The 60,948-nt window shown below is 35.7% G+C and overlaps 10 protein-coding genes and 1 pseudogene across 13 annotated transcripts; 5 read left to right on the top strand and 6 right to left on the bottom strand.

The window, feature by feature from the left end:
- The first annotated feature begins 288 nt into the window (after positions 1–288).
- LOC111454609 lies at positions 289–6,886 on the top strand (annotated as a pseudogene).
- LOC111454572 (GTP-binding nuclear protein Ran-3-like) lies at positions 6,852–10,002 on the bottom strand. Its single transcript, XM_023096073.1, has 8 exons — positions 9,884–10,002; positions 9,724–9,793; positions 9,306–9,362; positions 9,087–9,204; positions 8,256–8,345; positions 7,724–7,903; positions 7,524–7,601; positions 6,852–7,138 (listed from the first exon to the last, which is right to left on the bottom strand). Exons 1-8 carry the CDS (start codon positions 9,884–9,886, stop codon positions 7,069–7,071), a joined length of 666 nt encoding a protein of 221 aa, XP_022951841.1. The 5' UTR covers positions 9,887–10,002; the 3' UTR covers positions 6,852–7,068.
- A 1,052-nt stretch (positions 10,003–11,054) lies between these two features.
- Positions 11,055–13,847, bottom strand: LOC111454273. The gene is made up of 3 exons (XM_023095695.1): positions 13,693–13,847; positions 12,766–13,263; positions 11,055–11,762 (listed from the first exon to the last, which is right to left on the bottom strand). The coding sequence occupies exons 1-3, from the start codon at positions 13,769–13,771 to the stop codon at positions 11,233–11,235; spliced, it is 1,107 nt and encodes a 368-aa protein (XP_022951463.1). The 5' UTR covers positions 13,772–13,847; the 3' UTR covers positions 11,055–11,232.
- Positions 13,848–19,662: 5,815 nt separating this feature from the next.
- LOC111454272 (probable boron transporter 6) lies at positions 19,663–24,416 on the bottom strand. Of its 2 annotated transcripts, XM_023095694.1 has the most exons (14): positions 24,246–24,416; positions 23,524–23,620; positions 23,314–23,396; positions 22,992–23,184; positions 22,756–22,894; positions 22,513–22,678; positions 22,258–22,424; positions 21,916–22,089; positions 21,698–21,793; positions 21,309–21,425; positions 20,922–21,226; positions 20,518–20,791; positions 20,040–20,180; positions 19,663–19,940 (listed from the first exon to the last, which is right to left on the bottom strand). In XM_023095694.1, the coding sequence occupies exons 2-14, from the start codon at positions 23,616–23,618 to the stop codon at positions 19,908–19,910; spliced, it is 1,983 nt and encodes a 660-aa protein (XP_022951462.1). In that variant the 5' UTR covers positions 23,619–23,620; positions 24,246–24,416; the 3' UTR covers positions 19,663–19,907. The 2 variants fall into 2 exon arrangements, with proteins under 2 accessions (XP_022951462.1, XP_022951461.1); XM_023095693.1 differs by lacking the exons at positions 23,314–23,396; positions 23,524–23,620; positions 24,246–24,416 and having other exon boundaries at positions 20,524–20,791; positions 22,992–23,200.
- Positions 24,417–25,238: 822 nt separating this feature from the next.
- On the bottom strand, positions 25,239–30,306 carry LOC111454271 (probable 1-deoxy-D-xylulose-5-phosphate synthase, chloroplastic). The gene is made up of 10 exons (XM_023095692.1): positions 29,848–30,306; positions 29,438–29,557; positions 29,194–29,358; positions 28,862–29,012; positions 28,408–28,676; positions 27,994–28,267; positions 26,596–26,888; positions 26,202–26,480; positions 25,767–26,051; positions 25,239–25,618 (listed from the first exon to the last, which is right to left on the bottom strand). Exons 1-10 carry the CDS (start codon positions 30,013–30,015, stop codon positions 25,469–25,471), a joined length of 2,154 nt encoding a protein of 717 aa, XP_022951460.1. The 5' UTR covers positions 30,016–30,306; the 3' UTR covers positions 25,239–25,468.
- An 842-nt stretch (positions 30,307–31,148) lies between these two features.
- LOC111454490 (EG45-like domain containing protein) lies at positions 31,149–32,065 on the top strand. Its single transcript, XM_023095982.1, has 3 exons — positions 31,149–31,409; positions 31,487–31,787; positions 31,881–32,065. The coding sequence occupies exons 1-3, from the start codon at positions 31,307–31,309 to the stop codon at positions 31,885–31,887; spliced, it is 411 nt and encodes a 136-aa protein (XP_022951750.1). The 5' UTR covers positions 31,149–31,306; the 3' UTR covers positions 31,888–32,065.
- Positions 32,066–35,463: 3,398 nt separating this feature from the next.
- On the bottom strand, positions 35,464–40,025 carry LOC111454591 (N-alpha-acetyltransferase 50). Of its 2 annotated transcripts, none has more exons than XM_023096093.1 (3): positions 38,912–38,999; positions 37,501–37,623; positions 35,464–35,934 (listed from the first exon to the last, which is right to left on the bottom strand). In XM_023096093.1, the coding sequence occupies exons 1-3, from the start codon at positions 38,982–38,984 to the stop codon at positions 35,720–35,722; spliced, it is 411 nt and encodes a 136-aa protein (XP_022951861.1). In that variant the 5' UTR covers positions 38,985–38,999; the 3' UTR covers positions 35,464–35,719. The 2 variants fall into 2 exon arrangements, with proteins under 2 accessions (XP_022951861.1, XP_022951860.1); XM_023096092.1 differs by lacking the exon at positions 38,912–38,999 and adding an exon at positions 39,785–40,025 and having other exon boundaries at positions 35,479–35,934.
- Positions 40,026–40,752: 727 nt separating this feature from the next.
- On the top strand, positions 40,753–43,286 carry LOC111454588 (aurachin C monooxygenase/isomerase-like). 2 transcript variants are annotated; one of them, XM_023096089.1, is made up of 5 exons: positions 40,753–41,042; positions 41,374–41,678; positions 42,230–42,440; positions 42,593–42,974; positions 43,140–43,286. In XM_023096089.1, exons 1-5 carry the CDS (start codon positions 40,794–40,796, stop codon positions 43,259–43,261), a joined length of 1,269 nt encoding a protein of 422 aa, XP_022951857.1. In that variant the 5' UTR covers positions 40,753–40,793; the 3' UTR covers positions 43,262–43,286. The 2 variants fall into 2 exon arrangements, with proteins under 2 accessions (XP_022951857.1, XP_022951856.1); XM_023096088.1 differs by having other exon boundaries at positions 42,593–43,268.
- A 100-nt stretch (positions 43,287–43,386) lies between these two features.
- LOC111454587 (aurachin C monooxygenase/isomerase) lies at positions 43,387–45,136 on the top strand. The gene is made up of 4 exons (XM_023096087.1): positions 43,387–43,665; positions 43,764–44,068; positions 44,148–44,358; positions 44,455–45,136. Exons 1-4 carry the CDS (start codon positions 43,417–43,419, stop codon positions 44,971–44,973), a joined length of 1,284 nt encoding a protein of 427 aa, XP_022951855.1. The 5' UTR covers positions 43,387–43,416; the 3' UTR covers positions 44,974–45,136.
- A 338-nt stretch (positions 45,137–45,474) lies between these two features.
- Positions 45,475–47,095, bottom strand: LOC111454590 (V-type proton ATPase subunit c''2). Its single transcript, XM_023096091.1, has 4 exons — positions 46,809–47,095; positions 46,620–46,697; positions 46,125–46,295; positions 45,475–46,009 (listed from the first exon to the last, which is right to left on the bottom strand). Exons 1-4 carry the CDS (start codon positions 46,934–46,936, stop codon positions 45,838–45,840), a joined length of 549 nt encoding a protein of 182 aa, XP_022951859.1. The 5' UTR covers positions 46,937–47,095; the 3' UTR covers positions 45,475–45,837.
- A 10,380-nt stretch (positions 47,096–57,475) lies between these two features.
- Positions 57,476–59,653, top strand: LOC111454589 (probable indole-3-pyruvate monooxygenase YUCCA4). Its single transcript, XM_023096090.1, has 4 exons — positions 57,476–58,359; positions 58,440–58,688; positions 58,759–58,881; positions 59,240–59,653. Exons 1-4 carry the CDS (start codon positions 57,709–57,711, stop codon positions 59,453–59,455), a joined length of 1,239 nt encoding a protein of 412 aa, XP_022951858.1. The 5' UTR covers positions 57,476–57,708; the 3' UTR covers positions 59,456–59,653.
- Positions 59,654–60,948: the final 1,295 nt, after the last annotated feature.

The raw sequence follows: 60,948 nt of genomic DNA, 5'->3' as shown, positions 1-60,948 counted from the left end.
TCTCCATTGGTATAAGGCCTTTTAAGAACGCCAAAGTAAAGCCATGAGAGCTTATAGGACATTATCATACTACTGTGGAGAGTCGTGTTTATCTAACAATTTTTTGATATTTATTTATTTAAGCACAACTTCAACCTTGACTTAAAAAGAAAATATAAGTGATAATTAGTGTGAAACTATACACAATTATAAATAGCCGTACAGTGACATCTTTAAATCACCCGCCCGCGCGCGCACGTGTATATATATATATATATCTCAAACAAACTAGGTTTGAAAACACGGAGATATAGCATTTTTCCAAATAAACTGTCTCACCATCTACGGGAGCCCGAGCCCGAGCCTGACCATTTAGCGCAGGACGAGCAAAGTTACCAGACGTAAATGGAGAAGGCATTTCCAAAGCAGCAAGACGAACATTGGAGAGTCCTTGAATTCTTCAGCGGCATTGGTGGCATAGTACTCTTTTCGCCTATGCTTCTCTCTGTATCCTCCTCGATCTCAGGCGTATATCCTACAGAGGCTTTGTTTGCGATTTCAATTATAACAGAGATACTCTCTACTGAGTGCTGGCGTCGATGCGGAAGTAGTACAAGTTTTTGATATCAACGATAAAGTAAACGACGTTTACGAGCATAATTTCGGCGAACGTCCGCATCAGGTATGATAGAATCATCTTCTTCTTATATCGGTTTGAGAACGCCTTGCTTTCTGCCGTATGAATAAGTATTCGGTGCTTCTCAGTGAAAACATTGAAACTAGTTTTCCTTCAAAATCGAATGCAAATTCTCTTCAGTTGTGGTTTAAGTAGATTGAATTTGAGGCTGTTGAATGCTGTAGCCAAGCTTATTTAATTAGTGAGGAACTACCTCCTGGATACTGATGCACGTATGGTATGATAAGCTTTCAATTTACAGCTAGTATGAATTCACAATGTGAGCGGACAATAGATAGGTACATGAAGTGTTTTTGTTGGAGTATCTGATTCAAATGACTGCCGTTGTGGACTTTCTTTTGAACTGCCAAAGTAAAAGCGTTCTACAATCTCTCAACATCGTCTTCTTCTTATTATTTCTTGTTTCGAGAACGATTATGTTGCTTGTCCGTCGCAGGAGTAAAGTTTTGCTGCTTCTCAATACAGATAATGGAAGTATTTTGTTCATTCAGAATTGAGATGCCAATTCTTTTCTATCGCGGATTAAGTAGATTGAATTTGAAGTTATTGAATGTTGAAACATAGCTTATCTATTTCGTTGGAAATTACCTACCTCTGACTGATGGACGTATTTGTTAAGTGATTAGATTACAATTTGAAGCTCGTATGAACTCTCAACGTAGTGGAGAACAAGGTAGCTATATGACGTATTTTTGTTGGAATCTCTTATTCAAATGATTAGCGTAGTGAATTTTTTCTTTCATTGATTCGTCAAACCAAAAGCGTCATGCTATTTAGGAACATGTAACAGGTCATTCATAGCTTCCTTTGCATAGGAGTGTCGGTTTTTTCTTATGAGTTTAGTTATGGTCAAAGCAATCCTACGTGCTTGGTCAAGCTACTGTAAAGACTCAGAGAGCAACAGAGAGCTACAAGAAAGAGGCAGAACTCGAGTCTAAAAAACGAATCATGGAGAGACCTTGAATTCTGCAGTGTTATTGATGGTATGATAGCTCGCATTTGAATGAGATTACCCAGTCTGGTTTCCTTAGTCCTTGGATCTGTCATCTAATTTGGAGTCTGGACGTTTAGGATACTAAAGTAATTCTTATATTTTGCATGCATAGCTTCCTATGGGTAGGAGTGTCAGCCTTTTCTTGTCGGTTAGTTATGGTCAAAAGTAACCTATATGCTTGGTTGAGCTACAGAAAGAAAAGAGCGCTACAGGAAAGACTCAAAACTAGAGCCTAAAAAATGTACCATGGAGAGTCGTTGAATTCTTCAGCAACATCGGTTGCATGGTCGGTCTCGTTTGAATTCTCATTTTTCCCAACTATATAGGTCTGGCATACTCTGTCCTTGGATCTGTTATCTTATTTGGAGTTTAGTCGTCTAGGATGCTGAAGAAGTTCTTATATTTAATGTCCATATTGGTCATTAGATGTTAGACACCTCATTTTGTGTATCATTTGGTTAGCATGTATAGTAATAGAGAATACAGAGAATGCATAAAGTACTACAGGCGGTTTAGTTTACTCTACATATAACCATCTACTGTATATAACTATCTACCATATATAGCTTTACCGGATATAGTTTTTTACTATATATAATTGTTTACTATTAAGCTATAAATAAGCAGCTTACTTCATAAGCAGACTTCATAACCTTTTCCATGGTAAAAGCATGAGCAGAAGATGATGCTTGGATGTTCTCACCTAATCTCTAGAATCAATCACACATTCAAAGGCCAAATAACTATAACTAGCTTTCGATTCTCACATAGAAACAAAAAACGAGCTTAAATAAGGAAGATCAAGGAGGGGAAAATGGTGTGAAGTTCTACTCCGAAGTGTTTGATGAACTACAATAAAAAACTGTGGAGCTTTATTTTAAATAGGAATTTACTATTGTAATTTTTTTTTTTTGCTAAGCCATTTATTTTAGGTCCTTATGTTTTGGCCATTGTAATTTAGATTCTTATTTTATTTCTTTTAAGTTATCTGTAACATCACACTTGGGGATAAAATAGTATGTTAGCTTATCAACAAAAAAAATTAGGTTTAGATGATGTGAATGGGGCGTTGGACATTTTTGGAACGATTTTACTGCAAATTGCACTTTGATGATTGAGAGTGAGAGTTCATTGTCGTCTTTGCAATTATTGATTTAGAGTTGCATGCTTAAACGTTCAAGTAGGTTTGATGAACCCGTTCAAGTAGGTTTGATGAACCTGCTTAAATGTCCATTGGAACAGTTGATATACTGATACTGGATACATTCTTACGTATATTATACACACACCATGGCTTGGTTTACAATCCTTTCCTTAGAACAACCATTTTATGCTTGTACATCGTGCATGTTATAAATTGGAAAGTGGATAATTGTGCACCATATAATTAGGTCTACAGAAGCATTCCAGCGATGCTCGGGCATTTTCATTCCTCAAAATTCTTGAGTTGATGCTACAAACATCAAGGCCACCAGTAATGTTATTCATGGAAAATGTTGTTGGATTTGAGGTATGTTTCTTGATCTTATCTGTGTGCTGGAACTTGTTTGACTGATTCATCATAATACTTTAGATGCTTTCCTCTTTGTTGCAGACATCTGACACACATACAAAAATGGTTGATATATTGGAAAAAGCTGATTTTTCTACGCAGGAGTTCATTTTAAGCCCAATGCATTTTGGTGTTCCATATTCCAGACCACGATACTTCTGCCTGGTAGCATACTTCTCTCACTTCCTTTTCTCTCCATTCTTACCCCACTTCTTGTTATTGTTAAACAGTTTCCTTCCCATTTAATTTCACCAATATCACAATTTGATTGATGTTTGAAATTTTTTTGTGGAGTTTTTGATGTCATTAAAAAACATTTCTAGTTGAGATGGCCGTGTAGTTTCACTTTCTGTCTTTGATGATTTATACTTTCAACATTACGTAATGGCCGTGTAGGATGCTCCATAAAAGGCACAACAACCCAAGTTCTGTTTAAAGCCACTCGGCTTTTAGGTACAAAATAGTCATATGTGAAATCCTACATCAATTGGAGAAAGGAACTAAAGCTAGTGAGAACGTTGGGTCTCGAAGCGGGTGGATTGTGAGATCCCACATCGATTGGAGAGGGGAATGAGTGCCAGTGAGAACGCAAGGCCCCGAAGGGGGTGGATCTTTAGATCCCACATCAGTTGGAGAGGAGAACGAAACATTCTTATAAGGGTGTGAAAATCTCTCCCTAGTAGACGCAGTTTAGAAACCTTGAGGGGAAGCCCGAAAAGAAAAACCCAAAAAAGACAATATCTTTTGGGATTGAGCTTTAGCTTTGGTTGTTATACATCATCTCTCATAACAAAAGGACTAAGGCATTTTTTTTTTCAGATTCCTGTGGATGTGACATCATAACTTCATCATGAGTTCTCTCAACAATCTAATTGTATTTCTTTCAAATTCATTTTGCACGTGAAATTATGACGTTGTCATGCAGCTGTACAACATCGAACATATATATTAAAAAAAGAAAACTGATTTACACTTGTGAACTGAAGTTTCATGTCATCATATGGATTTACCTTATTATTTATCTGTGCATTGTGTGTTTCAAGGTAGATATTATCATTCGTTTCTAAATATAATTTTAGATCATTGGCTACTATAAAAAGAGGGCTTTCTTACATAACCTAAGCTGTAGGTTCCAAATTTGAATGACATTCTTCTACTTTTGCAGGCTAAAAGGAGGCCTTTATCCTTTCAAAGGAAATTATACAATAATCAACCTCTTTGTCGTCCCAGTCCATTGCTCGAGATTGATGTTGACTTAGAAACCATTAAGAATCGTGGATCAGAAGCGACTTCTGACAAGTTGCTGTTAGGAATCACGACTGGTATGATATTGTCCACTTTGAGCATAAGCTCTCATGGCTTTGCTTTGGGCTTCCCCAAAAGGCCTCATACCAATGGAGATAGTATTCCTCACTTATAAACCCATGATCTTCCACTAAATTAACCAATGTGGGACACTCCCAATCCCAATAATCCTCAACAATCCTCCCCTCGAACAAAGCACACTATAAGCCTCCCCTTAATTAAGGCTCGACTCCTTTCTCTGGAGCCCTCGAACAAAGTACACCATTTGTTCGACACTTTAGTCACTTTTGACTACACCTTCGAGGCTCGCCATTCTTTGTTCGATATTTGAGGATTCTATTGGCATGGTTAGGTTTAGGGCATGACTTTGATACCATGTTAGGAATCACGACTCTCCACAATGGTATGATATTGTCCACTTTGAGCATAAGCTCTCATGGCTTTGCTTTGGGCTTCCCCAAAAGGCCTCATACCAATGGAGATAGTATTCCTCACTTATAAACTCATGATCTTCCACTAAATTAACCAATGTGGGACACTCCCAATCCCAATAATCCTCAACAGTTGCTGCTCTCATGCGAGCCAATATGTAGGTTTCTTGACAAATCCAACCATCAGAGCGTGCTAGTTTTTGTGATTCCAATAGTATTCATAGAGAGGGTGTATTGGAGAATACCAAGGATGTGGACGAGCATGACAAGTGATCCTTTGATCAGTATCTCGTCCCATCCAGTTTGATAGACAGATGAGGCAGTGCTATGGGTATCCAGACATAATTTATGTTTAATACCTATTGTAACGGCCCATGTCTACCGCTAGCAGATGTTGTCCTTTTTGGGCTTTCTCTCTCGGGCTTCCCCTCAAGATTTTTAAACCGCATTTGCTAGGGAGAGGTTTCCACACCTTTGTAAAGAATTCTTCGTTCTCCTCCCCAACCGATATGTGTGGGATCTTACAGCTATTGTATGATCAGTATTGTCTCATCACCAAAACTCACCGTTGACCATGGATTAGATTCTTAAGAGAGTTCAGATATCGTATGTTCTGATTCAAGGCGATGCTGACTATCGATACGTGAAGGGCACCGGCTCTCTTTTGTCACCTTTTTAGGTAAAATTTTATCCTTAGCCATGATTTTTTTTACTATGTGGTGGTCGTGCAATAGAGCTAATTTTTCCTGAACCTGGAAATGAAGCATGATCCAATCGTCTATTGTTATCATCACCATTATTTAACTTTTGTCACTGACTGGTAACGCAATGCAGGCGGAAATGGTGGATAAGGCTCATTTTCTGAAAGAGGCGACGCTCAAATATTGGACTTCTAGAGAGGTGCATGATGATTTTATATTAAGATGGTTCTTTATTAGATCTCATTTTCAAGCTGATGACGTTCATTATTCCCTTGCTTTTTTTAATGATAAATATTAGGTTGCTAACTTGCATTCCTTTCCGGAAGATTTTCAATTTCCACAGCATATTGGCCTTAGGCAACGGTATGCATCTTCGTTCTTTTAACACAATTTCTTTCGTATACTGTTCACCTCTTAAGTTAATGTTCGAATTCTTAACTAAACTACAAAAATAGAAACAAAAAGTTCAAAAACTATTTATAAAATAAAAAATTCAAAGCTGGCATTTCAAGTATCCATTTTTATTCTATTAGAATAAAATATTGGATTACAAGATATAATTAAATGGAGAATAGAAAAAAATGAAGGGAACAGAGAACTCTAGAAGGGAATATTCATTTTCTTAATCTTCGAGACCAAAAAAATATTCCAAATTCCTTTTCTGGTTCTTCGAAATAATAAAATAATTGATGATTGATGATTTCGTCTGTCATACCAATTAATTTATAGTTTAAATTTTAAGAACCTATATATATATATTTATATATATAGAATTTACAAGTTAAGCAGTTTTGAGATTTAATCGATGATTCTCGTCAACTGTTTCAACGGTTCAAAATTGCCAAATATATAATAGAAAAAATGTTTAATATCGTCTTTTGCCTTGGGTTTTTCTCTGCAGCTATGCATTTTTAGGGAACAGTTTGCGCATAGCCGTTGTTGCTCCCTTACTCCGATACCTCTTTGCGAAGCCATCTTGATTACATGCTTCCTTTTCTAAAGCCAAGACCACATCAATTGAGGGTTGGAACTATTATCACAAAGTCAAAAAGGCGAAGGGACAGACCACGAACAAGCATTGTTATTTAGATATTTTGCCCTTAAATGTAGCATCAAATTTTCTACTAAAGTATCAAAACCATTTTAGCTGTCGGAGAGTAATTTGTTTTACCTATTTATTTGACAAGACAAAAAGTGCTTATGATATTCATTTATCAAAATTTAATCGATGGCAGTAGTAATATATCAAACCAAACCTACTATGTCCAATTATATAGTGAATACACAACCAACCAACCGACTTCAATAAAGAACCACATAGGTCGGCCTTCCAAACTCAGAAAACCACAACCACAAACCACACCATAAAACCCTAAACAGCAAAGCCAAGTCGGTTGATATAAAGCGCTTCACTCAAAAGCATCGTCATCCTCATCAGGTAGAGGTTGTGCAGCAGCTTGTGCCAACTCTGCTTCGTGCCTAAAACACAAAAGTAGTCATTAGTGAATGTCTGAACTACTTGACTTAGACTTGCTTCAAATATTCTTACGAGTCGGTTGGGTAAACCCGACTATATTAAAGAAAACTTACACTATATTAGTCGGAAATTATTCTCTCTATATATTTTATTATTTAAATTATTCTACCTAGATATTAGTCCAAGGTCAACCTAGAGTAATTCCTATGGATCGTCATTTCCCTTTCTAAGCTAGAAGATGGTAAGCACTATGGACTTGGAAGCCATGTCAGAACACACCCAAAACTCACATCAATAACCTAACTATATTGGCCAGCAAGATTCTAAGTGCAGGTGTAACGGAGGCACAGGTTTAAAAATATTTATCAGGTAATCGCGGTAACTTACTGTGCTTGTTCCGCCAAGTTAATTTCGACTTCAGGAGGAGCAAGGGCAGGTGATTCGACGAAGTGGAGCTCCGTATTCCTGCACGTTCCGATAAAAGACGAATTTGTTTGTGAAAGAGTCAGCCGATGAGACTAATATGAAACTGATGGAAAGACCAACCAATACTATGCCAAACTAACAATAAGAACAACTGAACATACCCAGCAAGCTTTCTAGCAAGATACAAGAAAGGCTTCTCGAAGTTGTAATTACTCTTTGCAGAGATTTCGTAGTACTGGAGATTTTTCTTCCTGTGGAAGGTCACCTGCTTTGCTTTAACCTGTCTGTTTTTCACATCGACCTTGTTTCCACACAACACGATGGGTATGTTCTCACAAACCCTGGTAGGTACAGAGCAACGCCAAATTTATAACCAGCACAACACAATAGACGAATGTTGATTTATTTTTTCTTTTCTGTTTCGAATTTTCATTTGAGAAGTTCTTTTTATTTTATATTTTTAACTTTGTTTTCATGCACTAATTATTTTCCTTCATTTTATACATCAAAAGTTAAACAATTGTACATATAGATAGCAACAAATCTCATTCTGTTAGTAACTTTCTTTTTTCCCAAGAGGCCACTAGTGGGGAACCTCTTAAAAATGTCCTTGTAAGAAACAAAAATTTCAAACTAACATAAAAAGCCAGAGTTTTGAAGCGTTTCAGAGCCTTTGGGTTAGAAACACAATACCTGCAGAGATCTCGGTGCCATGTTGGGACGTTTTTGTACGTTAAACGAGCAGTGACATCAAACATGATGATGGCACACTGTCCATGAATACTGAATTCGAAAAGAAAAAATGCACAAAGCAAGTAAGAATTAATATAAATGTAGGACAGACATTGAAAATGAATCAATTAATCAAAGTCACAGCGCCCATCAAATTCTAAGAGAACTGAGGATAATTTGAAAACTACATTGTATCTATGTTCGAATGTATTGCAACAGTAAACAATAGATTCAACATTTCAGTCTGCGATAAAAAATATTAAAAATACCATATGAAAAGGTTGATAAGATAAGAAATACTTTTGTTCTCCAGAGCTTGTGAGCATGCAAAGAGAAGTTAAAGCTGGACGCATAGTATCATAGTAAAACAATGTCTTCGCCACAATAGTTCAGTAACGGACTTGCAATATTTATACAAAATTTTAGAAGATGATCGCTTAAAACAAATCAATTCAAACCTAAAAGTGTTCATCAAACACTTGATTAATAAAGAACAAATGTAATTTTCTATAATATTTTTCCTCGTGTTCGTGTAACAAAATGAATAAAATTAGAAAAGAAATCGATTACATGATCTAAAGTATCAAAGAGCTAAGACTAAGTTATAAAGCATGCTTTCTATACAGAAGAGAAGATAGATGCTTAAGACTTCTGTACTAGTAAACCAGGTTGAACACAGCACAAATGAACAAAATACACGGAAGAACACCGCTTCAATAATATATACCAGCATATTCAGAGTAAATCATTGCCGTGATCAAAACACATTTGAAATTACACATGAACACTTACTAGTAACCATCTCTAAGTCCACCAAACTTCTCCTGACCAGCGGTGTCCCAGCAGTAAAACCTTATCTTTCCATAGTTCGTAAAGAAGTCCAGTGGATGAACTTCAACTCCGATTGTCGCTATACATAATCAAACCAGGACAAATATTAGTAGTGCTTCAACCTTACAAATATCATTTATTAAACGACGAGCAATAATCAACTACATAATTCATTCTTACGTTCATATTTCTTCTCGAACTCTCCAGTTATATGACGTTTAACAAAGGTTGTCTTCCCTGGATCAGAACACACTCCTCCGTTAGAGGTTAATAACATCATTGCGATAAACAAAAATTGTAAAAAGAGTAAGGCATAGATCTAACGATCTCTAATCACACAAAACACATGAAACATTGAAACGCCTTCCAACAGAAGCCTAGTCCAGTAACCTGTTTTGGCAACATCTCCGATCGAATTCATACGCTACGAACGGAGAAATAATACAAATTCTATTCCACTAAAGAAGACTGGATTCAGTAAAACCTGAGGAGCAGCATCATATAGTTCTAGTTCCTATAGCTATGCATGCAAAGTATCATGGCAAATTGAGCATAAAAAGACATCAAGAAAACGAAATAGAAAAATCTATCTCCATACCTGTTCCACCGTCTCCGACTATTACAAGCTTGAAGCTAGGGTAATCTACGGTGGCCTGACTCGGCAGCGCCTGAACGAAGGAATGAAACCAAAACTAGGTAGAAGCATCGAAAATGTCGAATACTAGACGGAAAGAGAAAGCAGAGAAAAGAAATCTTACCATTGAGAATGAGTATCTGCACCTGAGAATGAAGGAATGAAGAGAACTGCGTAGAAATTTAGATGAACAGAGGTCGGCAATGGAAAGCAGAACGCAAGCACAGTGTAAACGACGGTCGTGGGAGGCCTTTTATACCCCGCGTGAAGGGAAGGGGTTCGACTTTTATTCGACGCGATTTTCTCCACCCTTGGATTGAACTCCCGCTTCAAAAGTCCGCTTGAATTTCAGCCCTACACGTGGCGACGATATTGTTGACGCGTGGAAAGCTGTATTATTTGGGCCTCGGACTGGGCCTGGGCAGCCACCCGCCAAAATTGAGTCTGGGCCAAGTAACTTGGGCTTTGAATTTTAACTTTTTCCCCCATTTTTAAACCCATCGTGCAAGCTCCCGAATTAATGAAACAAGAATTTTTCATCCTCAACTCTATCGATCTCTCGACTATTGAGAGATCCCACATCAGTTGTAAAGAAGAATTTTTATAAAGGTGTGGAAACCTCTCCCTAGCTAACGTGTTTTATAACCTTGAAGGGAAAGCCCAAAAATGATAATATCTACGAGCGGTAGGCTTGGACTGTTACAAATGATATTAGATTGGTGGTATGTCAGAGAGGAGGCTGAGCCTCGAAAGAGGGTGGACACGAGATGGTGTGTCAGTAAGAACGCTAGACCTCAAAGAAGGTAGATTGGGAGGTCTCACATTGATTGGAGAGGGTGAGGAATACAATATTTGCTAGTGGTGGGCTTGGACGCATGGTAAAACCTTGAGCGAAAGCCCGAAAGGCTGAATTGGGGGTCCTACATCAATTGGGGAAGGGAACATAGTGAGGACGCCGAATGGGGTAGATTGTGAAATCTCACATAAGTTAGATGAGGGTAAACTGAAGCCAGTAACGTAAAACCCAAATATGACAATATTTGTTACCGACCGTCTTAAACGGTTACAACCATTTTTAACACATTATTTTTATTTTAATGGATGATTTTAATGTCACAAAAAGACAAAACCTAATAATTATAAATTTTAATTTTAATTTTTATAGAAAAGAGCTTTTCAAAGGAATATTTATTATAATTTTATTAAAAAAATTTGTTTAAAATGTTATTTTGTAATTAATAAAAGGAAAGGAAAAAAAAAACAATGAAAAATGGAAATTGTAATTCATTAAAAAAGTAAGAGAAAAATCGATTAAACTCGATTTTTTAGCACATCACAATTACAGAAAAATGGTCCCCCCTTAAAATCACACTATTATGTAGAAAAGCCCTATCCGCATAGAAAATTATTAATTATATATCGTATATAAATATATATATATATATATATATATATATATATATTTATAAATTATTATTTTCTTCCTCGAACGCTCAACAATTTCACCTTATCGAGCACCGGCCCACACAGCGACGAGAAATCATCGCTTCGCATGGTGTAGAATGTGCTGAGGAACATAATACGTGTTCTTGTCGACTCCGCCACGAATTTCAGCGCCGCCGGTTTCGATCCGCCGTTGCCTTTTGACTGGTACGGCACTTTCAGAGTGTTTTTACCGGCGAACGCTTCGACGACCATGGATCCTTCGCACGAGTTGCTTGCATCGCCGACGACAAACGAGAGGATGTATGTTCTCCCTGGAACCGTACGGACGACCTGAGCTATGGCGCTCTCTTTTCCGGCGACGAGCTCGACGGCGCGCTTCCCGCTGGGGACGGAGAAGTGATCGGAATCGATGTATTTAACGGCCTTGAGAGACTCCACCATCCAGCCGGGGATCGGAGAGTGGTCGTCTTCGATGTTGGGTGGGACCAAAACTCCCGACGATGCGTTGGGGAACACGTATGGACCTATTTCGAAATCGCCGTTCTTCACCAGATTATCTGTGGATTGCAAAACTCAGATATTACTTGCCCAAAATTTTAAACTCTAAAAACGGAGCACGACTCTCCACAATATATGATATTGTCGACTTTCAACATAAGCTCTCATAGCTTTGCTTTGTACTCTCAAAAGCAACCGACCATACCATAAAATATGAGGACAAAAAAGGATGATATGAACAGAACAATCAATGAACACTGCCCACATGCTTGCACAGTTAATGGATTCAAGCAACTACTTTATTAGTTATAACAATAAATAAATAAACTTGTTTTTTTATTATTTATTTTCAATTTTTAATTTGGTCGCTAGTAGGTAAATAAAGCAAATAAAGGATAAGTAGAACTTTATCTTATAAACTTAATTTTCAACCTTTAATTTTGTATTTAAAATGGGTTAATGTAATAAAAATAATCATAAACTTAACTTTTACCTCAAAAATATTATTATAATTTAAAACATTTCAATATTATCCTCAAAATCTTTTTAAAAACAATAAATTAATAGAAATCATTAATAATTTATATCTTTAAACTTTTAATATTTTACTAATATCTTTAAATTTTTATAAAAAATAACAAAATATCTTTAATTTAAAAAAAAAAAATTTAAAATATCCCACTGGAATAATTAAGAATTTTAAAACTATATTTTTTTTAAAGTTTTAAGAGTATTAATATTAGGGTATTTTTGTAAAATGATAATTTTTTTTGAATATAATTAAAAATTTAAAGATCTATTATTTTAAAAATTGAAATATCAAGACATTTTTCATACAAAATATTAATAATTTATATATATACTTCATGTTTAATGGTAATTTTAAACTTTTTAAATATAAGAAATTATTAAAATTTGAAAACATAATTATTTTTTAAATAATGTGCAAAGATGATTATTTTATTAATTTAGTTTTAAAAATATTATAAACTTCTCGGAATTAATTTATTATATACGTTTCTTTTTTTATATAATTAAAATGAATTATATTTTAAAACTCACCATTGGAGGCCTTGGGAGGGTAGAGAGTCTTAATGGCAATGGCGTCGATGAGGGGACCACAAGCCGGGTCTTCCTCCTCGCCAGGGTTATGGATCAGAATAACCACCTCGTCCGCCGTGGCTTGGAAGGCCCAAGCGTACAGGTCCCACCCATTGCTGTTGTAAAGGGTTTGCATCGGCAGAACCCCCCAGTCCGGCGCGACGGAGATGTTCAGCCGCTCCTCTTGAGCGCAGGTACGGGCGGCGCTGAACGTTATGGAATAGTAAACTCCTTTAACCACTTTGATCTTCTGTTTGATCGACGCCTCGTTCCCTAGCCGGACGGCGAACGCCCCCTCCGGCACCACCAGCAACATGTCGCCTTGTTTCTGACCGGATTTTATGTACTCAACGAACCCTGAAATTTCCCACGCCGGTATCGCAAACTGCCCTTTCACCACCGTGCCGTTCATTTCCGACGCCTTTGGTCCCCTCTCAAAATCGCCATTCGGCAAATACCCTTCAAATAAAAAAAATAATAATAAAAAATCATTTTTATTACTTTTTTACCCAATTTTAATTTTTTTTTAATTTTTTTAATTTTCTTTTTAAATAAAATATATATACTTTTAACATTGCCCATCAGCGTATAAGGCGCCAGCGGAGCAGTGGGGCCCACGTCATTACTCAATCTGAGCCGTCCAAAGAATTCTACTTTTAGATATTTTGCTATCACGTGACCAACTGGACTCTCAGTACTGCTGGACTGGGCGTTATTAATTTATATTAAAAAATATATATATTGTAAATTCGAATTTATTTATTTATTTTTTATTATTTTATAAATAGAACCGATGGCTCATCGGCCGGAAGGAAGGGAGGAATGTAAATTGAAGGAGAAGCAATGCAATATTCCGGCGAGTGTAGTGTTCGGAGAGTAAGGGCTTACCGTCGACGAGGGCGAGAGCGGGATGGAAGGCAGCGGCGGAGAGAAGCACCGAGAAGAAGATGACGGCGGCGGTCTGCATTGTGAATGTGTTTGTTGGGAGAGAGATAGGGAGGAGAGATAGCTGAGGGCGGAGTGGAGGAGGAGAGGGAGGTTATATGGAAGGAAGGGTACAAGGAAGCCCTTATGATTGGGGGATAATTACGGAATTTGCCATTGAGAATAACTGAAATCTGAATCTGAGGAATATGTCGTTTTCACTTTTCGTTTCGCTAAATAATAAAAAATTACAAATTAAAAAATAAAAAATAAAAGTGTTGGTGTTATTTGATGGGATGGAAAAGGGCAAATGCTGTTATCAACCGTTTTTCTTTAATAATTACTTCTAAATTTAAATATTTTAATATAATTATAAAAAAAACGCAAAAATTAAACCAAATAAAATTTACATTATTTTTATATAAAATTATTGAATAGTTAAAGATACAATATGACTTTTAATTTTTTTATTTAATATTTTAAATATATATATATATTTGAATTATTAGTCAAATTAAAATGACATTGGAATAATAAAAGCGAGTTTTTATATTTTATATTTTATATTTTCTTATTTTAATTTTTGTTATGAAAATTAAGCTTTTAAAACAATATTTCACATATACAAATGGATGCTTAAGTTAGAGGAAGAAAAGTGTAACAAACTATACTTTACAGAGTGGAGTTTAAGTCGAGTTCCCTTTATTTGGTAAAAATGACGTATTTTTAGCATCATTTACCAAATTTTGATAAATTTAACTTATTCTCTTAAAAAAATTAATACCTAAATTAAATTTTTAAAAGTTTGACCTTAGAAAATAACATATTATTATTATAGAATTCACTCTAATTCAACTTTCTTTCGATTAGATGCATTAAAAAACCAGGAAAAAAAATAGTAAAAAAATTCTAACTCTGATTTAGATCTTAATATTGTAATTTGATATGAATTTATCTCTCGTTATCATCCTGTAAATATAGCAAAAAATCATAGAAAAAAATGTTAATTATATTTATAATCGTCTCCTTTAGCACAGTTTCATCAAATTTTATTTTAAGGTGACGATTTATATAAATGGTCAGAACGTGTAATCATTTACCGTGTTGTAAATATACTTTAAGTCGACTATTATTACATCATGCGAAATAAAAAGAGATTTAAGAAAAAATATCTGGAAAAAAAAATTATAAAATAAATATGGAATTTAGTTGGAAAATTTAATCATCGAAGAGTTGTATATACGATCTCTACAACTGTATCAGTTTTAAAAAAATGAAGCATTAGATTTGAAGTGGAGAGCAGCCCATGTGCATTAATCGAGGAATAATTGCATATTTTCAATTAAATTATCCATAGAGAATAAAGGATCAGGGTTCTTAAACCGAAAGGGGTCTAATACCATGAAAATATTTGCTGAAACCACTCCACTAAATAGCGGTGAGAGTTCTCTCATCTATAATCATTTACATAATAGATAAAGATGGTAAATTATAAATAATATAGAAAGAACGATAAAAAAATAATAATAATAAATGAATATAATATATTTGTCTAAGACAAATAAAGTAATCAAACACAAATATCTAATAAACTGTCAACTATTTTTTTTTATCTGATTTTTAATTTTTTTAAAGAATACATTTATTAAAAAGAGATTTTCACTCTCACATATTTTGTTCTTATAGTAAATGCATGGATTTTTAAAATCCGTTTAATTCATAATAACATGATAATACAATAAATTTAATTTACTTTAAAAAAATATAATATACAACCTGGGTTCATTTATTTTTATTCATATATATAAATTTACCAGTTAAAAAATATATGATCGATTAACTATTATTTTAAACTTAAACAAAAGTTCTTTTAATTATTTTTTTATAATAAAATATTTAAATCAACTAAAAATTAAATTTATATAAGAAGAAGTCATTATTTTTAAAGATTAATAATGGAAGAATTTTATTTTAATATTTAATAAAGTAGACGAAAAAAATAGTTATGGATTTAAAACATTATTTAAAAAATATAAAAATGATTAAAACATAATATTAAGCTGAATTTGAAAACTAATGAAAATGCACGCACCTCGGGAGATGGATTTATCCGCAAGAAAAATGGCGAGGGAAGAAGAAGGTGAGATCTGAACCGGAGGTTAAAGAGAAGCCAAGGAACATAGGCACGAGGAGTGGTGGGGCCCAGAAGTGACAGAATCCCATGAGCCTGAGCGCACCATAAGTTCGTGGCTGCTTCCTACTGGGCCTTCCCTGCAAGTACACGTGGGCCTCTTCATTTAGTTGCACAATTTACCTTCTCGAAGTGGGCCGGGTCGGGTTTTACCTATCCACGTCACACTCCTCCAACCCTAAATTTGAATTAATTAACTTTATAGATTTATTAAATATAAAATTTAGTTAATAGAATTGTTAAATAATTTTTACCTTAAATATAATCTTGAAAATAATTCAATGGATAAATGAAATTGAAGGTAAATATCCATTTTTACCATAAACTTTTAATTTTAATTTATAGAAATAAAAATCCAATTGAGAACTAAATTGAAATTAATGTTATTTTTTAGTTCTCAATTTCACAAATTTAGAAGAAAATAAAATAATAATAATAAAATAAAAAATTGTGGATAAGAGAGTAAAAAAAATTGTCTTTTTGAGAGAATAATGGGGAGAAGATTCAAGAGCAATAGGTTATGGGCATTGCATGGTCACCAAAGTACAAAACGGTGAATCAGATTGTCGTTTTCATGTCTTCTCTATCCCATCACTATTTAAAAATAAAAAATAAAATTATCATTGGATTATTACAAATTATATATATATATATATATATAATTTTGAAAATATTATAATTTATTTGGAAGGTTGGTATTTTTCGACGTGTGAGAAATATCCAAATTCGATGATTCCAGCTCGTATGATCGACAACCATCACTAAAAAATGGTTTCGTTCTCGACCTATTTTTATTCGGTCGACGTTAGGATAATGACAACGTTTCGTTTGTGTTCTTGGGTAGCTTCGAAAAGCTATTTTCTCTCTTCACTATCTTAATATTTGCTTAGAAAACAGTACTGAAACTTGAATTTAAACGGAAAAAAACATACAGCGTTTTACATACGATTCAAAATCGAAATCCTAATTTAAAAACCCTAATTGAGTCGTTTGAAGCAAACACAGAAAAAACTAAGTCACGATATTAATTAATGTTCAAATTGGATGACTCCAACGTAAAAAAAAAATGGATTCGCTCTCAGCCAAGTTTTATAGTAACCCACTCTCCGATGACCAATAAATTAAATACGTCAACAGAGAGAAATGGAAAATTAAAATATTAATATTAATTATATTAGAGAAAAAATCACAAAAAATGGAAATCGTTTACAACTACATTTTGTTATTTTATTTTATTTTTAAAATAACTAAATCAATTAACCATTATTATAAAAAAATAAAATATAATTAAAATAAAAAAGAATTAATTCTAATGTACGTTTACTGTGGATTTGGTATCCCCACACATGCATGCATTTATTTATTTCAAAATCGAGTACAAATGTCCTTCTCTCACCACCGACTATTTTATTTTTATATTTTTATTTTTCGAAAAACAATATTATTATATTTTTAATATATAAAAAAAGTATTTATTAAAGGCAATGACAAGAAGGGAGAGGGTGGGCAGGTTCAGGGATCCCAATAATGGCGGCTGTCAGGTGAGGAGCGGAACTATTGGGCCTATGGGCCCAAAGTCGGTGGGGGCCTCGAAAATCATTTGACGTTTTCGGGATAGATCTGAACAGGCTGAGTTGGGCCCATTAAGGCCCTTTTATGACTTGCAAGTTATAAGCCGACCGACGTGATTTCGTTGGTTAGATCTAGCGGTGATGCGACTACCCACGTGTCCCTGTCCGCATTAATTAAGGTTGTCCCACGATAAGATGTTAGGCCTACTTGGAAAATCCTCTCTCGTATATTACAGTATTAAAACGTTATCTTATTAATTTTTTTAATATATAATATCATATAAATAAAGTACCTTTGTTAAATTTAAAAAATGTGTTTATTTTTTTATCCATGGAAAATGTAGTTTGGTAGAATGAACACATCAAGCTCAACATGACAAGTGCACTATTGTGCTCGAGTTAGGTGAGATAGCTAGGTAGAGATAACAGTACAGACAACAACTCATTTTAGGTATGATATTTACCTTGGTGCATAGACGAGAAGCTTAGTATTGCGTGGTTTCGATTTTGTTTTTAATTATTTATTATATTAGCTAATTAGATAGGTGCTTAAATATGCATATTTCGAGGATAGAAACTAACAAAATTCTAGTCTTAGGGTTGACACGTGGAAGAAAGATGCATTTCTCTAACATTGTCGTGTTAGTTTTGTAAGAACTATACGTTAAGTGACATTCAAGTAGTTATTATTCTTAATCTAAATATTTTTCTCACGTCTCGAGCTACTAGCTCGAACTCTAACTTAGATAAAAAAAAAAGTGATAAATTAGGTTAAAAAGTGAACCAAATAAGATCGGATATAGGCACTACAAGACGATGTCTCCTTAGAGATCCAACTTGACCTCGAGGAACTCGACCCTAGATCAACCTTGGCTTCTTGTTGAGGTCAAGGAGGTGGATTCGAAATTTGCTTTGGTGTTAGAGATTGGTGGATAAGAAGGAAATTTAGGTATGACATTATCCTTAATCTCTGTGGCTTTGCTTTGTGCATACTAATTCGAGCCAATTCTTGTGGGTGAGAATTCATTCTTTTTGAATGATAGTAAAAATAATAATAATAAATAAGTAATAATTATATTAAGTGGTCCTAATATTTAGTTTCTTATTTACATTCCAACCATAAACATAGCAATAATGTTTCTTTGAATTATAAATAAAAAAACCATAAGATGAATATTTAAATCGTGACATTCTTGACTTTATAAATTCTTCTGACATTTGATTTAATATTATTAAATAAATTATACCCATGTTTTATTATTCAATTGCCTCCTAATCTTGAATTTATTTTCTAATTTGTTATTAATATATATATATATATATATATATATATATATTTTAATTTTTATGTTTGATTAATTAATTTTTATTAATTTTATTATTTTTACGTGGAAGATATTTTTTAAAAAATATTTGAAAACATTATCATATCCTTAGAGTCAGTCCAATCATAGAAGGCTTGTTATCTAGATTGGAGTTTGAACACCATCCCTTTTCAACAAAAAAAGATAACCCTATTAAACGTATCTAACATTCCTTCTTTATGAATTGAAACTCAATTCCGTTTGTCTTTTTCAACAGATTGACAAGTGTTTGTGTATGCATATTTGGATTCAATTTTAGTTGAGATTGATCTTTCTCTGGTGGCAACTACTTTTAACTACTTTTAATTTGCCGTTTTCAAGAGTTTCTCTTCCAGAGTTTCAGTTAAACAAACACTCCCTAAAAGAACCTTCTAACTCAGAAACAGAAACAAACACACTCCCTGGAAGAACCTTCTAACTCAGAAACAAACACACTCCCTAAAAGAACATTCTATCTCAGAAGGGCCAATATATTAAATATTAATTTTATATTTAATATGTCTCTAAAATTTAAAAGTGTCTCATAGATATTAAAAATTATTAAAGACTTAAAAAAGCTCGGAATTCTATTATTTTTTAAAGTTTGAAACCCTAAATAATAATCACAAAAAAGTTACATAGATTTACACACATCGAGTTCCTTGCAGCAAAGCAAGTATAGAGGTGTCAGAAAAGACCATTTTCTCTTTCTTAAGCATCTCATGAACCAATCCCCACCATTGTCACACCTCACTATTTTGTTGTCAATAATCAAATAAAATGAATTGACTAAAAGGGTGGGAGATTCTCTAGAAACTTTTCCAATTGTTAAATAAATGTTTGTCTTAAAACCTTGAATTGAATCTTCTCCAATATCTTCCTTTCTTTCATGTGTACTTATAATCACGAATGGGTTTATGTAAAGATTTCATGTATTCCTCAAGTTAGCAGCCACTATATGAGAAGAAAATGTCTTTCCTTATATTCTTCGGTATTGATTGCAATTGATCGTTGTAATCGTTGTTGTATCGAGCTCGATCAAACACTCTCGTATCCTATTCGTCTCCAAATGCTTCATTGTGTTCGAGTTGAACTTTCAGGATGAACCTGAAATTCAAATGTCAAATGATGTGAGCCAAGGCTAAGTCAAAGGATGAAATGATCGGTAAGAAGTAATTATAAGAGGCAGGGCTTTTAGTTTCTAACCTGAAAGAACTTTTCTTCGTTGTAACTTACAGTTCTAAGCTTTAGTTCTCCTCTATGAGTTGTCATCTCATCTAAGATCTCGGCGTCATAGTATTCTTCGTTACTCTCGCCCGCAATTGAATCGGGTCGTATCTCCTTATCCTGGGCAGACATTAGAAGCAAAAATTCAGAATGTTGTTCATTTTTCGGGGTCTCAAAGAGGCATGGAAACACATAAAAACTCTGGAATGGAAATAGAAAAGAGATGTAACTCCCCGTTTCTTCGGAAATGGTAAGATCTTTGGCACAAGGTTGACTGAGTTCTAATTTCTCTATTTTTTTTAATAATACCGAGTTGGGTTCTTTTCCTACCCGTATCAAAATAAACATGCTGAGCCAAATCTTGTTCATATGTTTGTTGATGGCCATTTCATTTCAAGCCGAACTTAAACTCAAGGTTGATTAATGATCCATGATAGTAAGAAACGTTAAAGCTAACCGTAACTGTGAGGTTCCGATGTGGAGCACCGGCAATCTCCTCATACTCTGAGGCATCTAGCTCTTGAAGATGGTTATGCTGGAAGAATTTGGGGAGCACATGCTCTCTGATGCTAATGAGGAGGAAAAATGGCAGTGGGAACAGGATCCCAGCTACAGGTATCCACGTTATCCCAAAGCACAACAAGAAATATGCTAACTGAAGGAGAGTAAACGACACAATGATTTTGAATGGCACGGTTTCAACGAATGATAAATGAGACCCCTCCAAGACCCTGTAGGACACGAAGAACAAACACAATATTAAGTATATGGTAGAGAATCCAAATAAATAAGCTATAAAGCATGGCGATTAATGATCCTTCTCAACGATAGAACAAGCGGACTAAATTTATGTAAACTTACTTGAAACGCCGACTCGGTGTGATAAACAGTAACAACAACCTTTCCCAGAACTGATTCCCTGGGAGACTATCAATGGCCATGTAAGCAAAGTATCCCCAAAGAACTGAAGTGGGTATCATTCTCATTATAGGGACAGCAAATATTGATGCGGCCACAAGGAAGGACTGCAGCAAGTTGCTCATCCTTTGTTCGTTCACACAAACAGGCAAATAAGGATCTATATTTTTCTCGGCGTCGAATTTTCCCTTGTGATCACTGTCATCAGCACTCATTACTGCCTTCGTCAAGGTCTCAAGCTCTTTAGGCTGCAATAAGAGCAAACAAGGTGCATGAGGTAACCCAATCTTGGAGTTAGGAAAAAGGGAGACTACGAGGTTAGAGCATTACAGTTGGAGATGCGTCTATTTCAGTGAACGCCGCCTGCATCTTTCCATAAACTTCAGAGTTGCTTGCTTTTAGTTTGATACATTCCTGTGCACTCTTTACCATTTTTTTTCGTATTATCTGCAAATGAGGTAGAACTGTAAGGCTCCAAGAGAATGGTGGGTTTTGAGATGAGAGTATGATACACACAAGAAATCTATCGTCTTGAGAGAGTAGAGTGATCTCAAAGGTTTTTCGATTTTCATATTAGAAACACTTTAGATATTTCTATCAATATATATTGTTTTTCGAATCAAATCAAACGAGATTTCTCATTTACTGTCACTCAACAACAGCAGGTCTGAATATCGAATACTACTTGTGAACTTTGTTGGCATGTGATGCCTACACACCTGCCGTTTAAGCACTGCGAGACTCTTGGTGTGCATTGGGGACTGTGGGAGGACACCATTAGAAGGAGGTAGTCCCAGCAATCCACAAATCAAAGTCTTAACAAAAAAAAAAAAAAAAAAAAAAAAAAACATCAGTTCATGATCCTGGCGAGAGAACATGATTTGGTAAAAGGATAAGCACATATGACGCAGGAAATCAAGTTATAGCAAATATTTACCATAATCCCGAGCAAGAAGACATCATAATGATATGCAGATGGTTTTTGAAGATTAAACTCTTTCTGCTGCGCCATTTGTGATGCAACACTATGGTCAAAAAAGTAAAGGCCTGCTATCATCATGGCTGGCAGAGCAGCAGCAAGGATGTAAATCATTGGAACCTTCCCCATGTCCTGCGAATGGGGCATGTCAAGTGGATTTTTAATTTCCATTCGTTGGTATTAGTAAATGAATTGGATTACGAACAAAATAAAGCGATGATTACCCAAAAGTTTATGACCTTTCATACTTGACAACTGAGGGAAATGGGAATAAAGTTTAATGTAGAAAAGAAACCTCACCTTGGCTACAGTCCAATGGTACATTGAAGCCGGCTCCCAAGGTAATGGACAAAAGAGTCTCCTCGGAACTCCATCTGGAGCTTTGCTGGGGACTCCATAAGATAATGCTGTCCATAACACGATCACAAGTGGAACCCCATAGTCTGCAATGAAACTGCGAAACCAGCCTGCATTCCGAGATATCAAACAAGTAAGAACGTTCTTGAATTTAACTATATATTTTGCAGATGTTAGGTCTCTAAATCGACTTTATACCAGTGCCATATTTCCACGACCTCGCATGTCTGCTTTTCAGGGCTGAAAAGAGTACCCCGTTGGCAAAAATGATGGCAAGCAACCCATTTGCATACAACCATTCAAATTTTAAGTCCAATGGCTCTGGATTTTCTGATTTGGGAGCATTGAACTCGCTGATCAATCCCTGCGATTAGGCTATTTAGTATGTCTCACTCAAATCCTTCTCCTCCTCCTTTTATAACAAATGCCAATCAATAATACCTTTATTGCCTCTTGGAAGAAAAGAACAGCAATAAGCATGCCAAACAGTTCCCCCGCAACTCTTGTAAATTTGGTGATAATGTCGCAAGCATTAAAGATTGCAAGGAGAATCAAGAAGAATCCCGACCAAATGCAAACCCTATGACAGACATCATAAGAAGAAAGTAAGTATAATCCAAAATTCCGCCCAGACATGGAGAGAAGACGATAGTTATGTGGAAAACTAATTCACTCACCATCCAGCCCAGGCTAAAAAGAGCTCAGCTCCTAACTCCGGCCGGCCTTTGCTGAAACTGTACAAGTAAGTGTACATTATAACTGTTGGTTCTGCCACTCCTAAAATCAGCAAAGGCTGTCCCCCAAATATTGAGTGGATAATTCCACAAATTGCAGTTGAGGCTAATGATTCCACTGTGCTCAGTCTTCCACCTAAACAGGATCAGGATTTGAAGGAAAAAAAGGTTGAAATAAGAACCCCATTTCCAGCATATAGAAATGAAAGACAAGAAAAATATAGGGCTAATGTTTCTTATCTACATTGCAAAGGAAAAGACACACCTGTATCCCTACTAAATTGCTCCCCGAAGGCAATGACAGGAATGGCAGAGGCGAAGAATATGTACATAGTAGGAGCTAAAATCCTGGAATGCAAAAAAAGAAATAAATAAATAAATAAAAAATCAAGGCAAATTAGAACATTGTAAGATATTCAAGACATGTATAAAATTTGTTCTTGAATTGTCATTTTGAAGGGAGGGAAAGAGGAACCTGACGCCCGAACATAGTGCACATATCCAGTCCTGCTTATAGCAGGCTGCCCTCCCCTTGAAATCTTTTACTATTCCCTCGAATGGAGCCCCCATAACTGGAGCCAATCAAAGTAACTACGAGAATTAAGATTCACCTAGCCAATGCAACTACAAGTGTTCTAACATTCATAAATCATAAAGCACATTACAACAAACAACGATTGAGTTTCAAGAACACAAAAGGATGGAGAAGATCGAATAAAACAAAAGCTATGCAATTTCCAATACCGCGTGAGATTCTCAAGAGACAACGGAGAAAGAAACAGAAGGAAAACCTCTCAAACTTGCCACATTCTTTAAATGACAGAATATTGGCGTGCATGTTTTGTGGTTGGAAATTCATTAGCAACAACAGAGAGCAAAGAAGCATAATTCTCAATACAAGGATTTGACTAATTAAAAACAATCAAATAATTCTAAATCGATAGGACCAGAAAATACTTTCCACACAACTAACTGTCAGCGATTAATTAACCTTTTCAAAAAGCTAAAGAATATGATCACATTTTCTTCACTCCTCCATGGATTTCATTTTACACGTTCGCTAAAAATCCAACAACGCTAACCAAAACTCCATACGATCATCATCTCCTCAACAGAACAACGCGGCATTGTCATTGTCATTGTAATAACCTAACAAAACCAGGCGGTTTGAATAATCCAACAAAAACGAAAAATCACCTTCAGAACCGGTAATATGTTAGAGACAAGGCAAACGCCGCCACTATCAATAGTGTCCGTCGGGAGGCAGAACCCCGCAGCTACCGGTCGGGAGATCAGAGGAGAAGATGGGCACGGTGAGAGCCGGGAGGTCCGCCACTCTGTTGTTCTCTCTCTCTCTCTTTTTTTTGCCTCTTGAGTTTCAAAAATGGGAAAATGAAATATTAATGATTGGCGGTAATCTTGTTCGTTCGTTCGTTTAGTTTCTTGGCGCTCTCCTCTCCCGCGCGAGTCAGGTACTGACCGTACGGTAAAGAAGAACTCAGCGAGCGTTTGGCTCGGGGTTTTGTAATGCCCCACACCTGGATTACTAATTGTAGGGCCTACAATATCGCTACCCAATTACTCGGCGCGTGGAATTTGATCGCTCCGGCCGAGGAGAATGGAGAAGAATAAAATCAATTTATATTTCACTTTAAAACTTTAATTTAAAAATTATCACTTAAATTCAAACTTTAGACCATATGATTATTATTGCATAATGTTTAAGATTTTTAAAAATATAGAAATTAACTTAAATTAGAGTGTTGAGATCGAATAAATATCGTGTTATTCTATTTTTTTTTCTATTCATTTTTTTAGGGATAATTTCGAAAAAATATTATTTGCTTCTTTAATTAAGAATATTTGTATTTTAGCGATTTTGAGCTGAAAATTACTAGAATATTTAAATGTATTCACTTAAAAAAAATTTAGACTTTATTTAATACCATTTTACTTTAAGTCTTAATTGAAAAAAAAAATTAAATAAAAGGAAAAGAATAATGTTTCATGGACGAAATTCCTAAATTATTAACTAATAATTTTGGGTTTAATTCAATACCATTTTAATTTGGGTCTTAATTGAAACAAATTTAAATAAAAGCAAAAAAATAAAAAAAATAAAAAAAAAGATTAGAAAGATTAAAACCTCTGACCTCTTGGTCGATGACATATGTATTAAAACAGCGGAAATGGGATAAAGAATGGTAGAGCTTTCTTTTTCTGTGCGAACAGATAGAGTTGTAAGAACTGTGTACAAAAACGGGGAAGCAAAAGCATTAGAAATGGCACATACACAAGCTGAAGAAGAATGTACAACAAATTGAGACAAAAAATGGATACCGATGTTTTACATCTCTCCCTTGGGTGAATCTCAAGTGTTTGAATACTTCACCTGCAGCAGAGACTAAGAGATACAAGATCTAACACATCATTAGTAGCGCTTCACGGGGGCGACCGAGCAGGCTTAATGCCGTTGCAGCTATGTGATTTCCGGTTAACCCAGCTAGGGAGAGCTGTTCTTGTGGTGATGCCTGCTCTATGTAACTATCTGGTAGAACTATTGGTCGCCACTGCAGATGATCGAGGTACAAGTGTTATATGTCTAAGCCAGAACTAATCGTGTGAGATCGAAGAACCAACCGTTCCCTCTTGGGTTCGGTTGATCGAGTTCAATTACGTGCTTAACGCAAATACAAGTCTATGCCTTGAAAAACGCACCTTGGTTCTTCCATCCAGTCGTCCATCGAGAGTGAGGAATTGTGCAACATGAGATCCAAAGCCTCCAATCGAACCTTCCTCCACTGTGATTAGAAATGCATGGTTATCACAAAGTTGTCGGAGAAGCGCTATGTCGAGTGGCTTGCAGAACCTCGCATCAGCAACTGTAACCTCGACACCGAACTTCGAGAGAAGGGCTCGTGCGTTAAGGCAGTTCTGAACCATTGCCCCATACCCAAGCAAAGCAACATCCTTACCCTCAGCAAGAATCCTCCCTTTTCCAATCTGCATTGAGTTACAGTGTCAAATGGACAAAAGGAGTTCTTTCATTTTCTTTTCTCAGGTTGCATGAAACTCGAGATCCGCTATTTTGATATTTATACATTTTAAAACACAATAAAACTAATTAAATGAAAAAGAGAGCAGAGTGTTTACTTCAATGGGAACCCCTTCAAGGACAAGGTTGTCAGCCGTGACGATGGAGCCTCTTGGATAGCGAAAGCAAACAGGTTGATCGTCGATGTGCGCTGCCGTGGCCACCATGTTTACTAGCTCATTCTCATCTGATGGTGCCATGACAATCATGTTTGGCAAGCATGACATGAATGTTATATCGAACGCACCACATTGCATAGGACCATCGGATCCTACCAATCCAGCGCTGGTAATTACAAAACGCACGGGAATTCTCTGCCGATCAACATCGTGTACCACCTAGAAGACCATATCAACTTGCTATTGTTAGATGCCTGAACACTGTGGTAAGTGCACGATTAATTGCACGAAGGGGCTTACGATACGAGCAAGAAGAAAGTGAGCATGTAGAGACCTGATCGTATGCCCTCTGTAAGAAAGCCGAAGGAATTACACAGAAGGGCTTCAACCCACCACATGACAATCCAGCTGAAAATGTAACAGCATGTTGCTCAGCCATGCCCACATCAAAGAATTTATCAGGAAATCTTTCCCGGAATAGTTGAATTGAAGGCTCCATCTGCATCCCAGCATGAACTGTCACGATGTTTTTGTCCTTCTCCGCCTCCATGATTAGTGCCTCCACAAAGACATCACTGTATGTTTGAGAACCAATTCCGTACATCAATGGGTCTATGTTATATAAACCTGGAGTTACAAGGAGAAACCAGAATGAGATAAACAGAATGGAACTTGCTTTCTTATTTCACGAAAATAGAAACAATAATGTGAGATCCCACATCAATTGAGGAGGAGAACGAAACATACTTTATAAGGGTGTGAAAATCTCTCCCTAGTAGACGCGTTATAAACCTCAAGGGAAAGCCCAAAGAGGACAATATGTGTTAGCGGTGGGTTTGGGCTGTTACAAATGATATAAGAGCCAGACACCGGGCAATGTACCAACACGGAGGCTGAGCCCCAAAAGGGGGTTGGACATGAGGCAGTGTGCTAGCAAGGGCGTTGTGCCCCGAACGGGGGTGGATTGGGGGGTCCCACTCGATTGGAGAAGGGAACAAGTCCCAGCGAGGATGCTAGGCCCCGAAAGGGGGTTGGATTGTGCGATCCCACATCGGTTGGGGAGGAGAACGCCCTAGCACACGCGTTTTAAAAACCTTGAGGGAAATCCCAAAGTGGATAATATTTGCTAACGGTAAGTTTGAGCTCTTATAAATGGTATCAGAGCCAGACATCGGGCGATGTGTCAGCGAGGAGGCTGAGCCCCAAAAAGGGGTGGACACGAGGCGGTGTGCTAGCAAGGACGCGTGCCTCGAAAGGGGGTGGATTGGAGGGTCCCACGTCGATTGGAGAAAGGAACGAGTCCCAGCGAAGATGCTGAGCCCCGAAGGCAGGTGAATTATGAAATCCCACATCGGTTGGGGAAGAGAACGGAACATTCTTTATAAGGGCGTGGAAACCTCTCTCTAGCAGGCGCGTTTTAAAAACCAAGAGGGGAAGCCTAAAAGGGAAAGTCCAAAGAGAACAATATCTACTAGCGGTGGGCTTAGGCGGTTACAAATAAGGTTTGGGAAACTTCTTTATCAAAATGTGCTAGAGTGCATATAAACCAGTGATGGAATATGAAACGGTAGATTTGAAAATTCTACATCAATCAGTATGAACATTTCTTAAGGCTCTTCAAGAAAAGCTCTGAAAAAAGAAGCTTACATGCTAGAGGTTTAGGGTGAAAGTAAAATAAAAATTCAGTCGCCAATACATGCTAGAGGAAAAGGTTGAGTTTGGGAAAGGATACCTTCCAGATGGTTTTCTGCACTCCTCTGATGACCTCCTGCATAATTTTCTTCAGTTATGACATGAACCAAAACTGGACCCATCGAATCGAGCGATGCGACTTCTTGTAAAACACAAATGAGATCCTCCATATTGTGGCCATCCACGGGGCCAATATAATAGAGTCCAAGTTCTTCGAAAAGGGTTGATCCCGAGGGACCCATCATACCCCGAGCGTATTGGTCAACCTTGGCAGCCAATTCATGCATTCCTTTACCAATTCTTTTAGTTACACCCTAATCACAGAAAAAAGTATGAAGCTAAGCACTTTTCAGATTAAAAACAAAAAGAACAATAACCAACGTCCCATCAAACATTACGACGAAGAACATCCTCCAAGTGTCAGGTCACTTAAAAGGAAAAAGCAGCAAAATACCTTAGCAGCTTCACGAAACTTGCGAAAGGATTTGCTGGACTGCAGCCTGCTGAGGGTGCTAGACAAAGCACTGACAGATGTCTTAGAGCCCTCATCAAGTTTTGGGTGTAAAGAATGGCGACTGTCATTTAAGATCACTATCATATTCGAGTCCAAATATCCCACATTACTCATTGCTTCATATATTTGCCCCGCCATAGTTGACCCGTTGTTAATTACTGTCACTATTCTTTCACGCTTACCTTTTATATCCCGCGCTACTGCCATGCCTACGATTAGATGATATCATATTAATTTTGTTTCACAATTTCCGAGTACGATTCTAAGGATAGAAGACAATATTGCTAAGCGAGGAAACAAAATGAGTTGTTTTCAAATGGTGAAGGCAGGACGTGAACAGGGTTATGTAATGAGCTATATAAAAAGGATACAAAAGGTTGGCAATCAACTGTACCAAGTCCAGCAGATACACTGTTGCAGCCATGTGCAGCACCAAATGGATCAAATTCACTTTCAGACCGAGATGTAGACCCAGAAAGACCATTCTTTTTACGCAATGTACTCATGAGAGGTCGTCTACCGGTAAGAATCTTGTGTGCATAGGCCTGCCAAGAGACAAAATAAATCAGTAATTTCTATTCATTTTTTAGACACATTCTCTCATGATTGCATACCCCGAAGTCACATATCGGTATGCAATGGCATCGTCGTGTCGATACCTACTTCACGACAATTTCAGCTCCAGAAGAAAGTTAATAATATCGTTTGTAAGAAAAATAGTTCTACCTCTTCTCCTGCATCCCACAGTATCTTGTCCACTGGAGCATGGAAAACATGGTGTAAGGCAACAGTCAGCTCCACCACTGCCAAACTGGCCTTGTAAGATTTCCGTATGTTAGAAAGATAGGAAGACAACTCCGAACGAATTTCATCAGCTAATTGTTTCAATTCCTGCCACAATTGGTGAATTTAGAAGCCATATTATCCTTAGCATCCACAAGGAGATATATGTGTAAAACCATAAACTAACCTTAGGAGACAAGTTTTTCAAATGGATAGGATTCTCAATCACATCAAGTAAGGGCGTTGGATCTTTATCCCAGAAGATGTTATCAATGTCCGGTAAACAACGTATCTTATGAACTGGTGACTGCATCAGGAAGATTATGTTCCAATCAAATTATAGAATGGTATGATCATAGGCCAGAATCTTGATCAACCAATATGCAAATGCAGCAAAATGGATTTGGATATTCAAAACATTATTTACAGTTTTGTAAGGATTTTCTACCTGTATTACTTCTAATTACAGTTTTGGAAGGATTTTCTATCATCCTAACGCTGAAAATTAATGATTATCACTTTATCCGCACAGAAATCAAACGATTGTGTATAAATTTCATATCAGAGAAGGAAAAATAAGATAAAATGCTTCGATACCTCGGTAGAAACACCGAAAACAGAACCCAAGAGCGGATTGATTCTCGAAAATTCAGCGTGTAGAGGAAAACTAGAGCGCGAGAATTCCAATTTATGAGGCAAGAGGGCAGAATTTCCATTTAAATGGACAGCCATTCCGAGTGGGTACCCAGTCGAAGCAGTACCCATCAATTAAACAGCAGGCAAACTCGAGAGGATCGTAAAATATGTTCCTCCAAGTCGAAGAAACCAAACAAAAGCTCAAGAATCAAGCGGGAACAACAAAAAACCAAGAAGATCAAAGAATTTCCCAATTGACTCAGAAGCATAAGCAGAAGCAGAGGATTCAAACCTAGAAATGGTTGAGAGTTGAAATCATGAAGCAATTAGCGATGGATGAGCAAAGGAAGGAAGAAACGGAAGCATATCTACCAATTGCTCTAGGAGTATTGACATAAGTGGAATTGGATGTGACTTTAATGGAAGAATTATAGAATAACTCAGTGGTGTAGAATGGTTTCTCTGTGCTCTCGGCCATGGCAGGACTGCAGCTCAAAAGGCCCAAACAATTGTCATGGACTGTCCACGGCCTTTTCTGCAATATCCAGAACTTTCTCCACAATTTTAAATATAAACTCAAAAAATTGCATGCTTCTCATAACTATTACATTAAAATTACGTTAAATATTGTATTATATTTTTTTCTTTATAAAATATTTTTGAATTGGATGTTTATAAAAATTACATTGAAAAATGAGAATTATCCATTAAAAATTCTTTAAAATTATTATTTTAAAAAATATATATACATAAAAAGATGAAAAGGTTCATAACGAGGAACTCGATCCTCACGTGGAGAATTCTCGCCCTGTTTCAAGCAAAAATAAATAGAGAATTTCACGGAGATAAAGATTGAAACATGTAGCAGGGATATCTAGATGAGAGATCAAAGCTTCTTATTATAAATAAAGTTATGTTCGAACGAAAGAGTCAAACATTTGACTTATTGGTCAAACATATATGCATCTATATTTTAATTAATTTAAAATTATAATATTCTAATAATTAAAATATATGATAGGGTATAGTACTCATACCCCCCAATGCCATGTCATCACCATGATCTCCTCGCCGGTGGGGCCGGCCGAAGACGTAATCTGACGTGGCATATCCCATTGGGGTCCATTCGGCGAGTATTTCAAAAGGCCGTCCCCGTCAGCCGAATGGTGGGGCCGGGAAATCCTCGTTGTCTTCTCCTGATTGGTTAACGTATTCGGTGGCTGAGACTTATTTGGCGTCTGAATGCAGAGGAATTGAAGAAAACTCTGTACGCGAATCAGAGTTTTTTTTTTTTTAATTAGTATAATATGAATTTCATATTCGATCAAATGAAATCGTAGCGAAACAATATTCAAAAGCCGACGAGTCGGATTTTGCTCTGAAAATCGCTCTCTGTTTTCATTCACAGGAATTGAACGACATGTCGAAGCCTCTGTTTCTCTCCGTCTTCTTCCTCGCTCATCTCTTCCATCTCTCCCATGGAGATATTGGCACTGCAACGCATTACAGTCCGCCATATTTACGTAAGTTCCATTTCATTTGCATTCTTCATGTTCTTGATTCGCGGTGGTAATTGAATGAATAAATGAAATTTACACAGCCACCGCCTGTGCCGGAAACGATATCTCTCTGTTTCCGGCGAGTAATCTGTTCGCGGCGGCCGGAGAGGGAATATGGGAGAACGGAGCGGCTTGTGGAAGACAATACCTAGTGAGATGCTTCAGCGCCGCCGTACCGATGTCGTGCGTTCCGGATCAGACGATTCAGGTCACGATAGTCGATCGTGCGATTTCAACGGTGTCGAAGCCAGCGAAAGCGGCTACGACGATGGTACTGTCAACGACGGCGTATAAATCCATCGTTCAAAGAAATGTGGCCTTCGTGAATGTCGAATTTCGGGAGTGAGTTCTACTGATTTGAACATTTTTCGAATTTGAAATTGGATTAAACGATTAGGTTCGATTGATCGGAGCGGAGATTCTGTGAATTTGCAGGGCCTGAAAATCGGAGAAGGGAGGGAGCCATGGCGTCCGTAATTAGGGTTTCTGACTGGTCCAAATTCTAGAACTGTGAGGAAGATGAAGTCCATGTGGTTGGTTTCCGCCATTGACACACACCTAGTTTATATTTTCTAATATTATTATTTCTTGTATTTTAAAAAGGAAAAAGAAATAATAATAATAAAAAAAAAGCAATGAATTTATTTTCTTTCTTTATTATTATTATTATTATTTTTGGAGAATGAATTTATTTTCTTATTCATCAAACATTTAATTAATTGTTTTTATTGTTATTTAAAATAACAATAATAAATAAATAAATTAATTAATAATTTACTAATTTAGTTCGTCTCTAAATTTAATAAAAAAAAATTAAGTTCAAAATTATTTATTGAGTAATAATAAAAGTTATATAAATAAATAACTTTTCAAGAAATATATAATTAATGTGAAATGTGAGGGCACATGCATAGATTCACATGGGCAGCTAAAAGCGAATTTGGTGAGGAAAGCGGTGAAGAGATCAGATCATAAAACAAGACGAAGTCAAATCCCATTTAACATTTTTTTTTTATTCATATAATAATTCTTTATAAATTTTTGTTTCTTCGGGCGAGTTACAACCTACAATTCAAACTGAGGACGGATTTTTGGAGTTAGCTCATTCTCACGGGATCACGACCCTTTGTCCCGACCATTGTAGCATGATGACTTGACGTCATCCTCACCTTCCTCCAGCTTATTACCGGCATTACGTGGAATTTCTAATATATAGGGTAATTTCTAATTAATAATATTATATTTTATCAATTTTTTTTTTTTGTTGGATAATGTAATAAAAATGTAAACTGTCCCCTAAGGATTGTATAATCAAATGTGACATAATTTAATGTATTTTTAGTATATTATAAAAAATAAAATACACAAAGAAAACACGACATTTTAGAAATATATCATTAACAAATCGTTTGCCTATGTATATTATAAAAAAAAGTAAATATTTTATTTTGATACTTAAAAACTATATTTAATTTAAGAATTTGATGTATTTATAAAAAATTATTTACTGTCCTTCTATCTTTTCTTTTTGAAGATATGTGAAAATTATTATTATTCATTTAACCAAATTTAATTAAAAAAATTAACTTCAAACCGATATTATAAACTAATTTTAATATTTTAACCAAAATATATACACGTACATGTTATTTTGTTTAATTTCCTCTAAAGGGTAGATGTTCGATCCAACAATGTACAAGGGGGCATTACTAATGTGTCGACCAATTGAATGGTATTTTGGCCTCCTAGCTAAACCGTCGCGAGAGCCTATCGTTCCTATATCAATCAATAGACACAATTCTGATAAACATATCCATAAGCAGTTGCAAGTTGAGAATCAATACTTTAAGTTTGTAGTTAGCCGTTGGACATAAAGAATTGGACCAATTTTCAAAATTGAGCTTTGAAAATAATGTGAATGCATGTCATGGCAGGCAGGTATGGTCAAGCTATTATGTTAATGGCTGCGGGGAGGGCCAAGGCTTGGGCTTTGCGTTCAGACCTGTGAGGATGACATAATGTCATTGTTCTAGTTTCTAACTAAATTAGTGTCTTTCCTCCTCGCATCCAACCCCTATCTAAATCCATGGACAAAAGCTTTGAAATCCCACATTTTAAAATCGTGAGGCTAACGATGATACGTAACGGGCCAAAGAGGACAATATCTACTAGCAGTAGACTTGTACGGTTACAAATGGTATCAAAACTAGACACTGGGCAATGTGTCAGCGAGGACGTTGACCCCCTAAGGAGTGGATTGTGAGATCCCACATCGATTAGAGAGGGGAACGAAATATTTCTTATAAGGGTATGAAAACTTCTCCTTAGAAGACGCATTTTAAAACCATGAGGCTGATGACGATACGTAACGAGCCAAAGGGGAAAATATCTACTAGCAATGAGTTTAGACTATTACAAAAGTTGTTTCTCTCTTTATCTGAATAGGGTTGCGGATTGCAGAGAGTTAGTTGAATAGCACGTATGAACAAGCAAACCTTCTAGATTCAAGTGAAAAAGACCTACACCTAACAAAGTGCGACTATATAATCAAACTCGAGAGATCACTATCATGAAGTGGAATAGTTCAACGTGTAGGGTTCACGGATTCAAGTCTCTGATTTCCTATCAAACATATATCTTGACTAGTTGAATAACACTCAAGCTATCGTCCAAAAGATAGTGCTTTGAACATGATTCAAGCAACAAGTTTTTCGTGCGACTTAGATGTCACGTAGTAGTACTCATGTGAGTAGATTTAATCATGAACAATGTCGAGCATAACAGCTCAACATCTAGAAAGTGATAGAATTCTTCCTCTCAGCACCGAAAAGAAAATGGGAAGGAAGAAGATGCGTTGAGAACAAGAAGACTTTAGCATCTAATCGTTTGAATGAAACCATTTTTGGATCCCAAAAAGCCAAAAAGGGTCTTCAGAATTAAGCGTGATTGATGAACTAATTCTCAGTCCTTTCCTACTGGCTCCATGCTGTTAACACACTCTCTAAGACCAATCTCAACTTGTTCCCACCCAATCTGTATAGTAAAGACGGCTACTACGGCAGACTATTCCACCCTTTCATTAACCAAAAGTCCAATTCTTCACAAAATAAAGAAAAATCAAGCATGTTCTAATGACAAAAGTTGATCATAGAAGCATATAAAGAAGACGTTTTATGATTCCAAGGTCGAGGGCCTGCATGATCGAGAGGCATTTGAAACAGCTTTGGTGTCTCTAGAGTTTGAACTATAGAAGGAAAACCTTTAAACCTGTCTCTAAGTAGCTTATTGATGAGTCTCTAGAGAAGGAGAACCTTTAAACCCAGCTTTTATGATCCCAAAGCATTCTCCATGACCGTCAAATAATAATCCATTAAGCTATCTACTAAGAATATCAGCCGGTCCACAACAGAACAACCCCTTCATTCCCTTTCTAATAGTTATGAATGCACAATTAATTGAATATGAAATGATGACATTGATTCTATTTGGTTCCCAATATGAAGTATAGGATTTTAAATCCTAGATAGGTGGCCTACCATGGCTTGAACAAATTCTCTCTAACCCCTTCTCTATTATTTGTTAGGATTGCTCAACAACGCACACACTCGATCAAGATAGAACACAAAGAACATAATCTACCAAATATATCTCTATTAAATCTTTATCAAATATCTACTATATATATCTCTATCAGATCTTTACAAAATATCTACCAAATATATCTCTACAAGATCTGACTGTAAATAGGCATCAGGCTTCATATCCCAACATTATTTACATGACCACGTTGACCAATAGGTTAACTCATGGTGGTTGACATTCATTCTAATGGACAGTCTTATCAAGAATCAATAAGTGAATAACTTCAAATCCTTATTTGATCCCTTACATGATTCTCATTGTTAGGGTAAGAATAATCGAGTAGTTAAGTTTACTCTAATGGAGATAATTTAATACCTTTCTCCTCCAGAAGTGAAAATAGTATCCTAATGGAACACTGCCAACATTTCATGTTATCTGCAAAAAGTAACCATCATTGATAAGGCAATAAATAGATTTAAGTTGTTCTGAAGATCCTCAAGAAGCACACAAAAATTGACTCAATTACCAGATGGGACAAAATTTGCATGTCAAAAAGCCCTCTAGCACCCACGATATTGAATATCAAACATCTATCGCTTCCCGAATTGACTAACTCAATTCACAGGGAGTAAAAGTAAGGTTCAAAACAATTTTGTAGGACACAACTCAGGAATAAACTCAAGTTGAAAGTGTTACTTCTTGGTATGAGTTTGAATATACTTGGTAAGAACATAGCAATCTGGAGGCGTAATGTTTGCGTAATAGTTCTGAATGGTTTCTGTAATCTCAAACCCAAATTTCTTATAGAAATTGATGGCGTCATCATTATTCGTCTGAACATGCAAATAGATTTCGGTAATGTTTTGCTTTGAGCAGAGATCGAGAACATGATTTAACAGTCTGCTACCTGCAAAAAACCCAGAACATAAAAACAAGCAACTAAAATCAAATGTTTTTTCAGAAAGAAATGTCTATGGGGGCCTTCCAACCCACCATAATGTCCGATAAATGATACTTAATTTCTGCACCTTGTGCACATGTTATTTTGTTGTTCAATTTTTCTAATCACCATTGGTAACAAATTCCAGATAATCTAGGGGACAATTACCTAACATTACTAACAAATATTAGATCTTTTAAAAGGAGGTAAAATGCTTGGAGAAGATCGTAAAGAACTTCTTCCAGAAAAGGAAAAACAACCAAGATCAGGGCATCCATCTAGTAACTTGGAAATGGCTGCTATTCTTCTCTCTTTTGGTGGTCTAGTTATTGGACTTGAAAGAACGGAACAAAGCTCTCCTAGTTAAATGGATAAGGAGATTTACTAATGAGGAAAATGCTCTAGGACATTAGCACAAATATGGACTTTAACAGAAAGATTTGTGATGGAAGCACTGCAATTGAGGATACAGCCAAGGGCCTGATATTACCAAAAAAAGCAACAACCGCTTCATATCTGGGAAGATGTGGGGTTGATTCCACCACAACCTCATCCCTGGACATTTTTGCTTTCTTGACAATAAACTAGCAGTAATTACAGTTATTAGAGTGACAAAAGTTTGCATCTAAGAAGAAATCTATTTTACAAAGAAATTTGGAAGTTCAGTTTATATTAGGGAGAAAGTGAACTCAGTGAGCCTCAGTTCTTCCAAAGATGGGATGGTTTGGCCCCAAGATAAAACTGAGAACTCTACAGTTATTTTCTCAACTTAACAAAAGTTGAAGATGCTTTGCGTCAATCAGATCTGTTAAGGAAAAATCCCAAAGAATGAAATATTCCTCATAGAAATGAGGAAAAGCTCCAAAAGAAAAATCCCAGCCGACCCATCTCCCCAAACACTTGCAGTCTGTGACTAAGAGAAGAAAATCTCTTCATCATCTATTTTTGCATTGTTGCAGTCTGTGACTAAGAGAAGAAAATCTCTTCATCATCTATTTTTGCATTGTTGCAGTCTGTGACTAAGAGAAGAAAATCTCTTCATCATCTATTTTTGCATTGCCTTTCTACTGCTGGAGGATGCTCTTTTCGGGTTAAAATTTTTAATACCTTCTCTGTTTTTCCGGATAGGCTTGAATTTTGGCTTCCTAAAGCTGTTTCATGTTGGTGGCTGGAAGACAAAACTAATGTGTATTGGAACTGTGCAGTTAGAGATTTCTTATTGAGTCTTTAGCTAGGAAGAAACCAAAGGTTAGTCCAAGACAGAGAGAATCCTTGGGAACGTTTTGGTGAACTTGCACAATATATAGCGACAAGTTGGAGGTGCCCTTCACAGAAGGTCTTTTTTTATCACAGTATTTTCTTTATATATACATATATATATATATTAATTTGGATGGGAGATGCATATCAACAAATTATAAGCCTTATCCATAAGGTTTGTTACCTCCTTTTTTATTTTAATAGATCCTGTCTCTAGTTCAAAATCGATATTAAAAAAAAAAATCTAATAAGAGATTTGAAGTTGGTACTTACCAATGCCTAGTTCACGATATGGTGCAAGAACGCCCAAGGTCATGATGTAGACACGTACAGATCCATTTTCTTTCTTCTCAAGGCGGCATGCAATGGAGCCAACACATATATCACTGTAGTATGCTGCGAAAACAATAAAATTATGTAGTTTTAGCCTTTTCTTAATAAAACTTATTGGTACAATTCAAAAGGGAGTACTACAGTTTTATTTAATGCACAATAATCATTGTAATAAGGTATATGAAATGGTAATTATTAACCATTAGACTGATTCAGATTTTAAATATGACAAGGAATTAACAGGATAATCTTATTTCTGAAGTTATACATCTAACATTTAAAAATAAACTGGACTAGGCATGCTGCAGCCTGCAGGTCCATTAATCAACAAATTACTGAGTTACTGAATCCAGTGAGAAGGGTTTTAAAGGAAACTAAATTGTTCTTTTTCCTATGTTATTTTTTGCTTAAACACGCAAGTTTGCAATGAGAGACCTGTGCAATGAGTTCAAATTGAAAATACACAGAGCAAATGATGAGATGTTGGAGAAGCAGCGTCAAAATGATAGATGAAGAAAGTGAATTATCATTGAATGGTAAGTGAAAGCCGAAAAAGAAAAAGAAAAGGAAAAGGAAAAATCGAACTTTAAGACATATCACCTGAGAAGTAGCAGGGTCATGAAACACCCACACACATTTCTAATGTTTCCTAATTAAATGAAAAGGAAATTGGTGAATTGGCAAGGACCATGTTAACTTATTAGTAACACTATAAACAACGAGCGACGTGCAAAATATTTTATTAGTTCTGAAGAACATGAAAAGCATACCTACAAAATATTGGGAAATTGGTTTAGGGATAATAAAGATTAGGCAGCTAGGAATATATGCCATACACGCTATTGAAAAAAGGATCTCGCATTACAAAGTGTTCAGATAGATTGACTCGTACACATATATTACTAAGTATATACGTCAGCAATAAAAACATTATTCATCGACCAGCATATATGAACCCGGTGATCAGGTAGGCCTGCTGAAATCAAATATAAATAAAGGTACGGGCTCATGCTTGACATCATACAGTGGATGAAGATAATGATAAAGAGTGGGTATTGTTTCAGACAGCACCCATATCAAGCTGTGCTAGTCTAATAGTCGACTGTTATAGAGAGAGCACACAAGGATCATTCCTACTATCCTTGAAGAAAGATCAAAACATTCATTCCGTTAAGATTCCATTTAGGAATTTGCTGGAAACAGGAGAATCATACTGGAAAATGGATTTCCAATTGGACCAAACGAATTTCTTAGACCATCACCAGCTTAACTTACTGACCAATCACTCGATGGTTCCACATGATCAAACTAGACAAACCCCACAGAAACAAGGTTAGAAACCTTTATGCACAATAAAAGCAACAAGAATTGACCACCTCACAGTAACAATGAAAATCAAAGCCCACCCTTCGGAAAGCTTCCATGGTCTGATAAAATTACCAACAGTAAACATTGGGTATCTAATTTTTCATACAAAGTATAATATAGGCTTAGATTAATGATTCCTCTCAGGAGCTGGGGAACTCAAATGGCAACTTTTCAAATGGAGTAACTGATAGATAGCAGACCAGATTGAAGAATTGTCGAGCATTGGTGCTAATCCTTCATTTATTTACTTCCAAATTCAAAAAAATCCTTTATTCCTTTAAAGCCACACACCTGCATGTAAAAGATATTCGAATAGACAACCACGAAAACGTAAAATATCAAGACCTCTCGTTTGAAAGGTAAGCCCACCTAATCTTTTTTTTTTTTTGGTTTCCAATAGTTGTTCTCTCATACTAATATATATATATATATTCTAATGAACACTAACCTGGGTTTTGAAGTTTGCAAGCTAGCAATGCTGATGAATAGAAACTCAAAATCGTACACTGCATATAACGTCTCAAAGAGCATCCAAAGGGAAAGAAAAGGCCAAATCAACAGTTCAAACAGTTTAAGATTCCAAAAATCACCAAATAGTCGAACTAAAACCACATAACTCATAGCAAAAACCCCCACGAACATTCTTCACTCTTCCTAAATAACAAGCAGCTAAATCCAAAACGCTCATCGGCAGAATCACAAGCAGCAAAGCACACAAGACAGAATAATAACGAACATGACAAAAACGCTTGAAGATAGAAACAGAGAAGCCATAACGAGCAAACCAAAAGAACAGAGAAGATAAAGAAGATAAAGAAGATAAAGCATGATGAAGTCGATAGAAGAAGTATCAAACCTAGCTTTGTGAACTCGCCGGAGGCAAGGACATCGGCGTAGTACTTTTCGTTATAGCGAACAGGGAAGAGAGCTGTATTGAGCTTCTTGAGCTGCATCAAGTTCTTGTCCCTCACTCCATCGAGCGAAATTGATACTTCGCGCACCTCCCCCATAGCTTTTCAATGAAGAAAAAATAAAGAAGGTTCAGAGGGAGACAGCTACAGAAACTTTCTTTGGCGGAGACGAAATGGAACCGCTCGTATCAATTGGACACGATGAGAACAAATCTTCATTTCTCCGAGACCGTCAATTGGGCCTTGATCCATTCGTTTTTCGGCCCATTTACCCGACCCGGGAAATTATCAGGAATATGTTGAAAAAATACGCCAATTTTCCTTCCATATACTATAAAAAAACAATTATATTTTTTTTAGATTAAATTTAAAAAATAACAAAAAATATATATATAATTTTTAAAAAATTTGTTAATATTATTAAACTTTTAATAAATTCTAAAATATTTTATCATTAGTTTGGGATGAAAACGTCCCGATTCAAATTTTTTAATTATATTTTAAAAATACTCTTAAATTTTTAGAATGTTTTATTAATATTTTTTTAAAAAAATTAATATCCATTAAATTTTTAAAATAATATTAATACTCTTTTAATATTTGTAAAAAAAATTTAAAAAGTTATTAGAAAAAAACTGTTTATCTATATTTCATAGATTATATTTAATTTTTTTTAGGTTTATGAAATTTCATAAATATTTTTTAAAACGTAGTACCTTATATATATATATATATATATTTTTTATTATTATTATTATTATTATTTTAATTAAAAAAAGTTTAATATGATCGTGAAAATTTTTAAAAAAAATTTAAGATAATTTTTAATAAGAAAAAGTAAGAGTTTATAAGGTTTGGATTATTAACGTAATAAAAATTTAAATTGACTTCTTCGCGATGAAGATACTTTCTTCTCAGAATTCATCTCTAGCGCCCAAATCAACGAACAAAGCCATGCTCCAGAAGAAGCAGAAGCCCAAAGCCTTGATCGTCGGAGGGAGCATTGCCGGAATTTCTTGCGCCCATACTCTGATCAAAGCAGGCTGGGAAGTTCAAGTCCTCGATAAAACCACCACTCCGCCGACCGGTTGTTCCACCGGCGCCGGACTCGGCCTTGACACTCTGTCTCAGAGACTCATCCAGTCGTGGCTTTCCCGGCCTGAACTTCTCGTCGAATCCACTTCCCCTCTAGGGACGGAGCAGGTCAAAATCTCTCCCTATCATTTCCTTGTAATTTTATTACGCCGATGTCTGATATTGATCGTTACCTGAGGAAGACCATTCTGTCTTCTCCGTTTGTGAAATTTGAACAGAGTGATTTCAATGTTAGGGCAAGGTTTATGCTACCAGTAAATAATTGTGTGCTCTGATGTGTATTTGATCGAATCTGGATGGCGGAATTTATCTTCAATCTGTTTCAATTCGAGTATTGAACGAGAAACTGTTCTAGTTTTGTCGTCGATTTCGATGCATTTGAGTTGAATTTCAAATAAAACAATCTGTTAATTCTTTCATCCACCATCTGTTTTAATAGAATCGGGCTATTGGTGGAGAAAGCAAGACGGGACGGATATTGACTAATGATGAGAATCTCAATTTCAGAGCTGTACATTGGGCTGAGCTTCATGGCCTTCTATACAATGAGCTTCCACCTGACATATTTCTTTGGGGTCATCTTTTTCTTTCTATCTGTACATCTGACGACAAAGCGTCTGTGAAAATAGTAGCAAAAGTTCTGCAAACTGATGAGATTGTTGAAATAGTTGGGGATTTGCTTGTTGCAGCTGATGGCTGTCTCTCTTCCATACGTCAAGCATTTCTTCCCAGCTTTAAGTTGAGGTCTGTAAAATAAATGGGCTTTCTAAGTACCAAAAAAGTATTCGTAATGACTTTTCGAGTGCTTAGAACCGCTTTTAAGCATCCAAAAACTCATTTGAAACAAGCCCGAAAATGGAGGAGAAGTTCAAATTCTTTGCTCCCCCATTGTTTTCGTACTTTTCAAATGCTTAGAACCGTTTTTAAGTATCCAAAAACTCATTTCAAACAAGCTTGCAAATGGAGGAGAAGCTTAAACTCTTTGCTTACCCATTGTTTTCGTACTTTTCAAGTGCTTAGAACCGTTTTTAAGCATCCAAAAGCTCTTTTCATACCAGCCCAAAAATGGAGGAGAAGTTCAAATTCTTTGCTTCCCCATTGTTTTCGTACTTTTCAGGTGCTTAGAACCGTTTTTATGCATCCAAAAACTCATGTCAAACAAGCCCGAAAATGGAGGAGAAGTTCAAATTTTTTGCTTCCCCATTGTTTTCATACATTCGTAGTCGTAGTGTTGTTTAGTCTCGAAGTCTAAAGCATGCTGCATTTTCTTATTCATAACTTGAATTTGATTGTAGATATTCAGGTTATTATGCTTGGAGAGGGGTTTTTGATTTCTCAGAGAATGAGAACTCAGAGTCTGAGATCAACATTCATAAGGCTTATCCTCAACTTGGTAAAGGCTTGTATTTCGACTTGGCATCTGGAACTCATATGGGAATGTTTGAGGTTCCAAAGAAGAAGATCAACTGGATTTGGTATGTGAATCAACCAGAACCTCAAATCAAGGTGATTGCTTACTTTCATTGAATGCTTACATTCCCTTTTGGAATTAAATACAATTGTGCCGTTCGGTTTCTGGTTTCTAGTTCTATTACATCAGCTCTTTAGCATATTCATTGGTTAATTGGAGTTTGGAACCAACTAGCGTACAAATGCAGGGTCGATCAATGACGATGAAAGTAAACGAGGAGATGGTGAGGAGATTGCACGAACAAGCCAACGAGATTTGGGTTCCTGAGTTTGCAAACGTCGTTCGAGAAACAAAAGATCCTTTCATCAATGCCATCTATGATTGTGATCCATTAGAACAACTAGTTTGGGACAATGTGGTATTGGTTGGAGAAGCAGCTCATCCAATAACTCCTCATTGTGGGAGAAGCACGAATATGTCTATATTAGATGCAGCTGTTTTGGGCAAATGCCTTCAGAAATGGGGAGCTGAAGATCTAAATTCAGCTCTTGCTGAGTATCAGTCTCTCCGGCTGCCTATTATTTCTGAGCAAGTCCTCCATTCCCGGCACGTCGGGCGGATCAAGCAAGGCTTGCCGCTTCTCAACCGCCAAGCCTTCGACCCGAATGTAGCTGAAGAAAACTTGCAAGAGCTTCAAATAAGAAATACACCATTCTGTGATGATGTTCCTGAAGGGATTGATCTGAGCTAGGAATATTATGTCCATTCCCGGCACGTCGGATGGATCAAGCAAGGCTTGGCGCTTCCCAACCGCCAAGCCTTCGACCCGAATATAGCTGAAGAAAACCTGCAAGAGCTTCAAATAAGAAATTCACCATTCTGTGATGATGTTCCTGAAGGGATTGATCTGAGCTAGGAATATTATGTCCTGTGGTTTGGTGAAAGGCTGGAAATATCTTTTGTTTGCACAAGCCGCACGTGCCAGGCACACTTCCTTGATTTCTGAAGCGCATATTTCCCCAAACAGGGAAAAGTCTCTGATCCTCCCTGTTCTGTTTGGCAGTTGCAACGATGAACGGGAAGAACAGAATCCCCAAAGCAGTCATCGTCGGCGGCAGCATTGCCGGAATATCCTGCGCTCATGCTCTGATTAAGGCCGGCTGGAAAGTTCAGATACTCGAAAAATCAACCTCTCCCCCAACCGGAAGTTCCACCGGCGCCGGCCTCGGTCTCGATTCTCTCTCTCAGAGCCTCATTCAGTCATGGCTTTCCAAGCCTCAACTCCTCCTCCAATCCACTCTCCCTCTCACAGTCGATCAGGTAAATTTCGAATCGAATCAGATACGTCTAAGAGGTTTCGAATTTATCTAGGGTTTGTTGAATTGTGAACAATGTTACCTGTGTGTATTTGTATGTAGAATCAAGCAACTGATGAGGAAACCAAAGGCAGGAGGATTTTAACTAGGGATGAGAATTTCAATTTCAGAGCAGCTCATTGGGCTGATCTCCATGGCCTTCTCTACAATGAGCTTCCTCCTGATATATTTCTATGGGGTCACCAATTCCTCTCTTTTTGCACATCTGAGGATAAATCTTCTGTGAAAATAGCAGCAAGAGTTTTGCAAACTGACGAGATTATTGAAATAGTTGGGGATTTGCTTGTTGGAGCAGATGGGTGTCTTTCTTCTGTTCTTCAAACCTTTCTTCCCAACTTTCAGTTGAGGTATATGAACATGAAAATGGAGCAGAATTCTGAAGTATATGTTCATGCTGACAAATAGCAATTTCATTGTTTTGTGTAGATATTCTGGTTATTGTGCTTGGAGAGGAGTCCTTGATTTCTCTGAGAATGAGAATTCAGAGACGATAATCGACATCCGAAAGGCGTTTCCTGATTTTGGGAAATGCTTGTATTTTGACTTGGGATCTGGCACTCACATTGTGATCTACGAGCTTCCAAACAAAAAGATCAACTGGATTTGGTATATCAATCAACCAGAGCCACAACTCAAGGTAATTGATTGTCCAAATGTGATCCGAGTAAACCTCAATACAATAGTTCGTTCTATAGTTTGTATTGGTTGACACGAATGAGCAAAATGAATGCAGGGTAAGTCGCTGACCATGAAAGTAGACGACGGGATGGTGAGGAAGATGCATGAACAAGCAGAGAAGGTTTGGGTTCCCGAGTTCGCAAGAGTCATCAAAGAAACAAAAGAGCCTTTCATCAATGTCATATATGATAGAAATCCATTGGAACGACTAGTTTGGGACAATGTAGTATTGGTTGGGGATGCAGCTCATCCCACAACTCCTCATGGCTTGAGAAGTACAAACATGTCCATATTAGATGCAGCTGTTTTAGGCAAATGCCTTGAGAAATGGGGACTGGAGAACTTACAAACAGCCCTTGCAGAATATCAATCCGTTCGACTGCCTGTAAGCTCGAAGCAAGTCCTGCATTCTAGGTTTATGGGTAGGCTTAAGCAAGGTTTGACTCTTCCTGACCGTGAACCCTTCGACCCGAAGGTAGCTATGCCAGAGAATTGCCAAGAACTTCAACAGAAAAACATTCCTTTCTTCAATGATGTTCCTCAATTGATTGATACGACCATGAAGCCTATATAGTCAAGAATGTGCAGAAAACCGAAGTATGCATTCAAGACAGGTTTTTCAGTTGGAAGCTAGTCTCTCTGGCTGCAGTTAATTGTACTTGATTCATTGTATGATTAAAAAGTATGCTGAATCGTATGAAATAAATCAGCTTCAAGTCAAGCCTTCGCATCATTAATCATGAATGAGTTATGTGGAACCTTTATACCTAACCAAATGAGAATTCTATATCAAGTTTTCAACTACACAGCAGCTACCCAGATTTCGCATCAATTTGATTGTAAGATATAAGTACCCGCTTCGATTAGAAATACTCGTGTTTCAGATTCAAGCCTAAATTTCCTCGTTACCGATCATTGCAAACTCGTACATTTTCATCGTGAATCTTTTTGTGTTTCATTGCATACATGATGATGCATACATGATGATGCATACATGATGATGCATACCGTAGCTAAAAAGCTTTAAAAGACGATCTTCAATCGAGAGAGTACAATACAGCAAAGAACACAGTAGATATAAAGATGCCAGTGTTTAATAAACGATTCAAGAACTGAACACACAGATTTTGCAAGAAAATGTCATACAAGCTAGAAAAGAAGCAATCCTACGACGTAACTTATTGAACGATTCAAGTGTTTTCAAGGAATCAGAAGAAGAAATATTTAATACCAACATCAGAATGATGGAATGGTTCTCCAAGGGAATAGGATTGAAACCCAAACAATAAAAAAATGCATACAAACTCCCCACTCTAGCTTTTACAAGAACAATCATTATCTATGAAGGGGCAAACAACTAGGCTCAAGGGAAGAAAAACAAGTTACCCTCTTCATCGTAATCGAACTTTGAGCTCGTGTTCAAAATCGAAGAGGTAGATCAACCTGTCTTTGCAGGCCAAGAGGCTTGAGCTGACATAATTATCCCAACAATCACTCCGAACAACCCGAGCGCACTGCCAAAGATCTCAATTACAAGAATTTTCACAAAAAGAGAGGAGTTTTGGGCATCTGATAACGCACAGCTGCTTCCAATGATTCCCACACACAGCCTTCAAACAAAGCATCAGAAAAGATTCAGAGCAAACAATCAGAATGAAACGTAAAAGAAGAGCTAAATTCGAGGATTTTGATTGAATAAACCAAGTAAGAGAGAAGATATCAAACCCGCAGACAAGGTTAGCAAAGCCAACTATGATTCCAGATGCAAAAATTGCATATCCTGCTCTTAGAGACTCGGGGGCATAAATCTGAGACGCTGAAACACTCTCTAACTTGGTTTGTAAGATGATGGCAACAATGACACCGTATATAGCAACAGCTTCACAGAAAATTACACTGAAATAACACAGCATTCAAATCGTTGTAATCAAAATAATGGCCAGAAAAATGTAGCTATGTTCTTGAAATTGGTTGGACTTTGTTGGACGAATTACAATTTTTTTTCAAAAATTCAAGGCTTGTGTTCAACTCTGTTCCAATTGATTCAAAATTAAACAAAGTAATGAAATGAAACCTTTGAGTTTCGTCGCTCTTAGTTGTATAAGTGCAAGAATTTAGCAATAAGAATCCCTAATTATACATCCCAACCCGACCGTCTCAAAAGAAGTAATCCAATCAATAGGAAAATGAACAATTCATCAACTAGAGTTAACGCTTCACCTGATCAAATTCTTCGAAGTAATACGAGGAGCTTTAATCGCGGCACCAATCAAACTGCTTCCCGTAATGTAAATCCCCCTAAAAATACGCAACCGCGCAAATTTTCATCGTTCAGAAAGGGATTAACAAAATAAACATTCATCAAGAAAAACGCAAAGAGAACGAAATAATATAGGGTTAGGACAGCACCAGGCGGCGCCGAGGACGGAAACGCCGATGGCGATGGCGATACCGACGGCGGAGAAAGTGTAGGGAGAGATATTGATGAGAGCGCGAGACCAGGAGCTAGAATGTGCGATCACGGCGGCGGTCGACATGATTATCTATCCGCTTCCGACCTTGATTCTGAAATCGACGCAGTAATTACGAAGACGACTTCGATTTGATCTGAAATCCGTCTGGAGGAAGAGAGTTCCTGATGTGAAAAATGTGGAGATCGACGGATGAGTATCGATAAACCTCCACGCGCGCGTGAGAAAGCTCAAAACTTTATTCGTGTACATTATCGTAATTGCATACATCCCGTAATAGCATACTTCAATTTTTCTTTTTCTTTTTTTTCTTTTTTTTTTTTTTGTTAAAAAATATAAATTTCATTTAAATTAATAAATAACTCTTATTTTTTCACTTATTAAACTTTTAAAAACATTAATATCACGTTTAAACTTAGTAAAAAAAATATATAAAAAAAATATATTAATGTTTTGGTAGTAAATTATTAATATTTAATTTAAAAAATATCTGGAAAATACATTTTACTTTTAAAAATGTTTTAAAAAAATGCTATTAATTGATATTATACCTTTTGAGTATAAGTCCCCGTAGTTTTGCCTTTAATTTTGATAATATTTCTTAATTAGTCAACGTGGGACAACAAAAATGTTTAAAAAGACCAAGAATTTATACATATTAACTTAGTTTCCACTTAATTAGCTTAGTTCATTGTCCTCTTAATTAGCTTAGTTTCGGCTCCCTCCTATGCAATGTAGAACGCTTTCTAGGGGTTCTTCATCCTTTGAACGGTAAGTTGCACACGTTATCGAGGATTCCCAAATGGTGAGGATGGTATTATTGGGCATGTTCGGTCTCTTGGGCCTTAATGGATTGGTTGCTTCTCAATTTTATCGTGAATCTCTCAACAAAATTTAACAAATATAAGTATAGCTCAACAATAATTGACATGTTATCGATATATAAATTTAGTTGGGCCAGACCAAGGCCCAATAAGCCCACTGGGCTATGCAGAAATGATGGTGCACTGTGGGCTTTACATAGCGTGGAATGGGCCGGCTTTTGAATTGGACCAATCTTAGTTGGGCCATATTCAGGGCTATGAGGCCCATAACATAAATGGGCTGGTCGTGGAAGTGTCCATATCTTAAATTTACTTACTTTTCCCATTATTTCGGAAAGTAATTGCTCTTATTTTTCCTATAACATGAAGAGGGCCTTATCAAAACATAGGTCACTTATCTTTAAATAATAATAATAATAATAATAGCTGAAGAAAAAACCTTATTTTAAATTTGATTTGTTTACAAAAGAAACATTATGAGATAGAAGAAAGGAAAATAAACATAATCATTTAAATCACTATATATAATTAGGTAATAATTGCATAACATTATTGTGGAGAAAATGCCAACAAAACATCAAATTACCGATCACCCCTCACCTCTTTGTAACAGTTCAAATTCACCGTTAGCAGATATTGTCCTCCTCGAGAAATGCGTCTAAGGATGTGGGATCTCACAATCCACCCCTTTCGATGCCCAGCGTCCTCGTTGGTATATCGCTCGATGTCTAGCTCATATATCATTTGTAACCGTGTAAGTCCATCTCTAACAAATATTGTCCTCTTTAGGCTTTACTTTTCAGGCTTTCTCTTAGACTCGTCTGCTAGTGAAATGTTTCCACATCCGTATAAAGAATGCTTCGTTCTCCTCTCTAACCGATGTGAAATCTTATACCCTCTCTCTCTCTCTGCGAGATCCCATATGGGTTGGAGAACAGAACGAAGTACTTATAAGGGTGTGAAAACATTTTCTTAGTAGATGCATTTTAAAGCCGTAAGACTGCTACTGGTGGGCTTGAGCTATTACTTTCTCTTTTATATATATAATATTCTAGGTCACTCCCGGCTAGTTGACCTAAAAAATGTAGCGTTTTCTCTAAACTTTAGGTCACTCCCAACTAACAGACCATAAATCATGATAGATTTATTCTCTTTGTACGAGTAAAATCTTCTATGATTTTTTCTGATCCTACCGACAAAAGTGGTTCACACCCACAATACGAGCATCTAATTTTTAGGTTTCCCTCTCGTATACCACCACGATAAATTAATAAAACGAACTAAAATATGTACTTAGCTAAGCTTGTGGAACTATGAAGGGTGGGAAGTAGGTGGGATGTGATGGAGAGAATCTAAGTTAGAGATTTTTGTAGAAAAAGAGAATGAGAGATGGCAACCAAAGTTGGCATACAACATCAACACCTCCCTTGACAAAATACACAATACATCTTCTCAACCTCACTTTGTCTATACAACTCGACGACTTTCAGATTAGACTGCATAACCTAATATCATTATAGAACGTCTTCGAAAATTAAATTTTTTGGTCGATAATGCATGTGTAACAGCTCAAGCCTACTACTAATAAACATTGTCCGCTTTGATCCGTTACGTATCGCTGTCAGCCTCACAATTTATAAAACGCGCGTGGTAGAGAGACGTTTCTACACCCTTATAAAAAATGTTTCGTTCTCTCCTCCAACTGATGTGGGATCTCAGTTAAGTTACGCTCAAACAGTTTTTTTTTTTTTTTTTTTCGGGAAAAAAAAAGTACTAGCATTATGTAATGATGTTATAGCAAATTTAGAAACTAAAGACTAAGTTAACAAAACATCAATCATTTTCCACCAGAGAATGGTCGAGATTCACAAATGGCTCTCTATAGATTTTGGGTGTACCCAAATTGGGAACATAATACAACTTCCACTACTAGTGGATCTCAACTGTTCTTAACCGAGTTATTAAAAATTACTCGAGAATTTTGCTATAGTGAACCTAGCACTTTACACGGTATAAAAGAGATACAGAAACTATAACAGCCCAAGTCCACTGCTAACGGATATTGTTCTCTAAGCCTATTGCTAGTAGATATTGTCCTTAGTCTAAGCCCACCGCTAGCACGCCCTTATAAAAAATATTTTGTTCCCATCTCTCATCAATGCAGTATCTATCGGGCGGTTATTAGATATTGATAATATTTTTTTTTTATCACATCTAACAATTATTAAAAAAAAAATTATATCTTTAACGATCCATGAGTGCTTAAAGAGTATATTCTTTTATCTAATGGACGATTCCGTCATTTTTATTTTAGGAAAGAAATAAAAATATTATCATCATTGTGTGAAATTTTTATTTATTTATTTATTTATTTATTTATTTCAATTGAGATTCCCATTTTTAGTGCTAACCCAATAGAAATTTCCCCCCACTTTTGTAAAGCATGCACAAAGGTGATGGGTGTTATTGCCATTTTGAAAAGAATCCAAAAAATAAAATAAATAAATAAATAAATAAATAAAATAATTAAATTCTCCCCTTTCTATTTTCTTTTTTTATTAATATCATTTTATTCCATCCCCTATTGGGCCTGGGTCTGAATTTTCTGATTTGGGCTTTTGGATGGGCCCATTGGGCCTGTTTATTAATAATAAGCCCACAGAAATGAAATTGTAATTTATTTATTTATTTTTAAATTAATTTATGAATCAGTGGGCATTGAATATTCCTGCAAAATTAAGCCAATAAGAAAGGTGTCAGAGGAGTAAAAATTAAAGGTGACGTCATCATCTTGGAGAAAATGAAACAAATCAGATCATGAGATCCATTTAATCAACTATACCAATTACCAATCAGGATGACGTCATTATTATTAAAATTAAATTTTTTTAAAAAAGAAAAAAAATCAAAAGTCCGTTGTGATGGAACCCTGACCGTTGGATTGACATTGAATTACGCGTGATTGATGGAGCAACCGACGGTCCGGATTCAAGGATTAGCCAGAGGGACCCAAAAAAAAGGATAGGAAAATCGAAGGCTTTTAAACTGCAGTCTAAATATTTCCACAATAAGGAATTCGAATTTAATTTTCTTTTTTAAAATGACACGTGGCAGAGGAGTTAATGACGATAGTACCCCTCTGCGTCAAATCAAAATGCACCAATCCTTTTACAAAAACTGAGGGCCGGGAGTCGTTTCGGTGTAAGCGTGATCTCGGTGATTATTTTGAGAGCTATCAATTCGTAAGGTGTCAGGGTCGTTTTGGTCATTACGTTCGTCAGAGTGGGGGCCACATGCCAAGATTCTATTGGCTGGACGTGGCTCAGTGGACCCACTTTCCGCCACGTTATTGCCTGATTGGCAGCTGTGACGGTCGTCTTCGGTCACGTGACGTCAACCTCGCTGTTGACGCTCACTCCACCGTTACCGTCACTGATTCCTCCGTACAAATTTATTTTCATTTTCATTAAAATATTTTAATATAAATATTTTGTCAAACATTTTTAATTTTTCTATTTAAAGGTATTTTTTAAATATTTATGAAATAGTAAAAAATATATATAATTTATCGTTTAAAATTATTTTATTTTATTATTTAGTTTAGGATTAACATTAGAAAAATAAAAATAAAATAATCTTAAATAAGAATAATTAAAATGATATTTAAATGCTATTTTAATTCATTAAATATTTTTTATATGAAAGTTTAACAAAAATAAAATAAATTAAAAAGGGAAAAAATAAATAAATAAAAGTTATTATTGTGGTGGGAGTCAGTTATCTGATAATACCGATCACTGCACCAATTGATAGAAACCATTCTATTCACATCGTGCAAATCTGAGACCCCTCTTACTGATTTATTTATTTATTTTTATTTTTATTGTTTTGCATTAAATATTACAATAACAATAATAATAATACCAAAATATTTCTTTTAAATAATAATAATAAATACTTTAAATGAAAGGAGATTCTATTGAATTACCATCCATTTATCTCAAAAATTTACCCTATGTATGCAACAAACATTAATTTTATAATTTAAATTATAGTGTGATATATAAATTAATTTTAATCATATGTGAATTAATAGAAGATTAATTAATTCATGTATAGATTAAAAAAAAAACACATTAGATTGTTAGGAATCACGACTGTCCACAATGGTATGATGTTATCCACTTTGAGCATAAGCTCTCATGGCTTTGTTTTGGACTTCTCCCAAAATGCCCCAAACCAATGAAGATAGTATTGATTAATAATAAACTCATGATAATTCCCTAAATTAACCGAGGTGGGACTTTCATCATCCAACATAAACAATATAAGCTAATTAAATTGGAATATTTTACACGGGCAATGAAATAGATTGGTTTTTAGGATTAGATTTGGGCGAATTATTAGGTTTAAAATAAACGAGCTAAGTCAGTCAGTAAATCGATGAAGGTGGAACCATGCTTTGTAGAGAAAAATAATGGGAATATCGACCGACCACGGAATTAGCTACAAAAAATAATGCTAAGAACGAAATTCACTAGGTAAAGTTTAATCGTCCCGAGCCGAAAGTAAAAAAGGGTTAGAAAAAAATAGATAAAAAAATTGTAAAAAAGTACAATATATGAAGAAACACACATGATGGCAATGATTTGTTTGAGCAAAAAGATGTGCAACCACTTTATGCACAATCACATTAAGAAACAATTTTTGTTCTCTCCAAGTCCCATGGAAATTTCATAAATGAAGAAATTTAAAAGCTTTTCAAAGGAACATTCAAAGTTGGTAAGAAAAGAGAGCTACCCTCCCACATAGTCCAATCATGAAACTAAATGTTTGTTTTATTTTATAAACTTTTAAAACTTTATATTATATCATTATATATTAAAATATACGTTACTACGAACATAATTTAATCGTCAAAGTATATATATTTTAAACGAAATTATATTACCATATGTCTAGTAGCACTGATGATCTCTTTTGAAGTAGAAAATGTCAGTGGAATTACTCATCTCATTAAGTCTGATATCTCACATCAGTTGGAGGAGGGAACGAACCATTTCTTATAGGGGTGTGGAAATCTCTCGGTAATAGACACGTTTTAAAATCTTGAGAGGAAGCCCCTTAAAGGGAAATTTATAATAGGACAATATCTGCTTGCTGTGGGGGTAGGACTGTTATAAATGGTATTAGAGTCAAACGCTGGGAGGGTGTGCCAACGAGGAAGGGCTCCCAAGGGGGGTAGATTGTGAGATCCCACATTGGTTGGAGAGGGAGGGCGTAGAAACGTTGATAACGGTGAACTGGACTGTTACAGTAGAGCATCAATAATCTCGATTGGAAGCCGCATAAAAACGTTGATAACGATGAACTGGGCTGTTACACTAGAGCAACAATAATCTCGTTTGGAAGCCGCATAGAAACGTTAATAACAATGAATTGAGCTGTTACAGTAGAACGTCAATAATCTCGTTTGGAAGCCGTGTAGAAACGTTGATAACGATGAACTGGGCTGTTACAGTAGAGCATCAATAATCTCGTTTGGACGTCATGTAAAAACGTTGATAACAGTGAATTGGGTTGTTACACTAGAGCATCAATAACCTCATTTGATAGTCGCGTAGAAACGTCGATAACAAACGATGAACTGGGCTGTTACACTAGAGCATCAATAATCTCGTTTGGAAGCCGCGTAGAAACGTTAATAACGATGAACTGGATTGTTACACTAGAGCATCAATAACCTCATTTGGAAGTCGCGTAGAAACGTCGATAACAAACGATGAACTGGGCTGTTACACTCGAGCATCAATAATCTCGTTTGGAAGCCGTGAAAGGAAAAATCCAAATATGACAATATTTACTAACGGTGAACTGGGTAGTTACATTAGGGCACAGGTGATCTCGTTAAAGAGTTTAGAGATATCTCGACCTTTCAGTAATACAAACTCGAGGATTCTCGAAAAAGGTCGAAAAGAGTTAAAATGATTAAGTCAAGATTATAATATGAGCGGATTTTGGATTAAGATTTAAGATAAAAGGAGGGGGGAGAAGAAAATAAAACAAAGGTGATGGATGGCATGCCTAAAAAGCTGCTATATTTGATATGGAGATCCAAGAAAAAGGCCTACAACTCTCCCATGTCTAACACATAGCCTGTAATTTTCTTCAGTTTGTGTGCTTTGGCTGTCCATGAAGGCCAAGTTTTTGTGTCAAAAAAAAGTCTCTCAGTTTTTGGAAATTGGGTAATCTACAAAACCTTTTACTTTTATTTTTATTTTTATTTTTTACCAATTCAATTCCATAATATTATTATTATTTCTAAAAATAAAATTAATTTTCGCTCCCGAGGCTAAAGCACTGTTTCGATGCGGGTCGCGAGAGCGGTACCAAATCGAGGCAAACTCTGAATACTAGATATGATCTCAAAATAACAGGGGTCAAGGTCGCCCAGTGAGACGATGGGAGATGGAAACAGCCCAGATCACTAGCTAAGACCCCTAAATGACCGCTCGGTGATAAAGGAGATAGGGGTGTAGAGACAGCAGACACTCTAATAAATAAGACATTAATTATCATTTTAATAATAATCGTACCATTTATTAATAATTTTTTTAAAAAAAATATTAAAATAAACTAAAAAAAGAATAGGTATTTATAGGCATGCAAATAGTCCATTAAGGAAAATAATAAGAGCTACCTAGATTCAAAGTTTCAAACCCTACATTTTCTCTCTCTATCAAATGTTAGGTAATGTGTTAGTGAGAGGAAGCTCCACCCTAGATCCCCATATCCTGTAGGCCTATGTTTTCTTTAATTACCTCTACCAAACTTTTTTTATTTTTATTTTTTCCCGTTACTATTCGTCGAACGATCCCGAATGTATACATCTCGACTCTCGATAATTGTACGTTTTTTAGTCAGTGTTCTCTCACCAGACAGCCATTTTTTGTGATTTATTCTCGGCTCGGTTATTGACGTTGTTTGCATATGCAATCTGATTTTGAAGGAATAAAAATAAAAAAACAAACGAAAGCGAGAGATTGATTGGGTCATACGAGAGAAAAATAATATCATAACTAATAATTAATTATTGAGTCTGTGACCCACACCATATATGTAGTCTCACATCCCTATAGACCGAGGGTGAGAACTTACCAAACAATGGATCGAGAATTGATTGTTTCAAAAAAGGGAATAAGAAGAGAAATTGAGAATTAATGAAGCTAAGGTAATAGGTCTGCGAAAACGAAACTTCTTTGCTTTCCTAACTTTGGTTGAATGTTTTCATTAATGAGATAAGTACGAGTACAGGTGTTCATTTTCACGTCGATAATTATCGAGTACGTGAAAAAAGGATGGTTTAATTTATAAATGCTTCGGTGTGTACGGAATTTATTGAATTATAACTAATTTATACGGACCCCTTGGATGAGTTGGTAAACACGTCGAACGTGACGTAATAACAACTTTGTAATAGTGACGTACTTTGTCTTTTATATATGCTCGAGATCGAGAAAAAATTATTGTACAAAATTAGGTAAAATCTTAGACTTACATGAATTTAAATAGGCCGATACTTTCAATTTTAAATTTTATTTAATGATTTTTTGAATATTTATAATTTTTGTTAATTTTTTTTAATTTAAGTAAAAATTCAAAATAAATAAATAAATTATTTTTTTAGTAATATATGATAAAATATTTAAATTAGTTATTACAAGTGAGAAACAAATGCGCGTGGAAAGAATGGCGATCTAACGGCTGTGAATGAAGCAAAAGGTTATCGTTTCTGTTTCCAACGATGCAACAACCAAGAACGAATGCCTCTTCCTGCAGCGAATCCACGTGGCAGCTTCTTTTGTCGTCTTCTTGATTAATTCCTTCACGCGCCTTAATGCACGCGCATCTCTCCCCTTTATTAAAACACGAATTTACTGTTTTCTGTTTTTTTGGTTTTTTTTTTATTAAAAAATGTTTTTTAAAATCTAAATTAAAATTTGAAAACTAATTTTTCTTTAAATAAATAGAAGTTTTTCATTTCGAAAATTTATATGTTTTAAAATTAAAAATTAAAAAAATAAAATAATTATTTAATTTTCAAAACTAGATGTAAATAACCAAACAAACAAAAGTGGAATTAATATTTATAAACTTAGTTTTAAAAATAAAATGTTTATTAAATATGACAATAGTTTTTAAATTTTTATTTATTTTTCAAAATTTAACTAATGATTCAATATTAAAATTTAAATTAAATAATTTGGATATTAAATTAGGCTTCTAACATATAATAATAAGATTTTTTTTTTAAATTTTTAAATATGAACTCTAACAGATCATAAATATATGGCATTTAATATTTTAAATAGTTTAAGTTATTGCTAAAAAAGAATTATGACCCTCATGACCATATTTTAGTTAAATGGATTTTAAAAGATTGACCTACTTTATATATTATAATTAAAAAATATCTGGTTTTATTTTTTATTCTCATCATTAATGTTGAATATAAAGCCACATACTTTAATTAATAATTAATTATTAAATAAAACCCCACATACTTATTCAATATTGCTATAATATAAAGAGATTGCCATAATAATGTAATATTAGTCTTTAATTTTAAGATTCAAAAAGGTCACTAAATATTTAATACATTTAAAAAGTTTAATTTTATAATAAAATTTTAATTTTTTTAATTTTAATCTTATAGTGTTCAAAAGTTTTGTAACAAAAATAATTATTAGACAAAAATTTGAAGATTTTAAATTTATAGGACATAAAATTAAATATTTAAATATTTAAGAACTTAATTAAATTCATTTTCTAATAAATAAAAACTTACCATAGTAGAGATTATCCACTTTAGAGTATTACATATCTTTATTGTCGTAGCCTCATGGTTTTAAGGAATACTTCGTTTCTCTTTCCAACCGACGTGGGATCTCACAATCCACTCCTTATAACCCTAGCGTCCTTGCTGGCACACCGCCTCACCCGATGACTAACTCTAATACCATCTGTAATGGTCCGCTTTGAAAATATAAATATATTGTAACGACCTATCTTCACCGCTAGTAGATATTATCATCTCTAGGCTTTCCCTCGTAGCTTTGAAACACGTTTGATAGAGTAAGGTTTCCACAACCTTATAAATGATGGTTTCTTCTCCTCCTCAACCAATGTGGGACATCATACATATATATATATTAATCGTATTGTCTCTATTAATTTATTATTACTATTTTATCTGCACCAATAACAAATAATTTTAAATTAACACTAATAACTAATTTTAAAATTTATTGAAATAAAATAATTTTGAGATTCATACATTGTTTTTATTCATGTAATACTCGAAATTTAAAAATATTTATTATGATTCCTAGATTTTTTAAAATATCAAATTAGAAAAAGTTTGCAAAAATTATATATAAATGATAGATAAAATAAAAACTATTTAGAACTACAAAATAAATAAATATAAATATTTTAAATAAAAAAAATAGTATTTTATTAAACTAAAAATCTGTGGAGGATAAAAACGCAGAAAAACGAGGGACAGAGTGAGGGTATACAGTATACTTGCAGAGCGTAAGTTGCAGGCATTTGAAAATTGCGTTGGGGAAATTATTTATTTATTTATTTATAAATTAAAATAAAATAAAAAAACCCACCAAGAATTTAAAATTAAAATTAAAAAAAGAAAAAAAAAAAAGTATTTATATCTTCCCTTCGTCCATTGGCTTCACTTCATTCACTAAACATCCCCAGAAAAGAGAAAAAAAGAGTAAAACTCTGCCAACAGAGAAGCTGAGAAGAAAGAGCCTTGAGACAACACTGAACCAAATCCCTTTCCTTTACCTTCACGCCTCCATTAAACCCCTCTCTCTCTCTCTCCTCTTTCTCTCTCTTCATCCATTTCCTTTCCCTTTCCAGAACACGGGATCGAGCCAGAAGCAGACCAAAAGCAGAGTAAAAACAGAGCAATTTATTTTCTTTTGAACTTTGATGGGTTCTTCCAACGAACAAGACGAAGATCATCACGAACGACAACAACGAAAATGCTTATGGGTTAATGGGCCTGTAATCATTGGTGCCGGCCCATCAGGATTAGCCGCCGCGGCTTGTCTTTCACAGAATCAAATCCCATCGTTGATTCTCGAGAAATCCGATTGTATCGCTTCTCTCTGGCAATATCGAACCTACGATCGTCTCAAACTTCATCTCCCTAAACATTTCTGCGAGCTTCCTCTCATGGGTTTCCCTCAAAATTTCCCAAAATACCCTTCTAAAGATCAGTTCATTTCATACATGGAGTCCTACGCTTCTCATTTCTCAATCCACCCCCGGTTCAATCAAACCGTTCAATCCGCCGAATTCGACTCGGTTTCCGGCTTTTGGAGAGTCTCCACCCAGGATTCCGACTACATTTCACGCTGGCTCGTCGTCGCCACCGGCGAAAACGCAGAGCCGGTCGTTCCAGAGATTTTAGGAATCGAGCGGTTTACACGAACCGTGGTTCATACAAGTATGTATAAATCCGGTTCGGAATTTAAAAACCAACGGGTTTTAGTCGTCGGGTGTGGGAATTCCGGTATGGAAGTTAGCTTGGACCTCTGCAGACAAAATGCCATCCCCCACATGGTGGTTAGAAACACAGTAAGTAAATCTTTTTTAAAATTAAATTAATAATTATCGTATCGTATTAATCTAATTAATCATTTATTCATTCGTCCCAGGTTCATGTCTTACCTAGAGAAATGTTCGGATTCTCGACGTTTGGTATAGCCATGGGACTACTAAAATGGCTACCATTAAGACTCGTCGATAAGATTCTTCTCTTAATAGCAAACTTAACTCTCGGCAACACCGACCAATTGGGTCTACGTCGACCGAAAACCGGTCCAATTGAGCTCAAAAACGCCACGGGAAAAACCCCCGTTCTCGACGTCGGTGCTCTATCTCAAATCAGATCAGGAAAAATTAAGGTAATCTTAGATTAATTAATGAATTAATCATTTATTATAAAGTTTATTTATTTATTTTTGTTTAATAAAGGTGATGGAAGGAATAAAGGAAATTACAAGAAATGGAGCAAAGTTCATTGATGGACAAGAGAAGGAATTTGATTCAATAATTTTGGCAACTGGATACCGAAGCAATGTGCCCAGTTGGCTGAAGGTAAAATAAATAAATTAATTAATTAAATAAAAATAAAATAATTTAATTATTTTAATTTTAGTTTTTTCTTTATCTTTTTATGAATCACCCATCACTTTCTAGCTCATTTGGACTCATTCCCAGACTGCATAACCCTACAAACCTATTCTTTTCTCCATGCAAAATAGAATATGTCAGTTGGGTTCCTTTGGTTTTTCTCTACCCTTTTCCAGCTTTTCCCCATATTTATGACGCAATATTACATAATCAATTTAAGATATTTTATTTTAAAATTATAATTCCGATTGTCCCGACCCAAAAAGTTCGTAATCTCTCGTGTTTAGCGTTTAAAGTTTAGGGTTTTGTTTGATTTTTGCAGATGTGTGATTGTTTCTCGAAAGATGGTATGCCGAAAACCCCATTTCCTAACGGATGGAAAGCCGAGAACGGGTTGTATACGGTCGGGTTTACTCGAAGAGGGTTGCTCGGGACTGCGTCGGATGCTATGAAAATCGCTAACGATGTCGCCGAGCAATGGAAGGATGGGAAGAATCGTTCTAATTCATACGTGATATTCCTTAAAGAGTCCGAATGAAGATGAAGTTTGTTGTGGGGATTTTTATAATTAGTAGATTATATGGGGGGTAATTAGCAAATATTCTTCCACCTAACCAAAAATATTGTAATTTTTCTCTTTCTTTCTCTTCTTGGGGTTGAGTTGTAAATGTCTCAATTTTGCATGGGGAGGTTTTAATGTCTTGTTATTGTCAATGAATCCTAAGCAAGCTTTGTACAAAAAAAACTCAAAATAGAATGTACCTATTTTCATTAGGTCCTCAATAATCTTATTATTGACGGTTTGAACCTCGTAGACCTGTGTCCTAACCAATTTTTGTACAATCGAATGACGTTTAAAGTCTCGTAGACCTGCTTTCTAAGCAGGGTTTGTATAATCGAATGACATTCTGAACCTCGTAGACCTACTAATCCCTGCTTTGGGGTCCACGATTATAGTTGAAACCCGCTTCAAAGTTGAGTATTTTGTATGATTTGATCTAAAAAATGTCGAGATTGAAATGGGTCGGGATTGGATTAAGTAAAGAAAGAGAGTTAAGTTATAATTATTAAGGGAAAGTGTAGGAAAAAGCAAATGATTAGAGAGAAAGTGACATTTTGGGTCATCAGATTTTTGTTCAGCCCTATCCATTTCAACACATCCAGCCTTTTTTGACTGTCCAGATCTAAGAATCCAATAATAAGATCAATAGTTTCAAATTTGGGCAGGTTTTTCTCAAGCCCCATCTCATATATATATATATATATATTTACATTTATATATAAACTTAATTTAAAATAAAAAAAAGATTTATAATTCAAGGATGCATTTTAAAACCATGGGACTAAACGACGATACTTAACTGGTAAAAAAGAACAATATATGCTAGCGATAGGGTTGAACTGTTACAAAGGGTATCAGAGCTAGACACAGAGCAGTGTGCCAACAAGAACATTGAGCCTCAAAGGGAGGTGGACACTGAGCCCTAAATGGGGTAGATTGTGAGATCTCACATTGATTAGAGAGATGAAAGAGTGTGTGAGTACGTTGTGTCCCGAAAAAGGGTGGATTGTGAGATCTTATATTGGTTGGAGAAGTGAACGAAATATTATTTATAAGAATGTGGAAATCTCTCAAGATAGTTCAAAATATCACAATATCTAGTAGCGGTGGGCTTTAATATACTTTCTTGAATCATTTCTGCATACACGATTTTCTTAAAATCGTGTTGATTCAAGCATTGTTAAACCCAGTTTTTGTAAATATGCTTTTATGTTATCTTATGGATCGAGCGTTTATATGAAACTATAAGAGACGATGGGACGGTCTCTTCAAATAATTTCTCGAACCGAGAAGACCCCATTTAGAAAAGAGTAGGGAGGTAGGTAAGAGGAAGTGGAATGGGGCAATGATGGAGCAATTATAATCAGGGGGGTGGGGAAAGGTAAAAAAAAAAAAAATGGAGAAAAAACTAAAGCAATGGGCCGATGTAATCTCTTCTCTCCTGCGCTGTGCTGCTGCAGCAGCGCCAG

This window comes from Cucurbita moschata, unplaced genomic scaffold (genome assembly GCF_002738365.1).
Source record: "Cucurbita moschata cultivar Rifu unplaced genomic scaffold, Cmos_1.0 Cmo_Scf00016, whole genome shotgun sequence".
In the NCBI taxonomy this organism is placed as follows: Eukaryota; Viridiplantae; Streptophyta; class Magnoliopsida; order Cucurbitales; family Cucurbitaceae; genus Cucurbita; species Cucurbita moschata.
The sequence above is the reverse complement of the archived record's forward strand: the minus strand, read 5'-3'. Positions and strand labels throughout refer to the sequence as shown.

Coding starts and splice junctions, on each gene's coding strand:
- LOC111454572 (XM_023096073.1), bottom strand. Junction 9,205..9,305: donor GTTCGAGAAGAAATATGAAC/GTAAGAATGAAT, acceptor GATTATGTATAG/CGACAATCGGAGTTGAAGTT. Junction 7,602..7,723: donor CTTGCTAGAAAGCTTGCTGG/GTATGTTCAGTT, acceptor CGGAACGTGCAG/GAATACGGAGCTCCACTTCG.
- LOC111454273 (XM_023095695.1), bottom strand. CDS start 13,771: ATGCAGACCGCCGCCGTCATCTTCTTCTCGGTGCTTCTCTCCGCCGCT. Junction 13,264..13,692: donor CGCTCTCGCCCTCGTCGACG/GTAAGCCCTTAC, acceptor TTTTATTTGAAG/GGTATTTGCCGAATGGCGAT. Junction 11,763..12,765: donor CCCTCCCAAGGCCTCCAATG/GTGAGTTTTAAA, acceptor TGCAATCCACAG/ATAATCTGGTGAAGAACGGC.
- LOC111454272 (XM_023095694.1), bottom strand. CDS start 23,618: ATGGGGGCTCCATTCGAGGGAATAGTAAAAGATTTCAAGGGGAGGGCA. Junction 22,090..22,257: donor ACCATTGGACTGTAGCCAAG/GTGAGGTTTCTT, acceptor CCCCATTCGCAG/GACATGGGGAAGGTTCCAAT. Junction 21,227..21,308: donor AAATAGACGCATCTCCAACT/GTAATGCTCTAA, acceptor CTCTTATTGCAG/CCTAAAGAGCTTGAGACCTT.
- LOC111454271 (XM_023095692.1), bottom strand. CDS start 30,015: ATGGGTACTGCTTCGACTGGGTACCCACTCGGAATGGCTGTCCATTTA. Junction 29,013..29,193: donor TGTGGGATGCAGGAGAAGAG/GTAGAACTATTT, acceptor GTCTCTTGGCAG/GCCTATGCACACAAGATTCT. Junction 26,052..26,201: donor TTGAAGGGGTTCCCATTGAA/GTAAACACTCTG, acceptor AACTCAATGCAG/ATTGGAAAAGGGAGGATTCT.
- LOC111454490 (XM_023095982.1), top strand. CDS start 31,307: ATGTCGAAGCCTCTGTTTCTCTCCGTCTTCTTCCTCGCTCATCTCTTC. Junction 31,410..31,486: donor TTACAGTCCGCCATATTTAC/GTAAGTTCCATT, acceptor AAATTTACACAG/CCACCGCCTGTGCCGGAAAC.
- LOC111454591 (XM_023096092.1), bottom strand. CDS start 39,938: ATGGGGGAGGTGCGCGAAGTATCAATTTCGCTCGATGGAGTGAGGGAC. Junction 37,624..39,784: donor CGGCGAGTTCACAAAGCTAG/GTTTGATACTTC, acceptor TTGTTTTCGCAG/CATACTACAGTGATATATGT. Junction 35,935..37,500: donor ATATCGTGAACTAGGCATTG/GTAAGTACCAAC, acceptor GGTTTTTTGCAG/GTAGCAGACTGTTAAATCAT.
- LOC111454588 (XM_023096089.1), top strand. CDS start 40,794: ATGCTCCAGAAGAAGCAGAAGCCCAAAGCCTTGATCGTCGGAGGGAGC. Junction 41,043..41,373: donor CCCCTCTAGGGACGGAGCAG/GTCAAAATCTCT, acceptor CTGTTTTAATAG/AATCGGGCTATTGGTGGAGA. Junction 42,441..42,592: donor AACCAGAACCTCAAATCAAG/GTGATTGCTTAC, acceptor GTACAAATGCAG/GGTCGATCAATGACGATGAA.
- LOC111454587 (XM_023096087.1), top strand. CDS start 43,417: ATGAACGGGAAGAACAGAATCCCCAAAGCAGTCATCGTCGGCGGCAGC. Junction 44,069..44,147: donor CTTCCCAACTTTCAGTTGAG/GTATATGAACAT, acceptor TGTTTTGTGTAG/ATATTCTGGTTATTGTGCTT. Junction 44,359..44,454: donor AACCAGAGCCACAACTCAAG/GTAATTGATTGT, acceptor AAATGAATGCAG/GGTAAGTCGCTGACCATGAA.
- LOC111454590 (XM_023096091.1), bottom strand. CDS start 46,936: ATGTCGACCGCCGCCGTGATCGCACATTCTAGCTCCTGGTCTCGCGCT. Junction 46,698..46,808: donor TCCGTCCTCGGCGCCGCCTG/GTGCTGTCCTAA, acceptor GCGTATTTTTAG/GGGGATTTACATTACGGGAA. Junction 46,010..46,124: donor TTTGCTAACCTTGTCTGCGG/GTTTGATATCTT, acceptor CTTTGTTTGAAG/GCTGTGTGTGGGAATCATTG.
- LOC111454589 (XM_023096090.1), top strand. CDS start 57,709: ATGGGTTCTTCCAACGAACAAGACGAAGATCATCACGAACGACAACAA. Junction 58,360..58,439: donor ACATGGTGGTTAGAAACACA/GTAAGTAAATCT, acceptor CATTCGTCCCAG/GTTCATGTCTTACCTAGAGA. Junction 58,882..59,239: donor ATGTGCCCAGTTGGCTGAAG/GTAAAATAAATA, acceptor TGATTTTTGCAG/ATGTGTGATTGTTTCTCGAA.